The sequence below is a fragment of the Nothobranchius furzeri genome, chromosome 5, assembly GCF_043380555.1.
Source record: "Nothobranchius furzeri strain GRZ-AD chromosome 5, NfurGRZ-RIMD1, whole genome shotgun sequence".
Classification (NCBI taxonomy): Eukaryota; Metazoa; Chordata; class Actinopteri; order Cyprinodontiformes; family Nothobranchiidae; genus Nothobranchius; species Nothobranchius furzeri.
In genome coordinates this window covers 73,510,866-73,571,813 of record NC_091745.1, presented here as the reverse complement: position 1 = coordinate 73,571,813, position 60,948 = coordinate 73,510,866, and the positions used below count along the sequence as shown (strand labels likewise).

The window sequence follows — 60,948 nt, the reverse complement described above, 5'->3', positions numbered from 1 at the left end:
ATATAGGCACAGTATTGGAAAAGAATATCATCATCACAGCCAAAGTGAGAGAAAAGAAGCACTGTTACCATAGTAACCACAATAGAACACAGTTAGCAGCTTTAACATTTCTTTAGATTTTTTTTTCATTTGCAGTTTTTACATAAAATCTGAAGCATTTTCTCATTCTTACAGAATTATATCCCTAAAGTCTCGAGGGCTTTCAGAGCACGAAGCTGATGTTTGCTGGAATTTGCTGCATTTGGAGTCCAGTTTTCTAGTTAAGACACGAAACAAGTTAATAGACAACGTAAGAATTTATTCTTTTGAAAAATTACAAACTGTTGATGATGATTTAAATATTTACGATACAAGAAATATATTAATTGCTTTAAATCATTAAAACGAGTTTCAATCAGTAAACTTTAAATGCACGATCTTATAGGCCTTCTTGGCCAAATCATTTAGGTCAGTGTCCTTTCATTATTGTACAGTTCATAGCTGTGAGGAGCTCACGTGCACTTAATGAAATGAACTGGTTTTCGTACACAAGATGATGGTTCCGTCAGATCAGATAAGGAAGCAAACCGAAAACGTCTGCATGGCCGAAGAGACAGGAAGGCACCTGAGATTTTAAAAAGAGAAAAAGGTTAAATAGAAAACAAAATGCTGTTGGACTAGAAGTTTTAAGAGCTTTGTGTGAAGCAGCTCCTCATGCAGGGTGAGAGCTGAATGTCTGTGAGAGCTGCAGGAGGCCTGGCTCCTCCCAGTTCGCACCTCCGTCTGGGAAAAAGGAGTAAAACAGTTAAAGGTCCATCTCCTTCAAACCCTGTCCTCTTATACCGGCTCATCTGACTCCTCACTTTCCCTCTCCTCCTGCAGGGAGGACAGTGTAAGTACAGGGCTGGTGTGTGTCACGGGGGAGGAAGGAGGGGAAGACAAGGTAGAGGAGGAGGTCGAGGGGGATGCTGCATCCTGAGCAGTGCCCTCAGCTCCTCTTGGGTCGACAGAGCTGCTGGGAGACGAAGGAGCCGTTTCCGACCCGGGGGCTCCTCTTAGAGATGGAGTCTTTCCCCGGGAATCGTCCCTGGACTCCCTCCTCAGCAGCTCACTCTCCCTTCTGCTCCCCTCTCCCCACAGGTCTCTGTCCCGTGTGGGTGAGGAGGCGGCGGATGAAGAAGGCTGGTGCTTCTTGGTTTTCCTGCTGGCGTCTCTGAAGCTGGCCAGAGGCGGGCGGAGCCTCACCCCGCTACGGGTTGAGCCCTCTATAGCCTTCTGGAGCTGTAGAAACATCAAAAGGCGGAACGTGTGAAGATGTGCGTTCAGTAAAGTGAGTGTCCAGGAAAGACGCGCTGAGCAGCTGAATCAGAGTGAACGATGAGGCACCACAGCTGCTCACAGCTGTCGTGCCACATTACCCGATCAAAACCGAGGAATGTGACACGAATAATGCAAATAATAAAACTCAAAGGCTGACTTTACCTCTTTAAGCGCCACAACGCCCACCAGCTTCCCGATGCTGGTGACGTAGGCATGGCTGAGACCCAGCAGGGAGAACAGAGTGTGTGTCTGAGTAATGAAAGGGAGGAGAAAAGCATCCAGTCAGCGATAAATCCGTTGGACGGCACTAGTGAATTACACGTACTCATGATCAACGTATATTCGGACGTTAATGCCACTGATTATCAACTTTATTGGTTAAAATTAATACATTTTTAACTACAGTATATTTTAAACAAGTTTCTATGTTATTAATCAAATGAAAAACAACAAAAATAAAATCAATATTTAAATGGTTTAAAGGGACTATATCGTGGAAAATGAGGGTAGTTTGTGTCACCATTCCCAGAACCGTCCCATCCAGGTAGTGCCTAACCATACGCTCCTGCCCTGGACTGTAAACACTAACGCCCACACTCTTCGAGTTGCGAGCGGGAGATTTAATCTGTGCATTTGTGAATAAGTGAGTTTTTTCCCCATCTAGTCTGCACTTTAGATAACACTCAGAACCCAAAAATGCCTTCTTGTCTTTGAGAAGTAAAGGAATTAGCTCAGTCTTCCTAAAGAAGAATGTAATTTCCAGAAATTGTTGGATTTTATCTTCTGGAGCTCTCACAAACTGAGCAACAGTGTGATCGGGAACCACCGCCTGTACCAGAGTGGATTTCCAGATGGATTCATTCTACAAACTGGCGCCATTCCAACGTTGAAAGAGCCCAGGGCAGTTAGTAAAAGCAAAAATGCTAACTGCTAGCTGTTAGCTAAATGGTTAAAATGTATGGTGGGTGAGCAAGCTGCTTCCCTCTTCTTCATGATGCTTTGCTGGGGATTTAGGGTCACGTCGTGGAATCTAATCATCTTAGTTGATAAAACGACGTCTCCATATTTTAGTCGGGTGTAGGCATCTCACTGCTCTGAAAGGTTTAAAATAGGATGACATAGATCCTTTAAGGAGCATCTTTAGCCACTGATCTTTTTTAATCACTATTTCTGCTTTTAGACGTTTTTGTTGCTTTATTTTTTAAAATAAATCACACAAAAATCTCTGCTAGCAAAAGTCAAACAAGCTAAAAAGCATCAATCTTTTCTGGGAAAGTAGACGGAACATAATAAAGCGCTCACTTTGTGCAGCGACGTCCTCTCCACCAGCTGAAACGGGGAGGGGTCGATGCGTATCTGCTCCATGTCAACAGGTTTGTCCAGCTCCGCCTCCTCCCAGGTTTTGATCTGAATCAGCCAATCAGAACGCATAGAGATGGAATCAGGTTAGACAGATCTCTCATCGGTCACGCTTGTTGGCTCATTGTTGGACGGTGAATCAGTGTTGTGCCGCACCTCCTCGGGGGACATGGTGTCAGCGAGCGGAGGAGTCGTAGCTTCCTGAATGAAAATAAGAAGAAATGCTGACTAATCAGCACAAACACAGATAAACACCTGGTGGTTCCAGGAGATCACAGGGTGCTAAGATGTCAGCTCAGGTATGCGTGCATGATGCAACGCTGCCATGCTGGATTGATACACACCGAGCTGTCGCTACCAACCCGACAAAACAACACCGACGTTGGACTCAAACTGGAAGTGACGAGTGTGTGAGGTTAAACCTGAGTTTCCGTCTGGCCTGTCGAAGACGAGGAGGAGAAGAGTCGCTGAAGAGTCGTCCTGACAGATGGCAGCTTGCGTTTGTCTGAGGACACGACGTGGCGACACATGTCAGAGGAGACAGACTGACGTGTGACGGCTGAACCTGCCAGGATGTGCAGAGGAAGCTCTGTGTTACCTGACCCCGTGTGGTTGGTGGCGGGCTCCCGAGGGGCGGGGGACAGGACGGGCCCGTTGCATTCCTCCTGAGCGGGCGTGACGGTCTGATGGGCGCAACGTGGTCAGTAATCTCCACAATCAAGATGAAAATAGACAAAAAGTAGTCCTCCAACCTTGTCGGGAACATCGTCTTCCTCCTCGTCTACAAAGGCGAAGGACTCCCAGCTGACTTTGGAGCCTTGGTCTGGTGAACACTGACCTCTTTCAAAGACTCGCCTTTCTGGAGAGAGCCACCAGTCCAAGACAGCCTGAAGCTCGGTCCGCTCAATCGAGCCGAGTAGAATCATGCATTCTGCAGCAAATCACAACAACAGTTTGACATTTGGATACAGTTTTAGATCAGAAAATTGATTTTACTCTCATGGCTGTTGGATAAAGGTTAGCTTAGCATAAACATGGGAACAGACTAAAGGTGAATTAGCTTTAGTGGAGAAAACACACACATCAAGGCTTTTCATTAACCTTGTCTAATCCTTTAACACTAAGCCTTTACAAGGGAAGGCTCAAGAGCCAGTGTGATGATGTCACCTTTAGAGTCGACGAGCGGGATGGTTTTCAGGGTGGTGGTCTCCAGCAGGTGGTTTAATTCCCGGTAGGTGGACTGAGAAGACAGGAACTTCACTTTGCGCACCATGATGTCCTCCACAAAGATGTTGTACTTGCTGGATTTGCAGGGGCACAACAAAAAAAAAAAAAAACAGTTTTGCCTTTTATTTATCCTCCTGATGACGGCTGCACAGGAAAAGGTTTGGTGTTCACCTGATGTGTCCGAGAGCCAGCTCCGGCAGGTAGGGTAGCTTCTTCACCTGGATGATGGAGTCGTAGAGAGACGGTTGCAGACCCTGAGCCACCATGTTGGCCAGGATGACCGCCACCATCATGGGCAGGATGTGGGAGATCTGACCCGTCAGCTCGAAGCAGATCACCGCTGTGGAAACCGTGTGTGTGACAGCGCCCGTCATCGCCGCCGCTCCTGACGGAAGGGAGATTCGGCGATAGAGTTCAGTTAAATAAAAGAGCCTGAAAAGTATGAATTCCTGTTGGAAAAATGTCAAATCTACAGAGCAGTACGTCTAAAACCTGTGAAAGAAGATGAGAAAGTTAAGAGACCAACCAATGACGGCATAGCCTCCCGGTAGTATTCGGTAGACGATCCCATCGAACAGTATCCCGTTTGGGAAAAGCGTGGCCATGATCTCCCCGACGAGCCGACCGAAAGCAGCTCCTTGAGGATAGAGAGAAGGCGCACAGGTGAGGACGAACTGAACAGAAGCGCAGCAGGAGAAACTGCGCTGATGTCACAAAGTCCTCTTACCTAAAATGAACACGGGCATGAAGGCACCGGAGGGGATGGGCATGGTGGTGGAAACCGCTGACATCCAGAACTGCAACACAAAAAAAGTCCCAAACAGGTCGTCTTTACTCTCGCTGTTTCTTCCTGACACACGAGGGAGAGTCGGATACCTTCATAACGAAGAAGAGGAGGAGGATGACGAAGACGCTGACATGAGGATGCAGCCATGCGGAAGAGCGACCGAGGCCGGCGGGAGCGGGGGACCCAGAGATTTTGGTCCAGGTGAAATTATCGAAAAGGGAGTTGATGCATTCTCTGGGCATCAGCTGTGAGGGAAAGAGAAAACGGGCTCCACATGAGGATTATAGTCATTAACCTTATCGTGTCTTCTTATTTTTAGTCTGATGGAAACAAACTTCCTTATCATTTTTATTGTTTTTAACCCAAAAATTAACTTTAAGGCAAAAATTCACACATTTATGAAGGTGTTCAGTCCTTTAGCGCGTCTGTTACGCGTCTTTGCCACTGTCGATAAGTTCTAACACACATTTTAAAGTGGACGTATTCACTTCCAGGGAGGCGTCCAGGAGGCATCCTGACCAGATGCCCAAACCACCTCAACTGACTCCTTTCGATCCGGAGGAGCAGCGGTTCTACTCCGAGTCCCTCCCGAATGTCCGAGCTCCTCACCCTATCTCTAAGGCTGAGCCCGGCCACCCTACGGAGGAAACTCATTTCGGCCTCTTGTGTCCGCGATCTCGTTCTTTCGGTCATTACCCAAAGCTCATGACCGTAGGTGAGGATCGGGACGTAGATCGACCGGTAAATCGAGAGCCTGGCTTTCTGGCTCAGCTCCCTCTTCACCACGACAGATCGGCTCAGCGTCCGCATCACTGCAGACGCCGAATCAATCCGCCTGTCGATCTCCCGATCCCTCCTACCCTCACTCGTGAACAAGACCCCGAGATACTTAAACTCCTCCACTTGAGGTAGGACCTCTCTCCCGACCCGGAGTTGGCAAGCCACCCTTTTCCGGTCGAGAACCATGGTCTCAGATTTGGAGGTGCTGATCCTCATCCCACTGTTCATTTAATGCTTATTATGGATTCATCAAAAAGGAAATTTTTATCGAAACCCCTGAGAGGCATCATCCTGCAGGTGATCTGCTGTGTGCCAAGATTTTCTTTGGGAACTACCAATTTCTGGGTGCCAAACCACTTTTCTACTTCTCAATAAATACAGATTTTAAAAAGTAGATCCAATTAAACAGATGGCAATAACTTGTGTGACAGGCTGCAAGTGATGAATGCTTTTAAAAAGAAATATGAACCCAAACGTGTTGTTTTTCTTTAACACCTTACAGCATAGATTTTAGCTTTCTGGTAAAAATTTCTCCATTTTGCACCCAGAAAACAACCAAAACACCTCATTCATGCCACATTTAGTCAAAAGGCTTTTCTACACAAATGATTGCAGAACTTAAACTGTAAAATTTAACCAGTTAAAGGTGCATTATGTATAATGACATCATGTGGTCAAGTTTAGGTACTGCAGCCCTTTTTCCAAACACACGAGTCTCTCCCATTCCAAGAGTTTCATGGCTGTTGGCAGCTACGGATCAGCTCCGGAAGATTCTAGATGACGACTCAAACACAGTAAGTTGAAAAGTAGATAAACACATTTTGACTGTAATATTGATTTGCTGGTAATTTAAAAAGTAACTTGGGATATTTTTAGAGCTAACTATTTGTTTCCAATTCACCGTTAGCATTGTTAGCTCAACATCTAGCCTTCTTTACCCAATATTAGACTAAAACAAAAAGATACGGTGGCTTCTTAGGAATAAAGGAATTAACTTCTGGGTCACTCCTGTTTACCAGCCTAGGATCTTTACTAAACGCTCAAGTATTTTTTCTGGCCGGTGTTGAATTACAAATGCCTGCACTGCAGCACCGACTTAACGCGGAGCCGTACACCCTGCAGGCTCACAGATCATCAACAGTTACAACATCCCTCTTTAGCTTTTAAATCTGACAGCATCCCAGCTGGCTGAGAATGCAACCTTCCTTCCAACATTAATGAGACGTGTGATTGTTTTGTGATTCTTTCACTGTAAATTTCCGACACATAGTACCTTTAAAGCTTTTCCCCTAAAGAAATGAGAAAAACCACACAATCAGGACTCAAATGACCCCTTTAAAGGAATTCTATAAATAGCTTTGAATTGAAAGTCAGAGAGTGTGGGATTGAGTCTCACCTCTCCGGCCATAAACTGTCCAAAACCAGGAGGAAACGTGAAGGTGGCGATGATCAGTGTCACTGCTCCAGGATAGATCAAACGACTGGAAGCACACACACACACACACACACACGCACGCACGCACACACACACACACACACACACACTCTCATTAGGGGAAACGGTGCATTCTGCAATAAAGAAATACGCATTTGAGTTTGTACCAGGGCTGATTGTACTGGTGCTGCAGCTCACTTCCTTCTAATGGCCGGGCCTAATGTTCCCCGACCGAGTCTCTGTGGATAAGTGAATCTCCCCATTGAGTGAATAACTGGCTGAAAGGTTGTTAAGGCCTTGCTGCTCTCCGGACCAGTGTTGTGAGACTGATGAGTTTGGAGAGAGGAGCTGAGATACATTAAGAGGAATTGGATTCAAATGCACAAATGGTTGCAGTGTCTGGGAACGGTGTCAGCCACTAGAGTCGTAAAATATACAGCAGCAGGGAGAGTGCTGCAGCACCTGTGTGTGTGTGTGTGTGTGTGTGTGTGTGTGTGTGTGTGTGTGTGTGTGTGTGTGTGTGTGTGTGTGTGTTGTAGTCTTACTGTTTGGTTAGAAAGCGAGTGAGAGCCGTCGGCCTCCTCATAAACAGAACCACCTGTCTGTTCAGGTAAACAAAGAACGCTCCCAGGAAGCCACACGAGATCCTAAAACACGACGGAACCTGTTCAAACCTTTTTTACGACTTTGTCAAGAGCAAATCTGCAAGTGACAACTACATAAACACAAGCGAGATGTTCAATTTTATGTTAAACTGCAAGGCAATCCAAGACACTCACGGTACTCACAAATATCCTCACCCTATTATTGCAAATGCAGGCAGCTCCTGGAGGTCAAAGGGGAACTCCATCCTAAAGTTTGTCTTGAATAGAGCTGTGATTGTGACTGGAAGAGGAAAATAAATATAATAAGATGGCAAAAAAATCCCTACAGCTGAGAGTAAAAAGGCGCAGAAGACTAGACATGAACATTTTATTAAAGACTGCATGGGAGGAAGAAAAACTAAATAATAGAGGATAATGTGAAACATTTCTCAGTCATTACTCAGTCTGCTGAAGGCAGAGAATTGTATTTATTGCATTTCTCACTCTTAAAGGGGTGCTATGCTGCTTTCTTCATGTTATTAAATCATTTTCTTGAGTTAGTAAGTGCTAACACGACCCTTTACAGCGTGAATGGGAGTCACTCAGCCCCCACCACCCTATATGGCCAGAATAGCGCACTTGCAACTTCAGAGTGCCGGTCCGGTCTGTTGGACTTGGAAAACATGGAGCTGACACACCTGGTGTTGTCGGCCTCCAGCACATTTCCTGCATGTTTTAGATCATAAACACAGCTGATTTGTGTGATTTAGTGATGAGCCGCTCCTGTAGACACTAATGAAGGTTGGGGAGACATTTAAGGTGGGAAAAAGACAAACAAAAAGCAAAGAGATACGTTTTGCTTTTGGTTCCACTAAACCGACGCCAGGGGGTGCTAAAAGCAAGCCAAACTGCTTAGTCTCCCTTTAATAGCAGAAACACATGTAAACCTGCATTTTTCACACAGATCTCATGAATGTGTTTGTTAAATATTCATATAAACTTAACAGTTTCAATCTCTATTATTCTTTGATTTCTACTCAGTTATTATTATTATTATTTTTTGTTATTTGAAGAACAGGCAATCAATCTTAAAGACCAGTTTTAACAGTGGTCTTTAGTAGGAATGAATGCCTTGTAAGGTGAGGGAAAAAAAGCTAGGCGCGCCTATTAGAGGACACGGAAGTCAGCCGGGGGAGAAAGTGGCAGCAGACGACATGATTTGAAGTCTTATTTCCTGATATTTGGATATGGCTCTACCACTGACTCTGTTTGCTCTACAACTTTGATGTTTTATCTTCACAAATAACACAAGCCTGAAGGAGTTCTGCCCTGTGGTAGAGTTGCTAATGCTAACGGTTAGCTTCTACTAGTCGAGACACTCTCTGCTGTTTCCTGGATGCTAAATCAACAAAAGCCTTCCGCGTTGCTGTCTGGAGTTGTCCCATGCACCATGGTGCCCCCAGGTACCATTTAAGGTGCCCACAGGCCTTTTCTCCAAATAGGACAAAATAAAAATTTTAAAAAGTTCTGTTGCAATTTTTTTTATCAGCTCATCTCACCTTACCTTCCTCCGCCTATCCAGGGACCGGGTCGAGGGGGCAGCATCCCAAGTAGGGCCTTCCAGGCAATCTTCTCCCTGGCCAAGTCCACCAGCTTCTTAGCTGGGACACCCAGGCATTCACTGGCCAACCTAGAGGTGTATTTCCTCCAGGTAATCCTGGGTCGACCCGAGGGCCTCCTGCCAGCAGGCCACGCCCAAAACACCTCTCAAGGGAGGAGTCCAGGAGGCATCCTAACCAAATGCCTGAACCACCTCAACTGGCTCATTTCGATGCGGAGGAGCAGCGGCTCCACTCCGAGTCCCTCCCGAATGTCCGAATTCCTTACCCTGTCCCTAAGGCAGAGCCCGGCCCTTTTAAATCACAAATGCATTGATATCGAATTAAAAACAAAAACAAACACTTTAAAATATATCTATTATGCAGTTTTATTTAACACTGATCCATTCTAGTTCAAAGGTCACTATTGTATCAACCTGGTAGCCCTTTGTGTGGCTCTTTACTCATCAAGTGGCTCTTAGTTACACAAAGGTTGTAATCCCTGCATTAGATGATGCCATCAGATAAAATAAATAATCCAGAGAAGTGGACTGTTGCGTGACAGTGTGACGTAGATCTGTCAGGCTTTTCTGAACTGACTGTTTTTCTATTTTCTGTCAGAAGCAAACGCAGGAAATAGGACAAGCGCAGTATTCTGGCCACAGAGGGTTGTAGGGTCTGAATGGCGTTTTATTAACCCTACAAAGGTTTTTTTATGTTTATGTATTCAGCAGACTCTTTTGTCCAAAGCGACTTACAAGTGATAATCGGCATGTCGCCCTTGAGGCTAACAACAACAATAACAACAACTTGACATCAATCATGGAGAGGAGGGAACAAAGAGTGGACAGTAGAGAGGGGGGACGGGTGCAGGGAAGGTGCTAGTTTAGAAGATGCTCTCTGAAGAGCAGGGTCTTCAGGAGTTTCTTGAAAATTGAAAAGGAAGCTGCTGTTCTGGTAGTGCTTGGAAGGTCATTCCACATTTGTGGAGCGATGCATGAGAAGAGTCTGGATTGTCCTGAGCGTGGTGTAGGCACTGCTAGCCGACGATTCTGTGATGACCGGAGCGGCCGGGCCGAGACGTAAGCCTTTGCAAGAGGATTCAGGTAGATGGGAGCCGTACCATCTTGGACTTTGTATGCTAGTGTTAGCAATTTGAATTTGATGCGTGCTGCTAGCGGTAGCCAGTGGAGCTCAATGAACAGAGGGGTAACATGTGCTCTTTTTGGCTGATTGAAGACCAGATGCGCCGCTGAGTTCTGGACCATTTGAAGAGGTCTCACAGTACAGGCTGGAGGACCAGTTAGAAGGGCGTTGCAGTAATTGAGGCGGGAGATTTAGCACATACTGGCTCGAGGAAATTATTTAAAATATTTAAACACTCAAGTAATCACAATGAAAACACCAAGGGATTTAAGTCTCGTTTTGTACATTTTTCTACAGTTCTGCAGTTTTTGTGGTCTCTAAAGAAATTTGTGCTGCTGTTTGTATTTATTATGCATCGCTGATGATTGTAATGGCAAAAAAACATCTGATTTAAATAATCTTTTTAAATGTGCAAGCTATTTTCTTATTTACTATTAAAAATGACCCAAAAAATCACTACAATTATTTTCAGCACATAAATGTAAACTTGTCCTGCGTTGGCATTTTGTCAGGGTGAATTAAATGTTCAGTTGTGAGGATTTTACACCTCAGTGTGCTGCTGCTGAATTACTTTTACACCCTAAGTGATGACTTGAAACATTTCAGGTTTATCCAAAGAAGCAAACACTACTTTAAGTAACTTAGTGTTCACATTCAGTGAGCTTTAATAACATGCAAGCTCAGCTGTCCTTCCGCAACAGCCTGTGTGTGTGTGTGTGTGTGTGTGTGTGTGTGTGTGTGTGTGTGTGTGTGTGTGTGTGTGTGTGTTGTTGCTCACCAGCATCCTTGTTCCAAACAGAGAGCACCCTGAATATGAAGGCGCTGAATGTGGCAGCAAAGTATCCCCGCCAGTAATTCCTCACAGCAAAGTAGGTGGACGTGACCTCAATACTGAACAGCACCCCTGGAGATGGAGGAAAGGAAGATGGGATTACAGGGAGGAGAAAAATGAGGATGGATGGAGAGAGGGGAAAGAGAAGGAGAGGAAGGTGTGAGAAGGCAGAGTTTGGTTTAAACTAAGAAGCAAAAACCAGGGTGTAATTATACACAACAGGAGGACCACGGGGAGTTAAAACACACTCAAAAATGAATAATTAGACTTTTTTCTCCCACTCACACACACACCGACATCATCAGAACACAAAGCATGGATATAAACACTCAAACTACCTAAATGAACACAAAGATTAACACGTTTTAACATCTAAATCTAAAGCATACCAGCTTTTAAATCATTTGTGACTCACAGCAACTGTCCAGACGCTTCATGCATTTTAGATAAACTGATTCTTATCCGCCATCCATCATCAGAGAGGCATGTAATCAGTCCTGAATTCACTCTGCAGCTTAACAACAAGCTTCAACGTGCAGCCAGAGTCACACAGAACTAGCATCGGATAGAAGGAATGAACACCACAGCAGACCTCGAGGTTCTATTTTTTATCATGGGGGGTGTTTATGTCTGCTTGTGTAAAGTTTTATCTGCATTATGACCAGTTTTAAAGGTGAGTACTCCCATCAGTCCTTTACTGTGCCCTCCCCAGTGAACCGACTCAATTTAATCTCAGAACACTGACATGAATAAGGAATTGTACCTAAACATCCTCCTAGATGAACTCCTACGCACCATGCAGCAGCAGTTCTGTGATGAACAATGACTATTCTTCATCAACATATCAGAGGTAGAGAGTCTGCTCCACCATGGACATCACAGATGACCTCACATGGACCAGCAACACAAACTCGGTGGTGCAGAAGGCACAGAAATCCTCCCTGCTCTGATCTTATCCACCTCGGCACAGTGGAGAGCGTCCAGACTCACTGCATCACAGTGTGGTTTGGAAACTGCGGTGCTCGAGACAAAAAGACCCTGCAATAAGTGGTGGGCAGATCTGAACACGTGCAAAGGGCTTCCGCAATAGTCAAGGACCCCATAACCAAATTAAAAAATTGGTGTTGTGCAACAAACACAGTTGAGGAGAAGCTTTAGAAATGCAGATAGGAGGGTGCTAAGTGAAAGTTGTACAGTACCTCCCAGGGGAGTGCCGAAACAGCATCCCACCCCCACAGCACAGCCGACCGTCAGAATATCTGTGTAACCGTAAGGGTTCTACTGGCACAGAAAACAAAAGAGAGAGAGAAGGGAGGTAAAGGGTGAGACAGGGAGAGAGGGAGGGGTGGAAAGAGAAAATGGAGGGGAGAAGTTAGGGGGACAGTAAGGCAGGAGAGGGAGATGGAGAAAGTGGGGATGAAAGATGATGGTGGAGAGGACAAGGGAGAGAAATGTGACAGTGAGGAAGCAAAACAGAATAAAGTGAATAAACGACAATCACAGGAGTTTGATTTAGAAAGAAACAAAGAGGAGGGATGTTTTTCTACGGGAGGATTTAAAGAGCAAGTCACCCCACTACCAGTCCCACAACCCGCACTGCACCCTACGCTCCTCTGTGAAGTGCACTTGATGGAAGTGCATGTAAGGCTTTCAGTGCGTCGTAAACAAGTGTACAAATGACTGCAGCATTGAAAGTCAGCATTGTGTCACTGACTGCGACTTCCTAAATGAGGATGCCCGTCGCTGTTTGTGCACTTCGCTGCTTCAAAAGATATTCTTCTCAAAATTCCTTGCAGCAATTGGTTGTTGGTAATCTGAAGTCTGCACAGATTGGGCGAAGTGCGGTTCAAGGGTGTAAAATGGGTGCGGCCAATGTCCGTACTTGAGAATCAGGACACACTACGCACTCACAGCCCTGGACAGGCCACTCTTGAGTGGCCGAGACTTCATTTCGGTGCAGTGCAGAGCAGCCATGTTAGAAATACCGGCTAAAGTAGATAATACCAGCTTAGCCAATAGCAATGGCTCATTCAAATTCAAATGTAGTGCAGTATTTAAACTCAAGGGGGTGCTACACTAGCAGTTTTTGGGAGATTATTTATTGACACTCATTTATACATTTTATCAGCGGAAACAAGTTGATTTGGGGGTAACTTGCTCTTTAAGAAATTAAATGATGTGCATGCCATAAAAGAGGAAGCTGGAAAACAAAGCATGGTAAAAGTAAAGTAAAAGTAAAAAATTACTTTAATTCATAACTACTTGGATTAACTGATTCACCACAACAGTTTGAGTTATTGCACATACCTTATTACTTATATGCTTATATTTTTGACTTACTGACAAAGAATGAAGACACAAAAACTACAAAGACAAGAGTTTAAAGGATTTTTTGCTTTTAGACGTTTTGGCTCAGCTCTTTTGGGCACATACCAAAAGATAATGTGCTTATTTTTTATACATATTTTAAATCTAAAACGGTGATAAATCAGAGTGTGTACTCTCAGGTTTTCCTGTTGTTGTTGATGAAAAAGATCACAACTTTACTTAAAGTTTGTTGACATTAATTATACATTAGAACTCAATCTTATCACTTCGTGCATGAAGGTGTTGCAGGTGCAGCGTTTTCACTGATTAATGGCATTCATTCAGTTATCCATGATTCAAAATCAACCTCCTCTGTCTGATTGAAACAGGTAGGTGGGACTTGCCTCCTATAGGGGCAGCAAAGCAGGTAGCCACTCCCACGGAACAGGCACACACCAGCAGGTCCATTTTATGGGTGTCACTCTGGGGTTAGATGGGCAAGCAGGGATGAGTGAGACAAACCAAAGGGGGGGGGGGGGGGTGAAAGAGGGAGACAGGGACATGGGAGGCCACTGTTATTTCACATGACAGACACAATGGTCACACTATTTATACAATGAGACACGAACAGAGACGATGTGAGCGGGAGCGATGGAAGCAAACAGCAAAGGAGCGAGGACGGAAGGAGAGCTGGGCAGGAGAAATACGGCCAGGCTGAAGGAAACAAGCCACAGGGTTCCTCGGTTATTAGCAGCTCGGGTCAAACTCGTAACAACAGAACATAACATAGACATAACACCCTATAAAGGACCCGAACTGAGAGTCAATCTGTATGTCCAATAACAGTTTAGCTCTCATTTCAATTAGGGGCAGTAGACACCTAAATCCTCACAAGCAAAGCTGTATTTTTGTGTTAGAGTGCGACTTTACCAACAGATGCCCATTAGGGTCAAAAAGCCTCGAGGAGTGCAAACTTCAGCAAAATAACAAGCTCGTCAGACTCTATTTCATCACTGGCAATGGGTGAAGAGGTGAATGTGTAAAGCCAAAACGTTTACGGATGGTGAAATTTAGTAATTGTTTGTCAAATCAGTAAATGCACTTTGTCCTCAAGGGCTCCCGTAGAAGGAAACATGGTGTCTAATATGGCATCGCTCAGAGACGTAGGCTACGTTCACACTGCAGGCCTTGATGCTCATTTCGGATTTTTTTTGTGTTGCTGTTCACACTCTGACTGAAATGCGACGTCAAACTCTCTCCAGTGTGAACGCGTGATGGCACCAAAGTGATCCGCATGCGCAGAAGACAAGTCACATTCAGTGGAGATGAAACCAGGAGCGGCAGAGTTGTGACGTAATCCTGATCCTGTGGATAAACCGTCAGTGAAAACTTTCACACCTGTTAATTCTTCCATGTTGGGCTGGAAACTGTTTTAAAAACTGTAAACTATTGTACTCCTTGTTCCCGCCATCTCCCTGAATTATTGTTCACCGAAAATGTTCCGGTATTAATTAACCCCCCCCCCCCCCGGATTTAATGCCACATGACCGTTCGGACTGCAGTCGCTTTCAAAAACATCAGATATGTGTCAGAATCAGCACTACGTATTCACGTGACACGGATCACATTTGAAAAAATCCGATCTGTGCCGTTCAGACTGTCATAAAAACATCAGACATGGGTCGCACGCGGGGAAAAAAGATTTGATGGATTTGATGCGCTTTTGCCCGCAGAATGAACGTAGCCTTAGACCTGCTGCCATGTATTTTAGACCAGATTTTTATGTGGTACAAAGTCGTCAACATTTTTCAACAGCTGGGCATCATTTAATAAATTTTCAAATTATTATTTTTTTCCTTAATTATTTTCTTTTTTTTATTTAATAAATTTTCAACAACATTTTGATTTATATTTACAGAGATTAACAATAAAAACTACACATTGTCACTTTAACACATCACTAAAACCTCATTGTGTTTATGAGCTTGCTCAGTTAAGTGTAAGGTAGGTAGGTAGATATAGAAAAAATGCTCACTAGATTCATGCTAAACATTTTTAAGAATTTGCTATTCTTAAAGGGGATCTAGGCAGTGTGTGCTTGCTTTTAGCACCCCCTAGTGGCTGCTTGTAGAATCGAAAGCAAAACTTTTTCACACCTTAATCTAAGAGCTGAAACATCTCCCAGTCTTCCTTAGTGTCCACAGGAGGGATTCATCACTAAAATAAACAAATCAGCTGTGCTCATGATCTAAACATGCGGGAAACTGTCATGTTCTGCGTCCCCTTGTGCTCTGTGTGTCCCTATGCTTCCCCAGCCCTCTCCAGGTTCTCCTCGTATGTCTCCTTGTGTTCTCCAGCTCCCTCTAGGCTTCCCTCATGTTTCCTCCTAGTCACTCTCGTGTAGTTCCTGTTGGTTTGTATGAAGCTTGGTTCATGCTTGACGCGTTCGCGAGGTTCGCACGGCTCCGCGTGGAAAAGTTGCGTCATTTTAACAACCACGCCCCTCCACACGACCCAAACTTTCCGCACCGCGCACCTAGGTCATTTTCTAACGCGGAGGGTCGGACGTGGAAACACATGGCGGACCGGCAAGAACTAGTATAGCAGAGGTCCGTAAATACAGACATTTGTATGATTCAGCTCTCAGAGATCACCGTGATCAACATGTTGTTGATAATTCTTGGAGAGAAATAGCTCGCACTGTCGGAAAAGACGAGGACGCTGTTAAAAATGCTGGAATGCCATGTTGTAAACAACAGTAACTTTTACTTCTACTATGGTATAGTGTTGGACGCATGCCGTAGAGCTCCATGCTGCCCCCTACAGTTTGGGAGAATATTGGCTCACCGCAGAGACAAGCCGCATGAATCATAAACGCTGCAAGTTGTGAAGCGCGTTCCATCCACGAGCCGCATCACCAAGCGGAAAGTAAATGTGTCAAGCATAAACCAAGCTTTAGTCCTCCTCACCCCTCTAGTCATTAGTAGTTTTCTTTGCCCTTAGTCTTTAGGTTTAGTTATTTAGTGTTTTATAGGTTATGGTTGATCTCCCCCCCTGCCTAAGATCTTTCCCCATTCAGTTTATTAATGGCACCTGTCTTCCCTCTAGACCTCACTCCTCACACCTGTCACCTGTTCCTCTGATTGCTTCCCTCTGTGTTAAAAGCCCTGCCTTGTCCCTCAGTGTTTGTTGGTCCACTGTCTTTGTCAGCGTTGTTCTGTCCTCTTCTAGAAACTCCAGGTTCTTGCTCATAAATGAGCTTTTGTTTTTGTAAATCAGTTTTTCTAGATTTTAGGCTTGGCTTCCTGCCCTTTGGAAATTTACTCATCATCCTAATAAAAGGACTTTTCATTTATTCAACAGCTCCTGCCTGAGTTGTCTGGGTTTCTGCATTTTGGGTCCAAACCTTCTGCTCTCAACACGACAGAAACACGGTGGAAGCAGATTGCAGCGCCGGGTATGTCAGCTCATGTTTTTCTAAGCCTGAAGTTTCAAGTGGAATACTCTGACCACAGGGGGCGATAGGCGCCAGGTGGCCTTTCATTAACCCTGTAAAGGATCATTTTAGCACACACGGCTCAAGAAAATTATTAAAAAATGTGACAAATTTGCGAGTGAGTGTAGGAGGGATCGGGAGATTGACAGGCGGATTGGTTCGGTGTCTGCAGTGATGCGGACGCTGAGCCGATCTGTCGTGGTGAAGAGGGAGCTGAGCCAGAAAGCCAGGCTCTCGATTTACCGGTCGATCTACGTCCCAATCCTCACCTAAGGTCATGAGCTTTGGGTAATGACCGAAAGAACGAGATCGCGGATACAAGTGGCCGAAATGATTTTCCTCCGTAGGGTGGCCGGGCTCAGCCTTAGAGATAGGGTGAGGAGCTCGGACATTTGGGAGGGACTCGGAGTAGAACCGCTGCTCCTCCAGAACGAAAGGAGTCAGTTGAGGTGGTTTGGGCATCTGGTCAGGATGCCTCCTGGATGCCTCCCTGGGGAGGTGTTTCGGGCATGTCCTGTCGGCAGGAGGCCCCCGGGTCGACCCAGGACACGCTGGAGAGATTACATCTCCAATCTGGTCCGGGAACGCCTTGGGGTCCTGCCGGAGGAGCTGGTGGAGGCGGCCGGGGAGAGGACGGTCTGGAGCTCCCTAGTTGGGATGCTGCCCCCGCGACCCGGACCCGGATAAGCAGAGGAAGATGAAGACGAAGTGAAAAATTTGCACAATATCCCTTTAAACAAACCAAGGTCACACACAGTCCTTTAAGTAAGTAAAATACTCAGAACTGACATCTCTTCTTTAATCATCAAACAACACTTTTTACTGACTGGAAGTGAGACCGTAGAGTAATGAGAGCCCTATGGACCCAAACAAAGTCAAAGCAAGTACAAAAAAACTGTAACAGAGTGTGATTGGGTCGGGGCTTCGGCTTACCTCATAGACTCCAGAGAAGATGGACATAAATCGGCTCAGCACTGCTGCACAAATACTGGCAATGTGGACAAATGGACCCTGGAGGTGATGAGAGGGCATTAACCACACTGAAGAGCAGCACTACTTTTTTCTGAAATGACGTTTAAACTGGGACACGTATCAGAACAGATAAATCACAGAGGAACTGCTAGATGTGACAGCTGCCCTGCTACTGTAATGGATGAAATAAATGCACTCCTTTGTGGAGGACTTGAATAACTCGCCTCAGTCCCACGAGATGAGGGAGTGAGGGGGGGGACACGACAGGAGCTGATTTATTACACACAAGCTTGAATAAAAGTACAGATAGAACGATAAAGAGAAAAATAACCGAAGGATGGAGCAGATCCAGGATAAATGTGGGGTGATGGGACAGAATAGATAGTAAAGAGATGAATAAGTGGGTCATTTAACCTCTTTGCCTACTGGCATCCCACTGCCAAGGGCAGCAGTCAGACCGATGACTTTAGCTACGAAGGCTTTGAGGGTCAAATACTCCTTTAGGACCACACCTCTCAGGATGGTTTTCAACTCTGGTATCCCAGAACCTGTCCACAAAAAAAGAAACAGAAAACTCACAGAAGGCAAAGTATTTTTTAGGAATAAATAAGAGAGAAAGAGTGAAGGAAAGCTCACCAATAGCCTGGGGAGAAACCAGGTGACAGAAGAGTGAGGCAAAAACAATAAGGATTATGGGATAAGTCACCCACGCGAGGTATTGGAGAGGCACATTGTCCTTAAGTTCTCCCTGAATCCATTTGTAGGCTTAAATGTGAGAAAAGCACAAGTTAAAACGATGAAAAACAGCTTTAAGGCAACACTAAAGACTTCTTAACACTTGCAGCTATTGTTTTCTGTTGCTGCATGCTTGCTTAGTATGAGGATTGCTGTAAAGTCATTGACACTAGTTAGTGACTCGATGCAATTGGCTCCTTATATAGGATCCTTATATAGGAAACGTTTTACTGGTTGGCTTAATGAACTGAGATTGAGATGACTCTTTGTGACTTGGCGCTATATAAATAAACTGAACTGAATTGAATTAACCCGCTTCACATGCTGTCACGCCACACCTCCAATATATTCACATCAATGGGCTGAGCACACCACAGAAACATATACGTACGCCCCATGGACTGTCGCTGCCTATTGGAGCTGCCGAAGTGGCCGGCCGCCATATTAGATGGGTCTCCATTCACTCCCAGTGCATTTTTTTCTACAGAGGAAGGTGCTTACCCAACTAAAAACACATTTCATCAAGCTTTTCACAAAATCAGACACATGGCGTGACATTTACATTTATTAACAAAATAAATTAAAATATAAAATTCCATCAGGTATTATAGAAAAGTCAACAGTAATCCCACGTGATCTGTTTTCTATGTGCGCCAGTAGCATAGTTATCCACTCTGTATTTATTTTGGAGAATGAGGAGACCTATCCACTATGGTGGTGTCGCTGTTATGCTCTCTAGTGTCCAATGGGGCATCTACGTATTCATGTCTATGGCGCACCACACCCCCACCCCTGTGGACAGCGGTCAGTGGCAAAACGAGTCGGCCACCCCTTCTCGCCTCCTACTCTCACGCATGGAAAAAAAATCAACATTCGGCAGCCCTGCTCAACAGTTTTGTTGCTTTATGGCAACAGATGTTTACAAAGACTGTAGCTAATACAGCAGTTAGCTTTTTCAGGTCACTGACCGTCAATAAAAAGTACAAAAAGAAGATTTCACTTTTTTTGTTGGCATCAGCCTGGATGTAAAAGTAAGAGAGTAATGTTATTGGAAGCAAGGCAAAGAGCTAAAACCAGGGTGAACATCAGCGTAGCCTACACTAAGCTAAAGGAGGCAACGAAATCATGAACTGATAGTGACCTGGCTTTGTTGTAATTGAGCTTGTAAGTAATAATACATTTTTTGTCCAACGCTGTGAATCTTTTTATTTTGTGGCTTATTTAGTATCAGTTGACTTGAGTTAGCGTTAGCTGTCGTTAGCTAGCCTAGCCTAGCCATACAGTAGCCTGCGTCAGGGTTTGATAGTTTACAACAGCTGTAATTTTCCTTTCAATCAGTATGAGGGAGAGGTGAAAAACTTATTTAGTGTTGCTTTCATGTCTGAGTGCTGTACCTTGTAGGCTCTTGGCGCTGGTGTAGTCCATACACCAGCTGACCAGAGCCATAGTCAGCCCCAGGAGAATCAGAAAAATCCAGTCCTCCCCCATCTTTGTGACGATGTACCGCCTCACTCGAGCTAAACAATCTAAGAAAAAGAAATAAAATTATGATAGCTTAAAATGTATTCATGGTTTCATTTTACCCCCAAATATGTCACAAAAGGGTTGAAATAGAAAGAAAAAATAAAACTGATGGGAGTCTTTTTTATTTTTCTGTCAAGCTGTAAAAAACACAAAATATTAAACCAAACCAGAAAAAAGATTTGTGACAAAATTGTTTTTAAATAAAACACAGATGGGTTTATTGGAGTAAATACATTAGAGTGAGATGTCCTAACATGATGCAGTTCTGTACTTCCCACAATGCATTGCATTTTAACAAACCACCTCTTTTTTGATCTTTGGGAGAATTTTCTGCACCTTCTCTTGAGCCAAAACCCCTCTTCATTAATGTGTGTTCTCACTTGCACTGCCTCAGTAAAAGGTCAAAGGTCATGAGGGAATTGAAAGCGTTTTATTGTCCATCCCAGAGGTGACAGAAACATGCATTACAACACAAATCACCCGACTATAATAATTATAAGAGGAAAAAACACTCTCCATGTAGTGTCTGAATGTCATGTAGGTCTAATCTCAAATGAAACTCCTGTCAGTGGAAATTTATTCAGTATAGAAAACATCATGTACCAGAACCCCAAACAGCCCCGGCGGGGAGGGGGGGGGGGGGGTCAAAGGGTCAAACACTGAATTAAGCTGTTGCTACAAACAAAAAGGACATAACAGGAGAGAATAAATTATGTGCTTTTGATACTTTAGAGGAGACTTCAGGAGATTGTGAATGGAAGAACATGAGCGATAGACAAGTTCAGTTCTGTGCAAAAGTCTTGAGCGCCCATCGTTTCTTTATATGTGTGCTTTTAATGAATCAGACCAACTTTCACTGTTTAGAGATCGTCTTGATCTGTATTTCTTTTTCTTAACTTTGGCAGCTTATTTTTTTACTCTCTCTGCATTGCCTGAGGATGTTTAGAAGAAGACATTTAAAGAGGGTCTATATTCGTTATTTTAACATATCTGTAGTGGTCTCTCGGTCAGATGAATGCCTTGTGAGTCGTTCTCTGTGGAACAACGCTCTGGCGCTCCTGTTTCTGGATGTAAAAGTTTGCCAGAGGAGAGGAGGGCAGAAAACAGCAGGATTTAGAGTCTCATAGCTCGGTTACATTTCGGGGGTTCAGGACGGGGCGGGGCGGGTCGTTGGCCAGTATGGACCAGTGTGGGTCTGCAATTTCAGGAGAGCGTTTCAATCCCAGTTTGGACTTGGCAGGTGGGGTTAAACATAATTGCGAACATATGCGTCATACTGAGGCTGGGCAATAAACCAAACATTTTTTATTATACAAATTTCTGACTCTGAATTTGATATTAAGAAAATGAAAAGGTGTGTGTAGGTTGGCATGGTTTATGTCCCTTTAAGAAGCTGTACCACCTTGAGTCACATAACGAAAAAATGAATGCAAGTCGACGGAGCTAAAAACGTAATTTTCTAATTCGCCCTGGATCACACATATGTTGTACTGCAATTTAAATGAAAAGTAATGATGGGTGTTTCGACAACGCCAGTCACGTACTTTGAGATTTCTCAGCTTGTAAAAGTTCCTAATTAGCATGACTACAAATTAGAAATCGGCACATCGCATATGTGACGACACCACAGATTCTCCTCTCCACAAAGTACCTGCTACTTACCAAATGGCCAGATTTATGGTGGTTCTTTCCTCCCGTGGGAAGGATTTGAAGTTTGCTGAACTTACAGCCCTTTTCCCTCAGTTTTCTCCGTGTCTGGTTCGATGACGTCACTTTCGTGAAGCACATTTGTAGTCCTGGACTTATTGTCACACAAAACCTAAAATGGCGTTTCCCCCTGTTCGACAATTAGCACGTTCTTGCTATCAAAATGTGTCTTTAACATTCACAGACATCATTTGTGAAATCCATGGCACATAACAAGCTGAATACGAAATAGCGTTTTTAGCCCCGTTGACTTGCATTCATTTGTTTCGTTCTTCCGGGTACCCGTGGTCCGGAAGTAGATGGGCGTGACTTACGCTCCCTATCAGTGGACCTTGTTTTTCTGATGCTGCCACTCCCCCTCCCTTCCAGGAAGGAAATTCCCCACACTTGGCCATGCTATTCTGTGACTCCGGGCAACGCCCAGTTTCATAGCATTTTTCAAATCTTGACTAGGGGTGGAGTCCCTCTTTAAAGTGACAGTGTGTATTTTCTCTGGGGATAGGGCAGGGGTATTCAATTCCGGGCCTGGAGGTCCAGTATCCAGCATGTTTTAGTGGTTTCTCTGATTCAACACACTTGATTCACCTGTGCAGCAGCTCATCAGGCTCTGCAAAAACCTGTTAATCACCTGCTGATTAAAATCAGGTGTGTTGAAACAGAGTTAAAACTAAAATGTGCTGGATACCGGACCTCCAGGCCCGAAGTTGAATACCCCTGGGATAGGAGGTAGTACATGCCTAAATCATTGCAAGAAAGCGTCCTTTTTGTGTTCAAGTAAGACCTTACCAACAGATGGCCATTAGGGTCAAAAATCCCTGGGAGCTCAACCTCCAGTAAAATAACGAGAACATCAGATTCCCTTTCATCACCGGCAACGAGTGAAGAGGCAAATTTGTAAAACAACAACGTTTATGTATGGTGGATGTTTTGTAACTGTTTGTTACAAATCAGTAAATGCAGTTTGTCCTCACAGGAAGCATGGCATCCAATATGGCATCGCCCAGAGACTTGGGGTGTTTCTCAATGTCAAGGCGCCTGGCCTCGCAAGGCGATGACTTGCAAGGCCAGGTGCCTTGTTTACGAGGACACTGTCCTTCCTTGGTTAAAGAAAATGGTTAAATGGAACAGACTTGCATCACATGACCGCGGCTTCCACGGTGGTCGCGTAACGTCACGTGACACGGGTGAGAACGTAATATTTTATACGTATTAGTTTCAATATAAATATATAATGAGCCTTTTACTTTTTAAATTGTGTATATATTTGTTAAATTAAATATAAGTGAGTTACTACCCGCTAGCCACCGAAGCTGCAACTACTAAACAACTAACCAACAATAGATTACTTCTTTGGCTGTAAAAAACCATTTTAAATTAGTTGACTTACTTTTAAACTTGAAATTTTCCCCCAAAGTAGCTGCCGGCTTCTGATCCGCTGTCCTTTTGAAAATACCGCGGTGTATTCTGGGTAATTTTACCAAGGATAGGCTACAAGACACCTCCCGTGCATCCTCACTCAGCTAGCTTAACAGCTAACAAATGGAGAACACGCGCCTCGCTAAAACATGAACATTGGAACACGTCTCGGCGGCTCCTGATGACGTATCTCCTAGGCAACCGGGGCGGGGCCAAGACATCAAGACGAGGTTCCTTGGCAACACCCTTAGACCCGCTCCCATGTTTTTTAGACCTGCTTAATGTTATGAAACCACCTGCATTGTTTAACAGCTGGGCATCTTTTCATTAATTTACAGCAACATTTTGATGTATATTTCCAGAGACTAATGGTAAAAACTACACATTGTCACTTTAAATATCCTTCAGAAAGCCAGAATAATTATCGTTAAAGATCACTTTAAAGAAGCCAAACTACAGTTGTACCAGATGTTGTTTTATAACTTAAAACAGGAAATAGTTCCCTCACATCGTACAGAATGAACTAAATCTACCGTTGCTGTACAGTTTGTTTTTATACGACCGGCTACATCAGCACATTCAGGTTGTCATGATCTCTGTGAGCTTAAAATTTCTGCCTTAAGTCCTGGTGGCATCAAAGCTCTGTATCGTGTTTTATGAGATCATCATGTGGCACGTAAAAGCATAATGTGCAAAGAATCCAGAAACTGAAGCTGTATGGTAAATGCTTCTGTCGCTGCAATAAAAACCACGCTTTTGGGGAAGAGTGAAGCAGACTGCATGTTTTTCTAGTGCTGCATCATCATGCTCACCTTGACATTTGGAGTAGGGACGAGGCTTGTTGGTGGAGGAGCTGTGGCTTTGATGTGACTCCAGGATCGCAGGGTTTTGATGATAATGATGCCGCCGGCTGAGGCCTCTGTGGCCTGTGGCCGTGCTGTTCTCTCCTGCTTGTCTCCTCCATTGTCTCTCTGTCAGCAGACGGGCGGCCTCTCTCCGGGCAAAGTTTCCCAGCTGCTCCCTGTACTCACCGTACAGCTTGAAACACAATAAATACACCAGTGACCACTACGGAAACAAAAGGCACGGTGGGAAAAAGGATTCGAGTGAAACAAACCAAAATGAAAAATAGAAGTAAAAGCGGGAAAAAAAAAGCTTTGACAGCTGAGATTTAGTAGAACTAAATCAAGAGTCTTGAGATAACAAGAAAGAGAGGAGAATGTGAGCAGCGAGTGTAAGGGATACACACCAACCTGAATACCTTGACAGACAGAAATAGACAAAACGGGCATAGAGAACGGAAAAACCCCTCCCCGAGCGGAGGAAGAGGCTGGAGAAGAGCCAGAGGAGGTGATCCACATCTTCCTCTTTCCAACTACGCTTTACAATCTCAGAAACCTTCACACACACACACACACACACACACACACACACACACACACACACACACACACACACACACACACACACACACACACACACACACACACTGCCAAACGCTCAGTCAGAAAACATAACACCACACGATCAGTGTGCATTGCACTCGTTAAAACTATAGAAGCTGTAAAATCTGCAGATCTGGGCTGCAGCTGAGGTGCAACCCAAACCTACGGATCACATGCATCCCACCACACCAGCTCAATCATAAGGAGAGCTGGCTGCCGCACATTTCTGTCTCATGTTCACACAGGAAAGGAGAGCTGACGCATCCAGCCAGGAGGCTCTGCAGGATGCAAGCTCAGCTTCCAGTGCATCAGTTTCCTCTGAGGTCACAAAGTAAAGGTGCAGAGAGGAGCTGCAGCCTCCTGTGCTGTAAATATTTACTCGCCGACAGGGACACGTTAAAGCAACTTTCGCCTGCGTTAAAAAGAAAATCCTCACCCGGGCCGTCCTGCTGCGACTCCCTACAACCACATGACGAAGTGACTAATATAGAAGTTTATAATTAATACATGAATGCGCCACATAGCAGGTGGCCGTGCAGTCGCAGCTGGAAGCTTTCGAAAACCTTTAATGCCTCTAAATCATCTAGGGAGTTATTTTAAACCGTGCTAACCTCTACGAACCACAAACTGTTATTCAAAACAAAGCTGCTTCCCTGACAGGCCGTTACACTCATCCTCAATCCAGCAGCAAAAATAAATAAATAAATAAATATAACCACACACACACACACACACAGTTTTACCTGTTCTAGGCGTATTTTTTTAATATATTTTCTGAATTCTGAACATCGTGACTTCTTTACCAAATCTCTGCAACATGGCGAGACAAGAAAAACACGTCTTGAGCCCTCGTGTGCAGCACCTGCAGAAAACTACTCATTAAAATGCTTGAAACGTTTTCTTAAATCTCAGCGGCATTGATCTACTAGATCGCTTCCCATGAGCACACCGTGTTGTGTGTAAAGTCTTAGCATGCTAAAGCTGTAGCATAAATGCTTCTCAGTGCAGGACAGCGGATTTTAAAAGTTCAGAAAACATGTTTGTTCAACATTTCTCTGAAGAATAAATACAGAACAAAGTAGAAAAAAGAAGGGAGGTTCTGGAGAGGAGGGTCCGTCGGATTGTTGAACTTCGGATTCAGGAGGAGCGATGTGGTTTTGTTCTGGTTTGTGGAACACTGGACCAGCTCTATACCCTTAGAGGGATCCTGGAGAGGGTGATAAACCACGTCCCTCGGGGGGTCCTGTGGAGGTACGGGGTTCCAGGCCCTCTGATACGGGCCGTTAGCTCTCTATGTGCTCCGCATTGCCGGCAGTAAGTCGGGCTCGTTCCTGGTCAGAGTTGGACTCCACCAAGGCTGCCCTTCTGTCACCGATTCTGTTCAGAACTTTTATGGACAGGCGGTGCAGCCAAGGTGTTGAGGGGATACGTTTGGTGGCCTGAGGATCAGGTCTGCTTTTTGCAGATGATGTGGTCCTGTTGGCTTCATCAGAACGTGATCTCCAGCTTTCGCTGGAGCGGTTCGCAGCCGAGTGTGAAGCAGCTGGGATGAGGATCAGCTCCTGTAAACCTGAGACCACGGTCTTGAACTGGAAAAATGTAGAGGTCCTGCCCCAAGTGGAGGAGTTTAAGTATCTCGGGGTCTTGGTCACGAGTGAGGGAAAGGGGAAGCGTGAGACCGACAGGCGGATTGGCGCTGCGTCTGCAGTGATGCGGGCGTTGTACCGATCTGTTGTGGTGAAGAGAGAGCTGAGTCAGAAGGCGAAGCTCTCGATTTACCGTTCCCACCCTCACCTATGGTCACGAGCTTCAGGTAGTCACGGAAAGAACGAGATCGCGGATACAAGCGGCTGAAATGAGTTCGCAGAACCCACAACTTTACTCAACCTACAAATAAATAAGGGGAAACTATCAGGCTTTCCAGTAGCATTGGATCAATTGTTAAAAAAAGCCTTTTGAGTTCAGTTAGAATCAAGATTTGGAGCAAAGCGAAGCCAAAATGTGGTCTAGGGGCATTAGTGGCCCACACAGTGAATCTGTGTGGCTCCTGATTACATATAATGTAGTAATAACAATAATAACAGCAGTAATAACGATATATATTCTTCTCTCCAGCAGGTTGCTGAAATGGATCAACACTTTTCAAACATTTTTGCTCAGACTTTTACTAAAATGTCTATTTTAGACCCGTTTGTGCAACACAAATAAATGAACCACCTTAAAATTAATTTAGCATTTTTCAAATTCAACATATTACATTTTGTGGTCCATCGTGATGATTTTGACCCCCATCTGAATAAGTTTGCGCATCCCTGCTTTTGTCCCTGGTCAGTTTACAGGTTTAGGTTCGTTGGTATAAAACAGAAAATAAATTAAACGTTAAAATCTTGCTGCCTCAAAGTTACTGCATCAAAAGTTAACTATTCGTGAGTGCTTTTTAAAATTCCATCTAAAAATACTGTGAATTTATTCACGTTGGTAAAGTTAAAAATAGACAAAATAATCCATCATGCTAAATAAACGTTAGCAGCGAGAGGCTGACAGGAAAAAAGTAAAAGAAGAGTTGATTTAGTTCCTCTCGAGGTGAAAAACAAGAAGAAATTGGAGCCTTTGTCTCTTTACCTGTTCTTCGTCAGCTGTGTTTAGCATGATGTGGCAGCAGCTCTGACTCCGTTCTGTCTCCACTCAAACGCTGCAGACGACCACTTCCACCAGCCAACATTGATACACATTAACACTAATCCGTCACCATCATCAAACAGGCGCTGGCACCAGACGCCGCCAGAACCAGGGACAACAGGAACCTGGGAACTGCTAACAGAAAGGTGCTGCTGGTTTCACCTCACGTAACCCCCCCCCCACCTCCATCAACAAGGGAAAATATGCTCATGGCAGGTACTGAAGATAATAATCTGATTATTTGACATTTATTTTTATTTACAGTGATATGTTACAGTCGGAGGCTTCTCCTCCTGAAGTTTTCATCTTCTGTTTAATGTTTTGGTATACAAAGTTTCTTTAGCCTCATTTTCTGCAGAGATGGCGCACTAAAGAATATACACAGATATACAAAGTAAGGCACCTGCTCCCAAAGTCGGAACAACTGATGTCAGATATCAGGAAGATTCTGCAAGAAACTCTTCAGATAAACACGATGATACAAGTTAAAGGTGTTTGTCAAACAGAAGGAAAACAGCACGATGATCAGGTCTAGCTTGATCGGAAAAGCGGTAAAACACGACTTTTCTTTTCAAGTTATAATAGTTCTGTGGTTTGTAAAACATGTTTGTGTAGTTCTCTGCACTAAATCCCTTTCACATTAAGCACTTTCAGCAGTTTTATTCTTGACAGTTTTAGTACCTTCCACAATGAGGCGTTTCAGGGCTATGTGTTGGCCACGCCCACTCAGACACTGATTGGCTGCTGTGAGGTGAGGAGCTTGATTAACAGGGAGGGGTTTGTAGTAGAGCGGCTGAATCCCCAGCAGCTGCTGTTCTTCATGTGAAAAGAGGTTCTATGCAAACTTGTGATGTCACAAACGTGGACTATTTTTAAACGGCTTGTTTTAGGCACATCACTCCCAAGACGAAAGACTAGCAGAAAACAGAATAGCTGAATTATTTTCAAGTTTGGTGTGTTTATAGAAGCAGCAGAGAACCACATGGCAGCACAAAAGGAAGTAAAAGGTGAGTTTTGCATAATATGCCCCGTTTAAAAATCCATCAAATGTCCATACAGATAGCGAATACAATCAAAACTAAAACGATCAAAATCAAATTATTCAAATGCATTTTAAACTTAGCTTTTTATCATAAATAACCTTAACAAGAAATAAAAGCAAGTAGTGATTTATTGACCATGTAAAGGTGGTGGAGTCTGCTTTTGTTGTTATAAATTAGTGTAATTGGCATATTAAACAAAGTTTGCACACTTTGTCGAGGTCACAAACAAGCTGAGCAGATTAGAAACTAACTATTTTGTACATAAATCTCTAAAATGAAAGCCTAATACCTTCATTTGTAAATATTAGCTATAACCAGCCCTTCAATCAGAAGACAACTTATAGAACACATGAACGTTCACGAGAATCTGTTGCCTGTTGCAACTCAACCTCCCACAGATTTATAGAGAAGCTGCCTAATTTTTCTGATTAAAACAACATTTTTAGTATCCAGAACTACATCAGATCGGTCTCTCGGGTCTTTATTAAAACAAAGTCAGTCCTTATCAGGAACTTTACTTCACACCTAAAGCCAAAAAGGCTCATTTTAACTATTTTTTTCACTAAAAAAAACTTTCAGAAAACTTTTAATAAACTTGTAAGAAATACTTTTCTCATTTAAAAATGCTATTTTTTATGTAATTGATTTTTAAATACCGTAAATCCTCTAATACAGGCCCGGGCCTGTATTAGAGGATTTACGGTATGATCATTTCTAGCGTGATTTACAGGACTGAAACAAGAAATAAGACAATCTGCACGCCATAAAAGAAAAGATCTAGCATTTTCTGAGGGAACGCGCATAAATCTTACCTTTACCACCAATAAACATTTATTTTACCTTGGTAAAGATTTTGTGTGATCTGTTGGAGACTCTGGTCTACTAAAATATCAATTTTTAGCTCAATATATGGAACTTTGATGTACAAAACTGTTTGTGCTTGCTAATTGCCTGGCAAGCTATCTTTTACACACACACACACACACACACACACACACACACACACACACACACACACACACACACACACACACACACACACACACACACACACACACACACACACACACACACACACACACACACACTTCAGTTGTCTCTCTGAAGTTAAATCCTGGTTCTTTTCCAACTTCTTTCAGCTTAACAGTGACAAGTCAGAGATCCTCCTCACCGGCACAAAGTCCTCCCTCTCCAAGATCAGTTCATTCTCACTTATCTTCGGTAAAACCACACTTTCCCCTACTATGAAAGCCAAGAGCTTGGGCGTCATTTTGGATAACATCTTATCATTCATACCTCACATCAACAATATTACAAAAACTGCTTACTTCCATCTCTGCAATATTAATCGACTTCTTCCCTCCCTCAGCCAACACTCTGCTGCTATTTTGACTCAGTCTTGTCACCAGCCGCATCGCTTCTGTAATGCCCTCCTCTCCGGTCTCCCCCTAGAGTCACTCAATAAACTTCAGCTGGTCCAGAATTCAGCCGACCGTATAATCATCTACGATCACATTTCTCCTGCTTTGCACCATCTTCACTGGCTCCCTGTTAAATACCGAATTGACTTTAAAATCTTCTGTACACTTTCAAAGCCATCCACAATCTCGCTCCTCCATATATTTCTAATCTCATGCATGTCGTCACTCCCACTCGCTCGATTCGTTCATCATCCTCGGTTTCCTTATCTGTTCCCCGTATTCACCTCTGTAACACTGGAGCCAGAGCCTTCAGTTACTCAGCCCCTAAACTCTGGAACACTCTCCCGTCTGACATACGCAATATCAACTCATTCTCAACCTTTAAGTCCCAACTCAAAACTCATATATTCTGCTTGGCTTATCCACCATAACTATACTCCTTCTTCTAACCTTCTCTAGCCTAGCAACCGAAATCCTCCATTCCTACATTTTTATCTAGTCTTGTCTCCTTTTTTTAATCTTGATTATTTTATGTCTTTATTTGTATTGGTGTTTTTTGAGGGGTGACGGTGGCACAGGAGTTAAGTGCTCGGCCCGTAATCGGAAGGTTGCAGGTTTGAGCCCCGCTCAGTCTGTCGCTGTCGTTGTGTCCTTGGGCAAGACACTTAACCCATGTTGCCTGAAGGTGGTGGTCGGAGGGACCGGTGGCGCCAGAGCTCGGCAGCCTCGCCTCTGTCAGTGCGCCCCAGGGCAGCTGTGGCTACATCGTAGCTCATCCCCACCAGTGTGTGAACGTGTGTGTGAATGACTGATTGTGTTGTAAAGCGCCTTGAAGGGTTCCAGGACTCTAGAAGGCGCTATATCAAATACAGAACATTTACCATTTTTTTCTTCTTGTATGTACCTGCACTTGTAAAGTGACCTTGACAGTCTTGAAAGGCGCTTGAAATAAAATGTATTATTATTATTATTATTACATATATTGTCTGGCCACGAGACATAGAACAAGCTCAGTCATGGGGCCGAATCTACGGTTGTCAAACTGTCTCTGCACACAATTGGACAGGATTAGGACCAATCAGAGCAACGAGAATGACATTCCTCTTTACGGCAATCAGTCAACGGGTCAACCCGCTGTGCACCACCAAAGTAGCAAATACATCTTTTTTATAAATAAAGGATTTAGGTACCTTTATCTCCTCGTGTTTCTAAGAAAATCCCAAGTCCAAGTCCACAAGTCCACAGTTGATGCCAAATGCCCTGAAATGAGCTCTGTTGCTGAGCCGACACAATCTTTGCGGCTTCCTCTTTTGCTGCTCTGATGTTAAGCCCATCAAATATCTCTCTACCAACAGAGTGCTGATTGGCTGGACCTAAAACTGTAATGGTAGACCTGCTGAAGCTACAGTGGAGCGTAGCTAGACTGATCTGTAGAGCAAAACGTTTTGCTACTGCTACAGTTGGTAAACAAACAATCAATGATGAACAAGAGTCTGCTTCTAGACCTGCAGAAATGGGACACACAGCATTAAAACAGGAGCTAGCTATCACTGCGTCAACCTGATGAGGAAATATAAAAACATTGTTTTACTGAACAATCACGATAATAAATCACAGTGCATTAAGTGCCAACCACAGCCTTAAGACGTGTGTTGAATGTGCCCAAGTCCATACTTATGAGAGCACCATGTGAGCACCTGTGTGTGTACATGCTCTTGCATATGTAAGGTTTCTCTACAGGAGCGTCCAATAGAGAGTGTGAGGGGCCACAGATCAGCGCCCCAAAGATGCGTGGGGGATGGAAGGAGCTCCAAGTCTCAGAGATTCAGGAGCTGCCTCAGAGCGCAGGGACCCCAGGGAGACTGCGACCAGAAAAGCCCCTGCCCCCCTCCAGAGGCGCAGAGGATTGCCCCAGGAGACCACAACCAGGATTTGGAGTCTAAAGCCGGGGGCCCACAGAAGACAGATGTGCTACGCCACGTCATGCCTGCGCCGTTTAAAAAGACTGTCTACACAGGGAGCGCAACGCCACATTACAGAAGCGCTGGTCTGCACCGCGGCGCTGAAGATAGTCACCAGTTCTTTTTCTAGCTCCATGGCACTGCTGTTTACAACACTGTGGAGTACTTTACAACAGACATTATGACGCAGAATGGTTTTACGGCCCAAACCCGAACTCTGATCACGTGTGAACAAAAAAGTCACTTTCTGCTTCCTGTTCTCAAGTTGCGCGTGATGTTGTGACTATCGCACGACTTTCCAAGAAGCGCTCAGCGGCGCAGCGATTCCTGTGTGACCCCAACGCTGTTGCCTAGTGTTGTGTTAACACTGCTTATTTTACTGTTTTACTGCTCTGTCCATGGGCTCTGGCCACACGTATAGGGCGCCTAAGTCGTTTCCGCATCACGGGTCCCCGAAAGAACGAAAAAATGAATGCAAGTCAACGGGGCTAAAAATGCTACTTTCTAATCTGCTTTGCCTTACACCCTGGATCGCACACATGCTGTACTGCAATTTAAATGAAAACTAATGATGGGTGTTTCGACCACGCCAGTCACTTACTTTGAGATTTATCAGCTTGTAAATGTTCGTAATTAGCATGACTCCAAACTAGATATCGGCACGTCACATATGTGACGTCACCGCATAATCTCCTCTCCCCTAGTGTAGCTGCTACTTACATGACCAGCTTTTTGGTGGTTCTTTCCTCCTGTGGGAAGTTTGCTGAACTTACAGCCATTTTCCCTCAGTTTTGTCCGTGTCTGGTTCGATGACGTCACTTTCGTGAAGTGCATTTGTAGTCCTGGACTTATTTTCTAAAATAGCGTTCCCCCGTTCAAAAATAAGCTCGTTCTTGGTATCAACATGCATCTTTAAAATTCACAGACATCAAATGTGAAATCCATGGCACAAAACAAGTGGAGTTAGAAAATAGCGTTTTCAGCCCAAATGACTTGCATTCATTTTTTCGTTCTTCCGGGTACCCATGGTCCGGAAGTGACTTAGGCTCCCTATAGAAGGCTTTCCAGGATTTTCTGCCTGAGTACATCAAACCGCCTCGAGGGGAAGACCTGCTGCAAGTCACAGAAGGCTTCGGTCAGAGATTGGGGGTCCCACAAGGTGCTGCAGCTGGGATTTACTGTGACATGACCACTCAGTGTGAAGCAGCTCGGATGAGAATCAGCTCCTCTAAATCTGACACCATGGCCTTGATTCGGAAAAGGGTAGTATCTCGGGGTCTTGTTCACGAGTGAGGGAAAACTGGAGCGTGAGATCGATAGGTGGATTGGTGCTGCATCTACAGTGATGCGGGGGTTGTACCAGTCTGTCGTGGTGAAGAGAGAGCTGAGCCACAAGGCAAAGCTCTTGATTTACCGGTCGATCTACGTTCCTACCCTCGCCTATGGTCATGAGCTTTGGGTAGTGACCGAAAGAACGAGATCGCTTTCGCCAAAGAGTGTCTGGGCTCTCCCTTAGAGATAGGGTGAGAAGCTCGGTCATTCGGGAGGGGCTCGGAGTAGACCCGCTGCTCCTCCACATCGAGAGGAGCCAGTTGAGGTGGCTCGGGCATCTGGTCAGGATGCCTCCTGGACACCTCCATGGTGAGGTTTTCCGGGCACGTCCAACCGGGAGGAGACCTAAAGGTAGACCCAGGACACGGTGGAGGGACTATGTCTCTCACCTGGCCAGGGAACGCCTTGGGATTCCCCCGGAGGAGCTGGCCCAAGTGGTTGGGGAGAGGGAAGTCTGGGCCTCTCGAATTAGGCTGCTGCCCCCGTGGCCCGACTCCGAATCAGCAGATAAAAATGGATGGATGGATGGATGACCACTCAGACAGAAGTCACTTGGGAAAACATCAGATATGTATTGGATTTGATACCATACGTGAAAGTGACCTGGGCCAGATTTGTGCTGCTCAGACTGTCATAAAAAAATTAAACTGATTTGATGCACTTTTGCAACATGAAGGTTGACTTTCTCCTCTTGTGAAGACTGCATTATGAAGAACATTCGGACGGGACGTTTTGTATGAAGCTGTGAATCTAAGATGAACGGTTGTTCAGTAGGAAGCATCTGAAATGAAAGAACGAGCTAACTGGCAGCGTGAGAAGGTCAAAGCTTCTGACTCATTCATGTCAGCAGAGTTTGCTTTTTCATTTCTCAGCTTTGTGCACACTTTGTGTCACCATGTAACCTTGTGTGTCCTCTGTACTCACAGAACAACACAAGGTCTTTAACAGACATCAGGAACCAGCTATCTCTCAATTTTCTCCTGTTTTTGGGCATTGCTGCTGTTTTTGCTCTTCCTTCTCTACTCACACTCAGTCATTTTGATCCACTTTTCCTTTTAGTTCCTTTTATTTAGCAGCATTTTCTTCCTTTTTATTCTTCCTATGAACGAAAGAATGTAGTCACTTCCTCTCATTATTAGCTTTAAATGTAAACTTCTCAAGCTTCTTCTGTAGAAATTGTCAAGAAAATGAAAAAACGTTAACCTTTCCCTTTCATGTTTGTTAAAATACATTTAAAAAAATCTGATCTTACAAGTTTTTGACTAATTTCTGAGTCTAAACCTTTTAGGTTTAACAAGGCGTCAGCGTTCAGAGTGAAAGAGCCGCGGTGAGAGGTTTAAGGGCACGGTGACATTGAGAGTTAATTAAAAAAATAATGGCCCATTCCTGCATCTCAAGAGAGAGAGAGCTGCATATTCATGAATGTCGGAGTGTTGTTTGTGTGGGTTGTTCTGCTGGGTTAAAAGAAAAAAACAAAACAAAAAACAGCGCTTGTGCGTTTGTAAAATGTGCCTCACAACAATATAACTCCGTCCTGCAGCACAAGGTTAATGATAAAATCTGACCCACTCACTGACGGACGGATCGGGAGATTACCCACCCCCTTTTCCTGCATGTGCACGCGCAGGTGCACGCACTCACACACTTTACAAAAGAGCGTCCACTAATTAACCAGCACAATAACAATCCCATGCCTCATCCGAACTCTGCTCAAGCTGTCACGTTCTAATTAAAGCGGTGGGCGGGGGGGGGGGGGGGGGGGGGCAACAACATTCAAAACAGGTGAAGTAAAAGTCCGCAAGTTAGGTGTCGTTCTAAATTATTTGGAAACCTAATTGTGGAAACAGTTTGATCTCCTGTTTGTGCAAGTATTCAGATGCAATATGAATTCAGAGTATTAAGTATTATGTTAAGTATTAAGTAAGTATTCTGCAGTAAAAACTTCACCATGAGTCTTACCAGGAACTGATCGATATTCAGAACTGTCTCAAACGTGTTGATGCGCTCCCTCATGATCTCAGCTGCTTCTGGAAGTTTCTCCTCAACCTGCTGCTTGACTCCAACTCACAGAGTCGCCCTCTGGAAATCTGTGTCTTACACCTGTCCTCTGCTGTCTCTGACCGTGTGGAGGACTCAGACCTTCTCTGCCTCCTTACAGTGGAGGCCAGTGACTGGCAGGTATGATGTCTCTCTCTCTCTCTCTCTCTCTCTCACATACACACACACACACACACACACACACACACACACACACACACACACACACACACACCCCAGCACTTCGGGTTGACAATAAAGTGTCAGCAGCTCTTAATTCAGAGGGGAAGTCTCTCAGTCAGGCAGCCAGTCCTGCGGTCAGATTATAAATGATTCGGAGCAGGCGGGACACGAGCTGCAGGTATGAGAAGAATACCCATGTCCATTCTGTATGAGACAGGATGTGAGACAGGATGGACAATATACCGCTCTAACGTAAATGACAGGCTTCACTAGAGCTGGACTATACAACGCTTTAGAGAACGGTGGACGGGCATCTGGTCAGGATGCCTCCTGTTGTTCCAACTTTGATGGTTTACTTTTGCCAGAATTTGGATCTAAACACACGTATTACATGTACATCAGTGGGGTGCTGCTGCTGTTTGGATCGCTGGCTGTAATGCACATAACACACGAGCTTGCAATATGACCCGCACTTGTATAGCGCCTCTCAGAGTAAGGACTCCAAAGCGCTTTACAATGTATCATTCATCCATTCACACACTCATTCACACACTGATGGTGATGAGCTACGATGTAGCCACAGCTGCCCTGGGGCGCACTGACAGAGGCGAGGCTGCCGAGCACAAGCGCCACCAGTCCCTCCGACCACCACCAGCAGGCAACGTGGGTTAAGTGTCTTGCCCAAGGACACAACAGCAGAATTCTCTGTCCGGAGCCGGGATCAAACCTGCAACCTTCCGATTACTGGACAACCCGCTCAACCTGTTGAGCTACTGCTGCTGCTGCTATAAAGCAGGACAACACCTGTCCCCCTCCAGCTCGGCTGTGTGACTGCACTAACCTGTCCTGTGGGACCCTCACCATGTAACCCTCATGTCCACGCTGTCTCTGGAGGAGCAGATAGGAGACAAGACCTCCTGTAACTCAAAATGAACCAAAGCTTCCTCCCAGTTTCTCTTTAAGCTGAATTTAACATCAGTTTATCTTCATGAAACAAAAGAATAAAGTGGAACAAGAATTTCTATCTTCTTTTTCTCTCTCCTTTTAACTTCTCTGTGTCCCTAAATAAAAGAGACAGATGATCACGCTGCAGCCGCCGTCACTCACCCCGCTCCCTCCCCAAGACCGGACCTCCCGACATCACAGCACTCTGACTGGTCTGACTGAGCGCTTCCAGGAGAAACAATAATGAAATGATGAAAATAATGCGTGTTTGGAGGAGCGTCCTCCGATCCTCTCTCTTGTGTGAGCAGACAATCTCCCGCTCGCCTCAGTCGCTGATGGAGCGAGCAGAACGCTCCGCGCGACAACCCGCTCAATTAACATAATTCACGGCCCAAATCCAACAGAACCGATCGGGCTGATTCGGTTCGGGTTCGGTCTCCGGTTATAACTCCAGCACTCAGCCCTGCAGCACCACATAAAGGCAGACCAAAGTTTCCTACCCGGTGAATGTGGAGAACACCGCTCTGACAGATTTGGATGATGCGCTGGTGCCGCCGTTAAAATAACAAAACTACATTCCACTATAATGGATTATGGTACTCTTCTATGATGCAAAACCGTTTAAGCCCGCATCTCATGCAATGATTATTTTCCTCAGCTCTATCTTACACCTCCCGGTCGGCCGTCGGGGGTGAGGGTGGGGGGTGCGTGCGGGGTTTGGGGGCCACAAAGAGAGGGCTCACGGGCCGGACGTGGCCCGCGGGCCGCCATTTGCGGACCACTGATGTAGATGAACGGTACTGTGCAAAACCATCCTTGATTTTGTGTATTTTTCTTGCAATGAGCCAGACTTTCCAAAACCTTCTTAAGGTTTAATTCGGACTTTGATTTGTTCCTCTTTTTCAGTCCAGACACTTTATCTGAGAACGATAGCATGTTGTGCAGTAACTCAGTCAACAGTCATGCTTAAAAATAATCGGAAGGTTGAGCAGAGACCAGACAGCAATTGATTTTTCCCTTTATAAAAATGTTTTAGCAATAAAATCCCCTTATTTATATTTAACTCACTTATTTACCAAACTGTGCATCTATTATACTTTGAAGCAAATGGTGTCCTTAAGATGAGCTGACATTAAGACAACGATTTAAAGTTGGTTCTGTAAAGTGTCGACACAATGCTGGCTCATCCCTTGAGTTATAGGGTCTTCTTAGGACTGGGCAATAAATCCAAAATGTACCGTTATCAAAATTTCTGACTCATCGAGATAATTTTTCCCAATTTGATAATTAAAGATGCAAAGGTGTGTAGGTTGGAATACATTCACGTTGTCAACGAGTGTAACATTGGGTCGCCGAGCAGCTAATTAGGGGATGTGTTGACGCGCCCTCAGTGCACTCCAGTCCAGGTTTCGATTAAAGCGACTTTATTGGTTGTTCAAAAATATTTCCTACAATCAGCCTTCACAAGCATCACACAACCAGAAAAACGGTCAGATCCACAAAGTAGAGCTAAAAATTCATGCAAAAATCATTTGAGCGGTCAGCAAAGGTTGACTTCCCCTATCACCTGCTCATTATGACAGACCTTCCCACGCAGGTGCGCAACAGGTAAATAACAATCGATAAGACACCACGTGACCCGAGACTACTCCTATCCATCACACATGTCCCTTTAAGAAGCGGTACCACCATGAGTCACGTAAAAATGTGACTTAACGTAATACACGTGACAGCCCCATCTAGTGGACAATAGGGCTGAACGATTAATTGCATATGCAATTAAATTGCAATGTGACAAAAGGAGATTTTCTAATCGACAAGGCTGCAATTTGACTGGCAGTTAGTGGTTAGCACAATGCTAATATACATTGAAAAACCCCTAAGGATGCTAATGCTAATATCTCCGATTACATTGTTACAAATTATGAATTAGGAACGTGCCAAATTATTACATTTGAAGTCTAATAAAAAGTAAAAACTGTTATTAATCAAATAAGTACAGACAGATATTTTAGTAAAGCTAGAAAACTGTAAGAGACTTTAACTCCACTGGCTAGCAGAAATTGAACTACGGAAGCTCTGCATGGACAAAACGTCAAAAACTCTAAAATCAAAATACTTCAATAAATGGGACACACTTCCTGCAAATCAGTTTTCACAATTGATGCTAATACCTATGGTCCTTCAGTGGATGTGCTCCTGGCTGCAAAGCATTGCACCTTAAAATACAAAATTTTGTTTTTACTTGTGAGTGTTCATGTAGACAAATAAACTTGTTGATATGATATGTAGATAAATATGTAGATACATAAACTTGTTTATGTTCAGTACAAGTTACATAGGTTTTTTATTTTTATTTTTTGCTTCCGTTAGTTGAAAAATGAGAAAAGCCCCTTGAGAAAATAATCATGAATTAAATTGCAATTGCAATATTGAAGAAAAAAATCGCAATTAGATTATTTTCCAAAATCGTTCAGCCCTAGTGGACAACTTTTGTTTCCGCGCATACCTGTAGTTATCGTCCACTTATCGTTATCGAGGTGAAATCCTCAATATATCGTGAAATTGATTTGAGGCCATATCGCTCAGCCCTGGTCTTTTTTATGTGACCTAAAGTCAAGAGTTAAAATACACATCTAAGGACCTACAAATTAGTAGAAAAGCTGTTCCACACGATTTCATACAGATGAACTTAATTGGATCCCGATCGGTTTTCAGGTGCTTCGAGGTTTTACTGTGGACAGAAAAGGAAATCTAGAAATAATTAAACACGTTAAAGTTTCATAAGCTGATTGGATTGCTTTACTTTATCTAAATAATATGAACCTTTAAAATGTGGGAGTTAGGGCTGAACATCGGACTAATTCTGTTAAAGAATAAATCAGTACACAACACATAAGGAAGCAGTTTTAAGTTTTTTTCGGCAAAAACAATAAAATTAATCAGTCAGATCTACATCGAGTTTGACTGAATCGTTATTTTGTCCCAGAGGAGACTTTATTCCTCTGACTTTGGGTTTTACCTTTAAGGTGTTGAACACTCGTTTGATCAATACATTATGAGAAATATTCAGTAAAAATGGGTTTTTAGTGTCTCACACCTTTAAAAAAAAACAAGTAAAAAGCCAAAACAATCAAAATTTTGAAAAAAGTACGCATTGAGTGATGTTTTACTTGCCTGCAGTCGTACATTTACAGCATCTATAATAAAGTATTTTTATTTTTAATGTTTTGGTAACACCTTACAATAAGGGTCGCTTTATTAACGTGTCTTAGTGCATTATTAAGCATTAATAAACCATTAAATAATGTGTCAACAACTGCTTTTATGCATTACATAGCATTACTAAACATATTATTTAATGCATTATTAAGCAGATAACTAATGTCTATTACTGAAACTTAGTTAATGCAGTACTAAGCTTTAAATAACATTTGCATTATTTAATTACTTTGCATCACATGTGTTAATTATCATGTTAGTTAATGTATTAATTAACCCTTAAAAAGTTTTAAACTAATCATTTGTTATGGCTGTGTATTTGCAGTGAACAAGCAATAAATAACAGCCAACTAATGCATCCACTTATCCTACCCTGTTCTTTGGATGTTATTTAGATGGGCATTAATAAACAATTAATTAATGTCTTAATAATGCTGTACTGTGTCATTAGCAAGCCCTTGCATGCCCTTAGGTAAGGCAAAAACATTGATCCCCTTTCGAAACACTTTCTCAAAGTGCAATAGACTCCTAAACATTACTTAACCATAATTAATCATTAATAAATTAATTTTTGACCCTTATTGTAAAGTGTAAACCTTTATCCTTTTGTAAACACTTTACAAATGCTTTATAGATGCCTAAGCATTACTTAACCATAATTAATCATGACTGAATTAATTTGGGACCCTCAGGTTCAGTAACAGACCTTAGTTAACTGCTTAATAATGCATTAAATAATATGTTTAATAATGTTAAATAATGCATAAAAGCAGTTGTTAACACTTTATTTAATGGCTTATTAATGCTTAATAATGCACTATGTAACGCTAATAAAGGGACCCCTATTGTAAAGTGTTACCGATATTTTTCTACAGAAATAAACTTTCATGAACTTGTAATAAAAAGTACCGTTCTCCTAAGACAGCTTAAATCACTCCCAGTCTCCGTTTACTGGATGAGTATTTGGTTTGTTTTTCCACGTACTCGTCTCCGTAAAGGTACCGCACATTTGAAACCTGATTTTTTAAATGCCACGGATGCTTTCTCCTTCTTCCTTTCACCTGCGTCTGAACTCTCCTAGTCACCTTTTCCCTTTCCTCCCCTTTTGTTCCCCCTTTAAACTTTCTCTCTCACCACCCCTGGTCCCCATCCATCTAAACCCCCCCCCCCCCAGCTGAAACCTTACTCGTTGATAATTTTAGCAGGAGTGTGACCCAATGTCCACCGACACACTTCTGTTTCACTCCCACTCACGCTGTTTGTCTTTTTTCCTCCCCTCATCCCTCCCAGGAGGCTTTTGTAGACAGATGGCGCGTTTTAACCTTTGCACAAAACAATGGCAGGTTATTGACACCATTTCTTAATGTGGTGTTTTATATCGAAGCTATTGATGTAACGATTTGATTCTAGCACTATAACCATCCGGTGACAGCAATACCTTATGAGAATGAGTGGCTTAATCGTCCACATCCCCATCGTTCCAGGGTGTGTGAGGCATTTGGCAGGTGAACGTCATCCCCTTCAGTAGCTTGTAACATGGGAGACTTTTGAGATCCGTTTCATTGCTTTACTTCTCACACAAATCCCACAGAAAGTTACACACACAACCAGCTGTATCAAACACAGCGTGTGTGTATCAGGAGAGCTAACACACACACACACACTCGGGCAGCACTCTGTTCTCTCCACATGGCTGGAGTGTGTCTGTCAGCATCACAAGAGTCCACAGAGGGAGCTTCCTCTTTGTTAAGGTCAGAGGTCAACAACAGCAGTGTCTCTTAGAGGGAGTTAACATCAACGTACAAACTCAGCGTGAATTGTGATGATTCATGGGTGGAAGAGGATTGAAATCAATCTGAATAAAGAAAGATAATGAACATACTTTCTTACTTTCTCATACAGATTAGCAGATTCAAACCCGCTTTTTCATTATTATTATTATTAATCTTTATATTAATGTCATTTCAGCTGCTGCCATCTAAGATTTACTAAATTCAAATAGAAGTTTTTGACTCTTCCTGCTTTAAACGTATTACGTATTAAAGCACAATGAAACGATTTTCTACGGGAAAACGTTGCTCGTTTAATAAATCTGTAAATATAGCCAGTTTTTTTATGTTTTACAACTGGGAACTGTTCTTCTCTGAGCTTCCATCAACCACATGAAGCTTTTGCGGTGTGGGAGTGTGGACAGTGGATGAGAGAGGGAGGAAGAACGAGGACCACAAGCTGTGGCTCTATCTGGGTATCCTGTCAGCTCTGACGAAGGCGACGGTCAGATGTCAGAAAAAATATGTAAAAAAAACAAGCTTATTTACTCGAGTATTAGTGAAAAACTACAAAAATAGGAACGGTAACGTTATTTTAACCTCCTGAGAACCAAAGAGGGATTGTTGCACTATAAAAAAATAATCAGTTCAATTTATGCATCTTAGTATAATTCAAGGAGATTTATTTTTTTCATAATTTATTTAAGATAAAACTTTTAATTTAACAAAGGCTAAGTGTTCAGAAATGTTGCTCTATTACCCCAAAAAAGAATAGAATAAAACCCGTCAAACGAAGCTCTTTGCTGAGGAGGCCATTTGTTTTTATAAGTCCTTAAGAGCGGTAAATGGTAAATGGCCTGTATTTGATATAGCGCCTTCTAGAGTCCTGGAACCCCCCAAGGCACTTTACAACACAACCAGTCATTCACACATCCACACACACATTCACACATTCACACACTGGTGGGGATGAGCTACGATGTAGCCACAGCTGCCCTGGGGCGCACTGACAGAGGCGAGGCTGCCGAGCACTGGAGCCACCGGTCCCTCCGACCACCACCAGCAGGCAACGTGGGTTAAATGTCTTGCCCAAGGACACAACAACAGTGACAGACTGAGCGGGGCTCGAACCTGCAACCTTCCGATTACGGGGCGAGCACTTAACTCCTGTGCCACCGTCGCCCAGAATGAATGAATGAATGAATGAATAAAAAAGCTAACTTTTTTTAGGGTTTCTGTGAAAACATGTTGCATTTTTACACATCAACATTAATATTTTTTCCACGGATTTGCTGAGACTCAACAGTACACCAGTTTGACTTTTACTATCATGATTAAAAACAAATAATTAAACCTTTAAACATCAAATATTTATTTGAGTTAGTTTTTATTTGCCTGCAGTGGCTCAACACACAACCCTGAAACACAAACTTTGACTGCTACATTTTCTTTTTATGACTAATTCAATCTTTAATTATGTCAAATGTAGCTGTTTCATGTAAAAACAGACACGGGTACTGGTCTGAAAATACACTCCCCTCCTGATCAATAAGACACTGATATTAGAATGATTTATTAACGGCTCTACACAAACTACTCGAATCCTGCGAGGCTCTAATTTCCCTCCAGACACCTCAGCAGCTTTCACACCGGAGACATTAAGCTTGTAAACAGTGTGATTAATTGAGATTTTGTATTTCTATCTGACAAGTGGGGCCTTTCATGACTCATGGAGGGTCGGGATTATGGATTTGCTTTGGTCAATCGTCCAGGAAGAATTGGAAGAGGAGGAATTGCCGGCACGCTGATGGTGCAGCTCCTCAATTACTCGTTCATAAATCCCCTGCCTAGCAGCTCCAGCTCTGATTGCTCATTAACTTGTCTTAAAAATCCCAATCATCTCTGCAGAGGGGAGAACTTTGTGGTTTGTATACTGATTGTTCCTAAAGCAGAAATTAGTTTTGCTATTAAGAGTAAAAGAAATGATTAAATGGCAGCAGATGAGTAACGATGTACTAAAAAAGGTTTTAAAAAGTCACCTTTTTACAGGTTTTATCTTATTTTTAGTCAAAGAAGAAAAAATTATTCTCTATAAAAATAGTTTTACTTAAAATAAGGTAAATATTCTTAAATATGATCAAAATTTTCTTGTTTTAGTAAAAACAAATTGCCAGTGGGGTAAGCAAAACTTGGCTAGAATTCTTAAAACCAGCTAATAAATCAAAATTCATAGATTCTTAGGCTAGTTTTAAGGTGAAAATGTGCAGTTATTACTATTAATTACTATTAATATCTGAAAATAACCATCAAAATGTTGCTCAAGATGAGTTAAATGATGTAAAAAATATTGGCGGTTTCGTAACATATAACCATAAAAATCATGAAATACATGAGCGTGGATCTAAGTTTCTGGAGGACGCCGTATTAGACGTGAGATTTCCTTCTACATGAGCTCATGAGGACAAAACAAACAAGTGGTTACAAAAGTTTCGCCATTCATAAACGTTGTTTTACACATTTACCTTTTCACTCATTGCCAGTGATGACGTGCTTGTCATTTTGATGGAGGTTGAACGATCTGATGAACAACTCCTCTATTATCTGCGGGTGTTTGGGGGCAGGCCTGTGGCCCCTCATGCTCCCTATTGAACACTCCTATAGAGAAACCTTACATGCACGAGTGTGTGTAAATGGTAAATGACCTGTATTTGTATAGCGCCATCTTAGGGTTCTACAACCCCCCAAGGCACTTTACAACACAATCAGTCATCCAGGATGGATGGATGGATGGATGAGTGGATGGATGAATTGATGGATGGAAGGATGGATGGATGGTTGGGTGAATAGATGAGTTGATTGGTGGATGGATGGATGGGTGGTAAATGGTTTTTATTTGTATAGCGCCTAATTAGTCCTGGAACCACCCAAGGTGCTTCACAAGACAATCAGTCATTCACCCATTCATACACACAGGTGATGATGAGCAGCAATGTAGCCACAGCTGCCCTGAGGCGCACTGACAGAGGTGAGGCCTGCCGAACGCAGGCACCAACGGTCCCACCAACCGCCACCAGCAGGCAAGGCGGGTTATGTGTCTTGCCCAAGGACAGCAGAATTCTCTGGTCAGAGCCAGGATTGAACCTGCAACCGTCAGATTACTGGACAACCCACTCTACCTCCTGAGCTACTGCTGTCCCGTAGGCGCACAGGTGCTCACATGGAGTTCTCACAACTATGATAATGATAAATGACCCACACTTGTATAGCGCCTCTCAGAATAAGGACTCCAAAGCGCTTTACACTACAGAGTATCATTCATCCATTCACACACACATTCACACACTGGTGGGGATGAGCTACGATGTAGCCACAGCTGCCCTGGGGCGCGCTGACAGAGGTGAGGCTGCCGAGCACAGGCGCCACCACCAGCAGGCAAGGTGGGTTAAGTGTCTTGCCCAAGGACACAACAGCAAAATTCTCTGTCCGGAGCCGGGATCGAACCTGCAACCTTCCGATTACTGGACAACCCGCTCAACCTGTTGAGTTACTGCTGCCCTATGGACATTATTGACACTTAATCTAAGGCTGTGGTTGGCACTAAATGCACTATGAATCATTACCGTGTGCTTTTCAGCAAAAATTGTAACTATTATACATCCTCATGCGGTTGGCGCAATTATATTTAGGTTCTGTTGTGTTTTTGTGTGTCCTCCTTTTTCTTCTTCTGCAGGTCTAGAAGCAGATTCTTCTACATCCTTTCTTGTTTGTTTTTGTGAACTTTTCTTTCTTCCTCCACCTCTTTCGTTCTTCTCCCCCCTTTCTCTGTCATTACTGTCTCCGTGTTCGTTGGGAATTAAAACAACCAAAAATATTTCTAATAAAGTTTGGGTCTCAGGCGAGGCAATATAGCTGAAGCTATACTGCTCCACCTGTGAGAGTAAAACTTGTCTTCAGCATTCAGACATCAATTCTGACACGGGGGGGGGGGGGGGGGGGGGGGGGAATCGTGCTCTTGGGGGTTTTTGACTAATGGCGTTTTCCTCACACACACACACACACACACAAAAATGCTCGCTTGCAATAATTTAGGTATTTACTGCCCCCTACTGCCAGGGGAAAAAAGTACACACGGTCACGTTTCTAGCCAAGCAAATTTTGCTTACCCAACTGGCAGTTTTTTTAACTAAAGCAAGAAAATGTACGTATTTTAATTGATGCTATTTTCTAGAGAATAACTGTTTTGTGTAAAAACAAGGCTTTTTTTTACGTTCTTATATAAATTAGTTTTTGCAGTGTAGGAGAGAAGAGAATTTAAACATGACTCAGCATGTCTGCTCAGCTTTTCTGTAAACTGGTATTCATTACCACCAACACGCTAAAGGCTGCAGCTACAGTGGGCAAACAGCTGGCAGAGAAGGAACCGTCCAACACAAACAGCCAAAGGTAAAAGATCAAGTGAGAACTCGGCGATTGAAATCAAAATAAAGCAACTCCTGTTTATTGCAGGGATGATTCTCCATTTATCACCTTCGCTCTGATTTGTGATGTGGGCGGTTTAAAGCTGTTAATGTGTTTTGAGGCCTGAACTTGACATTCAGTTGCAGAGATCTCGCTCAATAAGGCGACATGAAAAGAGACGAGATTGGGAGTATTGATCAAAATGGTGTGATGCAACAGAGGCACAAGACAGACAAAAAGTCAAATAAATAAATAAAGCAAAGAATGATAGAGTCAAAGATCCAGAGAAGGGACGAACTGGCTGAAGGTGACGTGATAAAAGGTAAAGAGATGAGGAAGGAGCAGGTGTAGTGTGAGAGGAGAGAGAGAACAATACACCAAGATTCAATCAGGCAGGTAAAGGTAGAGCGGGAAACACCTACCAGGGTCTGCTGGTATCTCAGAGCCTTCCTTTGCGATGCATCTGCAGCCATTGACACACTGTCACTAATCCAAAATTAACTTCTCTGGCCACTCCAGCATGTCCAACGGCGTTGGCAGCACCATACGCTCTGTCTAATATGAATTCAAAACAGGTCAAATAAACATGGGATCATCTCATTTCTCAGTCTCCAGCCGGTTGATTCTCTAACACGTCAGCTGGAAAAGAGCAGAATAATGAAATATTAGGAAGATCCGTCTCAAACCAGATGATCCAGAGGCTACGAGCCCCAGAACGCCACTGAGAGCCCGAAATGAGACAGGCAGACAAAGCAGAGCGAAGGGATCTGATGAGGCAGAGAAGGACACAGCTCTTTCCTTTATTAGAACTGCAGACACCTAATAACGCACACACACACACACACACACACACACACACACACACACACACACACACACACACACACACACACACACACACACACACACACACAAACAGAACTTGTTGATCTTGCAGCACCCTCCCTGCCAGCCTTTAGGTGTGTGTGTGTGTGTGTGTGTGTGTGTGTGTGTGTGTGTGTGTGTGTGTGTGTGTGTGTGTGTGTGTGTGTGTGTGTGTGTGTGTGTGTGGCCCGTTCTTGTTTGGACAGAGTCGTTGGTGGGGGTGGGGTGAGCAGTTGGAAGGGCACCCCTCACAGGGCTGCCCCTGCAACGTGAGTGGAAAGGTGCACATGACACTCTCTATGACAGCTCACACCTTATCAGCCAATGCAACGAGGCATTCCCTCATAATGCTCACATGCTGTGGCAGTGCTCTCCTCCACACACACACACACACACACACGCACGCACACACACACACACACACACACACACACACACACACACACACACACACACACACACACACACACGCACACACACACACACAGAGAAAAACACACACTCCAAAGTGCTCCCACAGGAAAAGTGATCTCTAGGATGCAGAAACCTACGGCAGGTTCGAGTTTCCAGAGGGGCTCTTACAAGAGGGGAGGTAAAGAATCTGAGCTCCTCACCGTGAGGTAACATCCCGATCTGCATGGCTAGTCTCCTCTCAGCCTGATGAGACAACCATTATAACAGCCACAAACACACGCTGATCCCCCTTTAACTCCACCCTGCTTTGTGGTCCAAACTCTAGCACATAACATCTCTAATCTCACAGCTCCATCTGAGGCCAGTGGGAAATGTGCTACTCTGATGGACGTTGTGTGGGCGTGTGTGTGTGTGTGTGTGTGTGTGTGTGTGTGTGTGTGTGTGTGTGTGTGTGTGTGTGTGTGTGTGTGTGTGTGTGTGTGTCAAGGGAGAATGACTGTGGACAGCTGGCTGGGCCTCTATCTGATACACTAAGAACATTATCAGCGGGGGTCGGCAGGCGGTGTGAGAGGTTCATGCATCCCAGCCGCAGCGCAGAGAGACCTGAGCACAGCGAAATAGCGGTGAGCCAGTTATACTATACCTGAGGAGGGAGAGGACGGGCTGTTCGCCGGCAACAACACACACAAACACAGCAACAAGGAGGATCATATGCAGTGGAAGCATGCTCCGGAGCTGCTCATTCATTTGCGGGCCTCACATTCACAGAACAGAAACTAGATTAACACTCAGGAGAAAGCAGGAAACACTGAAGCATCATAAAATATGCCCAAATTATTATTATTATCAGAAGAAGAAACAATTTATTTTATAAAGCGCCTCTCAAGACAAAAATCACAAAGTGCTTCACAAGAAGAAACAATAAAAACGAAAATTTATTAAAAATGTCATAATAAAAACTTGAAAAAATAAAATAAAATGTGAAGGAAGAAAAAAACGGAATAAGAAAAGTTCATCACGGGATCTTGAGAAAGAGAGTTGGCAGAAAGCGCAGCATGAAGAGGAGGTAGTGGGGAAGAATCAGCCAGATTGTGATAGGAACTTTCCCACTAACTGGCAGAATCCCAAAAGTCTCAAATGGAGGCATGCCACATAAGAAAAAGCCAACGACGTACGGGAGCGAGCTGAACAAACCACCCAACAGCAGAGCGACTTTAAGCAGCTGGGGAGGAGGAGCTGTGCAGGAAGTGCGGAGGTATTGTCAGGTGAACAAAGTGACAAAAGTAAGGTCAGTGATGCCAGTAACGCATTACAAAGTAGCGCGCTACTCTAATATAACGTCATTTCTTGGTAACGACTAATCTAACGCGCTACTATTTCCACACTAGTTTTCAAATTAAAGTTGCCTGTGCAAGCCTTTGTTAAAGTTAAAGTCCCATTAGTTGTGCGAAATTTATTCTCCGCATTTGACCCATCCCCTGGGGGAGCGGTGAGCTGCAGACAAGCCGCGCTCGGGAACAATTTGGTGGTTTAACCCCCCAATCCAACCCCTATGCTGAGTGTCAAGCAGGGAGGTATTGGGTCCCATTTTTTCAAAGTCTTTGGTATGACCCGACCAGGAGTCGAACCCCTGACCTCCCAGTCTCAGGGCGGACACTCTACCACTAGGCCACTGAGAAAGGTTTGTGAGTTATTTCGCCCTTTACTCTGAAATTTTTCTGCTTAAGAAAATCCTGAGTAAAGGAAAAATAACATGGCAGAGGAGGAGCCAAGATCAGCTGTGCGAAATGCATTTACCCAATCAACGCGCACTTTCCACGCACACGGGAAGCAGCATACTGCTTTACCAAACAACAGAACAGCAGCATGATGCCGTTTGTCGGAATATAACTCTCACTCATGGTGCAAAATTAAAACCAACAAAAAAAGCACAGTCATATTACTGAATAAATGACTAACAACATCAAACACAACCCTGCAATAAAACCCCAACAAAACGCACAATAAAGAACATAAAACTGGAAAGCTGGCTACCCATGATGCACCTTGCCCGCTGCCCATTCCAAAAGTTCCGCACTACAGTGGTTTCTTCTTCCGTCTCGGGGAGTGACGTCACGTGTGCGACAGGTCATGTGATGTTTTCGTCCTCAGCTACCAAGCAGCGCCAGCTAGCGACGTGCTACAGCATGAGCAACAATGCCGGGAGGAGGGAGAAGTGCTTTTTCTAGCTGGAAATATATCGTCACTATTTTGAGTTTGTATCAGCTAAAGATGAAAATATTAAGGTCCGTTGTACACTCTGTGCTGGCTCTGTGTTTTATTTTTTATGAATACTATCTATTTTAAGTGAGGTCAAGAAAGACTGTTTTTATCTTATTTTTATACAAACATGCATTATGCCAGGCAGTAGGTTTTAAATTCAACTTAAAATGTAAGAAGATACGTTGCCAACATTGCTGTTAAAAAGCATTTGCACTAAAGTGAGTGTCGGGAAAACCAGTTGTAGTTTTTATGTTGAGGCAGTGGAAAGTGTTTTTGGTAGATGCTGAAAGTAACTAATAAAGTAACTCGTAATCTAACTTAGTTACTTTTTAAATGAATGAATCAGTAAAGTAACTAAGTCACCTTTGGAAGGAGTAATCAGTAGTCAGTAATCAGATTACTATTTCAAGGTAACTGTGGCAACACTGAGTAAGGTCCACTGAAAATTTTGTCCATTTTCTTACGCTTATCTGGGGTCGGGTCGCGAGGGCAGCAGCCTAAGCAGTGAGGCCCAGACTTCCCTCTCCCCAGCTATTTGGGCCAGCTCCTCCGAGAGAATCCTAAGGCGTTCCCTGGCCAGCCGTGAGACATAGCCCCTCCAGTGTGTCCTGGGTCTTCCTTCAGGTCTTGGACGTGCCTGGAAAACCTCACCAGGGAGGCGTCCAGGAGGCCTCCTGATCACACGCTCCAGCCACCTCAACTGGCTCCTCTCGATGTGGAGGAGCAGCAGGAGGGGCTCGGAGTAGCAAATTAATTTGAGTTGCACAGCCATAGTTGTGTTTGTACAGGTCAGTGATTCCGGGAACGTTTTCGTAGTAAAACGATATTTTTATTTTCTTCCCGTGTCTCTGTGAGTGGTGCCACGTGCGTGACGAGTCATGTTTTTAATGCGAGGTAATCAAAAAGTGGAACACTTGGTGAGCAACCAGCAAAACAAACAAACAATGGAGGGAGGACAGAGAAATGTACTCTAAGTCGTCAGACTTCATTTAAATCAGGGGTGTCCAATCCTGGTCCTGGAGGGCCGGTATCCAGCAGGTTTTGTGGTTTTTCTGCTCCAACAGGCTTGATTCAGTGGTTGAAACACCTGTGCAGCAGCTCATCAGGCTCTGCAGAAGCCTATTAATTAGCTGCTGATTGAAATCAGGTGTGTTGAAACAGAGTTCAAACTAAAACATGCAGGATACCGGCCCTCCAGGACCAGGATTGGACACCCCTGATTTAAATGAAATAAACAGGATAGATGACCTAAATAAAAACACACCCCAAACGAGCTGAACTCGATAAGGTTTTAACGTTCCTGCTATGTGGTTTTAAATTCTTGAACCTGTCAGCTGAGGGGATTAAAACCGGACCTGGCACATTAACTGTCAATCAAAGGCACCCTTTCTAGGAAACCGCATAACTCCAAGCTCCACCATAAGCCTCTAATTTAGGGGTGGATGATAAAGAGGTGGATGTGCAAAGGACAGCATGCAAGTGATCATCACGTGGAGGATCCAAAGAGAACAAACAACCCGAGCACGCCTCTTTATGTGTAGAAATACTTCCTGTTTGACAGAAGAATAAAACCCGAGCAATGACACTGCTGTAGAAATGCTTCGCAGATCAACGAGTTCGACTTCGCTAGGTGCATTATGCACACTAAATGTAAACGGAGAAGTAATCTCCAATCCTTTAAAGTCTTCAAACTTTCTTGAAAACTCACAATGGAGGCCCGCTAACAGGGACGAGGACCTGTGGTGGCGATCAGGGTATGGTTTGACTTTTGGCGTGCATGTGTGAGAATGTCCTTTGCAGGAGGGCAAACAAACATCTAAGCAACTTTCATTTTCTCAAGAAAGCTACCGTCAAGCTACTTATTTTTAGGATTAGAAAATTAATTTCCTTGAAGTCTGGTATTTAGGTCAGTGTAAAACCAGATCTGCCATCAGGTGTATATCTGAGAGCTCTGCCAAGTCCTCGTCCTTCTTACAAAACTCCTGAATCTCTGCTCTGAGGTCCCATAGTTTATGAACCTTGTCAAGGCTGAGCCATCTTACAGCTGTGTGGAAGCCAAGGTCGCCATGTTCACTTTCATGCTCCTTTAGCAATTCAGCTGTGTGTGATCCAGTGCCCTATGCCCTGGGTCAGAAAACGGCAGGATTTGGACTCTTGATAATTATTATTCATGATGTTCAGACATCTTTCCTCTGATTGGCTAAGAGCAATGCAACTCTATCACTGACTCCATTTGCTTTGCAATGTTGATGTTTTATCCCCATAAACAATACAAGCCTGAATGTGTTCTACCGTTTTGTGGGCTTCGCTAATGCTAACGGTTAGCTTCTACTAGTCAAGACATGCTCTGCTCTCTCCTGGCTGCAAAAACCAACAACAGCCTTCCCCCGGCATCACATTTGCAACAAGTCACATTTTCAGCACGAGAACGAGTGTAATTCATGGCTAAGAGCCATAAACGCTATGAAGAGAGGAGAGAGATGCATGTTGGAAACATGATCACCATTGTGAGTTACTGTAGGCTAATGACAATGTTAAGGTTTGATTGATAAAAACGCATCAATTCCCACCTCTAGTTCCTGATATTGTTAACTATTATATGTCCCTAAATAGTAAATGGTCTATATTTGTATAGCACCTTCTTAGGGTCCTACAACCCCTCAAGGCACTTCCCAACACAATCAGTCCTTCACCCATTCGCACACATTCACACACTGGTGATGATGAGCTACGATGTCACCACAGCTGACCTGGGGCCCAATGACAGTGGTGAGGCTTGCAGAACACTGGCGCCACCGGTCACTCTGACCCTCATCAGCAGGCAAGGCCGGTTAAAAAACCCCAGTGCATCATTTTCAGGAACTAGAAGTGAGTAACATCACAGCTGAGACCCAGATGGCAGGTTTTGGAGTCTTAATTCCTGATATTTGAACATCGTTAGAGATTTTATCAATATGTTTATCAATAACCCATTTCCAGTAGTCGAAGAGAAAAGGAGACAATGAGCAGACAAGTCAACCAGTTATAACTGTGGCACATGCACGAGGCAAAATGCCCCAAACATCTGATCACAGAGTTTATTTAAACAAATAGATAAGAATGGGAGTGAGGTGTGTGTGTGTGTGTGTGTGTGTGTGTGTGTGTGTGTGTGTGGGAAGAACAGTGTGTGGGTGTGTCTGAGTGTGAGAATGCTTCAGGACATTTGTGAATAGGATTAAAGCAATGAAATATAAAATTTCCAAAACAAACATCTTGCCCAGGATTGGCTAACAGCAACGCGACTCAACCACCTACTTGCAATGTTGATGTTTCATCTCCATAAATACCACAAGCCTGGAGGAGTTCTGCTGTGCGGTGAAGTTGCTAATGCTAACAGTTAGCTTCTATTAGCCGAGACGTTCTCTGCTTTCCTCGACGCTAAACCAACAACAGCCTTTCCCACTGCGAGTCGAGATGGCCGTTAAGTGACAGCGTGATGTAAATCTGTCAGGATTTTCTAATCCTAGAGTTTAAGGGTTGATTTTCTATCCGAAGCTAATGCAGGAGATAGGTGTAGGAGACTTTTTTCATGTTCAGCCTGCATGAAAAACTCAGAGTGACCGATTAGAATCAGAAATAAGATTTTAAAAATAGTCTTTCAGCGTTCCACACCTTTAATTATTTTATAAATACATAAAAAAATTAAGGTTTAGTATATATATATATATATATATATATATATATATATATATATATATATATATATATATATATATATATATATATAATTTTTACTTCTTTTGTTTAGTTTCTGATCTTCAGTAAGAGTAGAGTCTAAACATGTGGTCAACCTGCTGATTACAGAGTAAAAATGTTTTAGTTGGTATTTTAAATCGGTGTTCTTACCTTAGCAAGTTGGTCTGAATAAACAACCAGAATCAGATTTCAGAAATGTTATTCTTCATCAGAGTGGGACGGTCCCGTGATTTAACAAAAGCTGTCAGTGGAACGCTCCTCCTCTGTCTTTGTGCTGCATTAAGATCTAAAAATAACATCAGATTTCATGTCCACACATTAAGAACATTTTATTTATCTTATTTAACAGTTTGCCTGTAGACTCATCAGATTAACCTTTGACCTGTATCTGATTTCTTTTGCTCACATCTTCACTTTATTATAAATTTAACCAGACTTATATGTTTTGTAGAATATTTGTTTAGATATTTGTTTTAAATCAATATTTTATTAACCCAGTAGTTTAATCATCCACTATGATGGAAAAACTGTAGGTAAACATCCATTATTTGTGTTTGTTGTATTAATTATTGATGCTAGTAAATGTATTTTCTGTTTTTTTTCCACCACAAATGGGGACTGGTCCAACTCTTCAGGCTCTGGGTCTCGTTCTTGTCCTCTCAGAATGAGTCCATCCATCCTGGTTCTGGTTCTGCTGGAGGTTTCTTCCTGTCCAAAAGGACCTTTTCTTCCCACTGTCACTCTGTGCTGCTCAGGAAGGAAGATCCTGCTGAAGTGAGGATTTGGTCCAGTTTGCTGCTTTTGTATGTAGTAAGTTTGACTTGTTTGATTTTATATAAGTTAGTGAATCCGACTGTAATTTAGTGTAAACGGACACGAACCTGATTCGACTTTTTTGTTTCATTATTTAAAATTGCAATAGTAAATCTGCAAACAAGCTGACTTTTGAACGCAAACAAGGAACCTCCTCACCTCGAGTATCTTCCCTGGAACTCATCCACTGGAACCGGAAACCCACATTGCCAGAGGAAACGATAGAACACTAAACACCAGCTGCTGTTTTCTAGGTCCAAACGTCTTTTGTTCTCCATAATTTCAAATGGTGTTTTTCTTTTTGAGACTCTGGTAGTTTGTAGTAGCAACTGGCTGTTTTATTTTTGAGCAGAGGACTCTCACCAGTGGTGTTCAGTTGCTAAATACGCAGGTGTATAATGAATGGAGGACCCTGGGAAGTGCGGCGGTTGGGCGAGACCGACAACCGCATGGTCCAATAGTTGATTTTGGTCCGAGGCGTGTTATTGGCTGAGGTTTTTAGACCAATGTGAAAGAACCACTTTATTATTTTAATTCAGCACAATCTAATTATAGCTGTACTATGTTAGAACGTTGTTAAGAGCCATGAAATAATGTTTTAAGCTAACTTGTTTTGTAGATTTGCTAACTGCTTGTTTTCTGTAGAGTCCGGACACGGCTGGACGATGTAGAAAAAAAAGCATATAGATTAAAAAATGTTTACATTGATCGATGTCAATAATTACTGATGACTATAAAAAATGTAGAAAATATATTTTAAGTGCAGCCTTGGCCATTTTGTCATTTATTTATGATAAAACAAGTCTGTGTGTCACCAGACTTGATTTTTAATCAATTCTCTGCAAAAATTGCCAATTGACCATTGTGTCTTTTTTAGTCAGACTTGTAAAAATCAAAATATCACCATAATGGTTGAACACACTGTTTTACAAGTATTATTCTCACGTCATGTTCTGTTTTCATATTTTTATATTTTAAAGACTTTCTTGTCCATGAAAAGTTAACCGATTCCGCATCAGCCGAGGTATTCCTTAAATTTGAAGCATTTAAGCGGTAGTCTAACGCTATTGGTTAGGTCTGGTCGGCACTCAGTTTCCTATTGCATGGAGCTCTGCGGGGCAGGGGGCGTGGCTAGCAAAAGGAAAAAAAGACGTATTGCTTATATTATATCACAGTATATGATGAGATAATCACTTTTACAGATTTCTGACAAATCATACATCATTTCTGAAAGTAGAAAACTCAGGAAAGTTACTTTAAACCTCTAAATCATGGGTGGAAAATTCATGTTTTCAAGGGGCTGCATGAGAAATATAGCCTGTTTTGGGGCTGGAACAAGTGCAACAAGTGAATATCAGAGGAGGATATGCAAAAGAAGGCATGATCATTAATGAGAGGATCTGTATCTGGATTTATTCAGTTTCGTCACAGGGAATACTTGTTCAGAGATATGCGTAGATCCAAAGAGAGCCAACCACCTCTTCGCACGCAGAAGATGCTGGTACTCCAATAACGATACCGGTTTCATCCACTCCAGAAAATGAGACGGCAGATGAATGAGTTCAAGCTTGATGACACTGAATGACCAAAGTAATGACGACAACTTTTGATCATAATGTAATTTCAGTTGCTCAGCCATATTTAATGGACACCCTCATTGTAACACAGCAACACCAAAGTGAAAAAAAGAAGGTGGAGGCGAGAGATGCACGTTATTGGGATGCCTGACTATACAAAGATGAATTAAAGCTTCTCAACAGAACTAAAAAAATAAAAACACACCCAAACAGGCTGAACTTGAGAGGCTTTTCTTTTCTGATTAGCAGTTTTAAATCCTTTCTTTTGTATCTAGAGAATAAAACAGGGCCAGTCTCATACCTGTTCAAACATGGACACATTTATTTTTTTACGACTCCCAGCTCAACTATGGCCGATGTGATCTATATATTGCAATCAACCAGCACATGTTGGGTACCCTGAATAAACTGAAGCTCAATATACCGCATTCTCAACAAGTAAACGGCCCTGTATTCATTTCCCTTCATCCTATTAGAATATTATTTGCTCTGATTGTTGCACATGGCCATAAGTTTGGCTGATACTGCTCCTGATGCAGGGAAAACAAACTGTTGTAGATAATTACCACTGTGGATAACACCTGGCTAGACGATCATTTAGAAACATAACCTTCAAAGTGAAAGTTGTGTACTTGTATATCATGTAGGGTACTCATCACAGTCATAGTTACACATTTACTTTTGAATTCAGCAATCTCACACGGGTCAGTCAGAGATGGTCCGTGGGCCGGATGTGGCCTGTGGGCCGAGAAATGCCAAAGTCTCATCTACAGAGTTGATCCAGGCAATGAAAACGTTTGTATGTCTGGCTTTGCAGTCTTGGGCAACTGTTCCGCCAACCAGCAGCCGGTGTTGGGATTCTCTGGTATTTATTCTGATGGCTTTCTGTGTCTGTCATTTATTTCTGATATATTCATACATTTTGGGTGTTTAATCTTGGATAGCGGGTCTTGAGCAGTAGAGAATAACTTGTTTATTTATCTGGCTTTCATCTGCTTTGTGTAACTCTTCAGTCCGGCAGTCATGGCTTGAAGTCTTTAGGCCAGTGTCTACTCTATCCGAACTAGTGGATAATTTCACCGTACCATTGCGATATGTGCGTGTCTCCGTTTCGCTGGGTCATCCTCGAAAAAAACATTGTGAGGGACATTTCAGAGACCAACTGAATACATGAACTTAAAGTGACAGTGTGTAGGGGGCAGTACGCCTATATCATTGCAAGTAGGCAGTATTTTTGTGTGAGTAACCCCTCCCTTCCACTGCACGTGATAGCGCTGCGAAACGGCCGCAAAACGTACTACGCAGCCATTAGCCACCGTTATAGTGGATGAGTTCCTTTCCACAACAGCTAAATGTTACGTTTTGGACGCGCCCCAGAAGCGAGGGCACGCCATCATTACGTTTAGTCTATTTTTGATGCTCTACGCTTCCAAAACACGTCAAATTACGCAGTTTAGATCGAGTCAGAAAGGAAGTAAGACACAAAAGCAGTGTAGAACATCCGGAAACTTTCACAATAAAGGTCACGTGCAGTACGTCATTTCCTGTGAACTTCTGTAACCGATGTAAACAGAACATAAAATAACCCAGACTTTTGTGCATGCAGCTGTTTTTCTTGTTTATTGTGTGTGGACGTGTGGAATCACAATTGGTTTTGCAATTCTCTCGTGATTTTGGGATGTCATGGGATCAGTAATGTTCCGGGATCAGAGCTTTCACTCCCGTTTTGCTTCAGAATTGCTCCCGGTTGGGAAGAAGCTCACCGATGGAAGGCCGCAATTACGTAATGCGACTGTTTCCACAGCCAGTGGAAAACCGAGGTCACACTTTACCAACGGATGGCCTTTAGGGTCAAAAATCCCAGAGAGCACAACCTCCAGCAAAATGACAACATCAGACTCCCTGTCATCACTGGCAACGAGCGAAGAGATAAATGGGTAAATCAACGTTTATAATTGGTGAAAGTTTTGTAGCCGTTTGTTACAAATCAGTAAATGCATTTTGTCCTCACGGGCTGCCGAAGAAGGAAACACGGCGTCTAATATGGTGCCACCCAGAGGCCTAAACCCACCCCCGTGTGTTTTAGACCAGATTTTTATGGTTATATGTCATGAAGTTGCCAATATTTTTCAACAACTGAGCATTCTTTAATTCATTTTAAACATTTTAATGGATAATTCCAGAGATTAACAGTAAAAACTGCACATTGTCACCAAGTATGTACTTAGAAATGACCCAATTATTGATCAAATATATTTCCTACATGCTGTGCTGAAAAGTTAAATTATCCCAGGAGGGCATCAGAGAAAATAATGGAGAAGCACTGGGCTACAATGGGAACTTTTTATTGACTCGTTTTATCGCAACACGTCTGTGTGTGTGTGTATATATATACACTCACATCTCACCATACAGGTGTCTGACATTAATTTCCATGAGCCATAGGTCACATTATCATTCATGAGTTTACAGTTTTTCTCAATTGCTAAAACACCAAAATCCATTGACTGAAGAAAGTTCTCAGTTGCTTGAACTCATTAAGCTAACTGTTGAGCCTGTTGTCAAAACCTTAAACCATTTCACACGGTTTAGCGAAATTCTAAACACATTTTCATTCATAAAACCCATTCTGCATTCTAATGAACATGTCGTCCTTAATGGTAAACACAAGTGGCAAACATTTACCCATAACAAGAGCACAAATGTCATTGATTGAACACAATCCGTGAAAACCGATTTCACTTGTTTCAGATGATGTGACAACCAATATAAGCAAGTTCAGAGAGCAAACAGGTTGTTGAAGGTGGGAATGAGAAAGTGTGACAGTGGATAGAAGAATTCATGTGTGAGGACGAGGACGGGTGCGTATGCGAGGTGGGGGACGAGGAGGAGGGCAAGAAAGAGAACGAAGAGGAAGAGCAAGACAAAGAGTGGAAATATCAAATGATATCCGAACTACAATCATAGACCATGTTGTTGTCCATGGGCTGACAATGAGGGAAACAGGACTTAGAGTGCGACCCAGTTTGAGCCGATTTTCTGTGTCCTCCATAGTAAGGGCATTCAGAGAAGAGAACAGGTATAGTTTACTCTACCACATTGTATATGCAGCTGTTCCAATAGACATTTGCTAGATTCATCCCTGTATTGCACTGCATAAATGTTTTTGTAACTGCATATCTACTATTCATAGAATTGCAAGGATGCCTTGAGCGGGTGGAAGGACTGCTATATTCACTCAGGAGCAGGAGACCGATATAGTGGACATGGTCCTTCAAACAACACAATACGACTCAGAGAAATTCAGGAGCGAGTGATACAAGACAACACACTTCCAGGGAATCGACAGTGTGAGAATTTCCACAATTAACCGTGTCCTCAATCGTAACAGGCTGCGAATGAAACACAATTACAGAGTACCTTTTGAGCGCAACTTGCCAAGGGTGAAAGAACTGCGAGCTCAGTATGTGCAAGTAAGTGTACATCCAGACACATTTACAGTAATCCAGATTGTCAGCACACACTATATGAAAGACATTACTCTTGAGTGCAATCTATATAAATCGGAAGTGTTTACATTATTCCTAATTGTACTCTACAGCATAGCACGGACTCTGTACAACTTACACAATTCTATATTGTATTTCTACACAGACAATATTTGACTTGGAATCCTTGGACAGATCCCATGAGTTCATCTTTGTTGATGAAGCAGGCTTCAATCTTCAGAAGAGGAGAAGGAGAGGCCAAAAAATTATTGGACAGCGGGCCATTGTTGGAAGTCCCTGGTCAACGAGGTGGCAATGTCACAATCTGTGCAACCATGGTGTTATACATCATCATGTTACATTGGGGCCTTGTAACACCCAGCATCTTCTCAGACTTCTTGTCAGTCTAAGAGATGCATTATTTGAGCAGCAGGTTCAAGAGCAGCAGGGTGAAGAGCTGGGTCCCATCCCAACCTATGTAATAGTGTGGGACAATGTCGGTTTCCACTGAGCTGCTCAAGTGAGGGAATGGTTTATCATCAATGGGCAGTTTATGAACCTGTATCTCCCTCCATACTCGCCTTTCCTGAATCCGATTGAAGAGTTTTTTTTCCCTCTTGGAGATGGAAAGTGTATGATAGACAGCTCTACATCAGAGTAAATCTGCTGCAAGCCATGGATTTAGCCTGTGGTGATATAGGTGAGGAATCATGTCAAGTCTGGATACGGCACACCAGAGGCTTTTCCCCCCGTTGCCTCAGGAGGGAAAATATTACATGTGACGGGAATTGTGCTTTAGCAATTGAGAAAAACTGTAATAGAAAAACCAAACAAAAAGGTGTTTAACACCTAAATACAATCTGCATTATAATTTGAAAACAGTACACGGGCAGCGTAGCAGAATATACTTACGTTAATGTTGGGATGAAAAGTTTAGGATGTAAGTTTTTGATTTTTAATATTCTCCTAAAACATTCTTAAGAGCCATTTTGTAGGTTTACCAACCAATACTGATTAAAGAGCATGCCCTACCTCTTTAATACAACACTTTCGGTTGTAATCAGCATAATTTTGGTGTTAAAAGCTTTACTAACAATGCTAGCAGAGCTGTCAGAACTAATTTTATAAATTCTGGGCTAACAGAGAAATAATACAACATGAAAGCATCACAGTGGTTTTAAGAGAAATTTTGGCCCTTTCAATGTCCTATATAGCAGTTTTGCTGCACTTGGACTAGCTGTTATCAGTTATAATATATTCATAGAGTGGCCATAGAAGAAGTTCCCAACACCGGGTAATTATTTATAGGCTTCACACAGAAAAAGTCCTTAAAAGGAACCCAGGTTACAAAACGTTGTGGTTCTTAAACGACAAATGTTAGTATCAGTTATATTAAAACGGTGTAAAAAATCTTCTTAATGTCTTCATTTTTATAAAATTTTTAAGAATAGTTTAACTCATAGGTCGCCATTGTTGTTAGCGTTGCAATGCACTCTGGGTAGTGACGTCATGTGGTTGTACCCTGTAGGGACTGTTCAGCGACATCAACATGTCATCTGTTCAGCCTTTTCTACTTGAACCAGAGTTAAACGTTAACTCATTCACTGCCAGCGTTTCTCGCCGTTTTTACTGGGTTTTTTTTGAGTCACAGAACGCTGCGCGCTAGGATGATGTCGACGCCAAAACAACCAAAACAAAGCAGAGACACCTCTTACATCAGGAAGAATCCGCGCGTTTCGAGCTTTATCCGTTCTTTCATAATCCGTTGTTGAATTGTGATCAGCAGCTTTTCTGGTTCACGCCTCACTTTTTTTTACAGGAACGGCCCGAAATGATCTCCTAACACGTGGATTTTCCTGCTTCCTGATCATGTGATGTGTGACGTACGCGGATGAAGATCGGCTTTAGAGCTGAGATGTTTGTTCTCTCAGTGCGGGGGCTCGTTCCGATGCCCACACAGTAAAAACAAATGTTTAGATGACGACTTTAGTCGTCATTTGCAGTGAGTTAATGAGAACATCACTGATGATGTTTCACAAAACGAGCACCAACATGAAGAGCAAGAAGGGCGGGATGAAGCGAGAGCAGGACCAAAC

The 60,948-nt window shown here is 43.2% G+C and overlaps 1 protein-coding gene across 2 annotated transcripts; it reads right to left on the bottom strand.

The window, feature by feature from the left end:
• Nucleotides 1-277: 277 nt before the first annotated feature.
• clcn1b (chloride channel, voltage-sensitive 1b) lies at nucleotides 278-46,610 on the bottom strand. 2 transcript variants are annotated; one of them, XM_054741035.2, is made up of 25 exons: nucleotides 46,386-46,610; nucleotides 46,122-46,254; nucleotides 24,017-24,242; nucleotides 19,952-20,083; nucleotides 18,459-18,587; nucleotides 18,237-18,370; nucleotides 17,784-17,861; nucleotides 12,247-12,325; nucleotides 10,994-11,119; nucleotides 7,688-7,772; nucleotides 7,433-7,534; nucleotides 6,849-6,933; nucleotides 4,762-4,917; nucleotides 4,613-4,682; nucleotides 4,412-4,522; nucleotides 4,057-4,270; nucleotides 3,826-3,959; nucleotides 3,411-3,589; nucleotides 3,257-3,341; nucleotides 3,081-3,163; nucleotides 2,815-2,859; nucleotides 2,602-2,706; nucleotides 1,462-1,548; nucleotides 843-1,260; nucleotides 278-762 (listed from the first exon to the last, which is right to left on the bottom strand). In XM_054741035.2, exons 2-25 carry the CDS (start codon nucleotides 46,170-46,172, stop codon nucleotides 692-694), a joined length of 2,985 nt encoding a protein of 994 aa, XP_054597010.2. In that variant the 5' UTR covers nucleotides 46,173-46,254; nucleotides 46,386-46,610; the 3' UTR covers nucleotides 278-691. The 2 variants fall into 2 exon arrangements, with proteins under 2 accessions (XP_054597010.2, XP_070407186.1); XM_070551085.1 differs by having other exon boundaries at nucleotides 46,122-46,609.
• Between the last annotated feature and the right edge of the window lie 14,338 nt (nucleotides 46,611-60,948).

What these genes read in the sequence shown, in the direction of transcription:
- clcn1b (XM_054741035.2), bottom strand. Translation starts at nt 46,172, where the DNA reads ATGGCTGCAGATGCATCGCAAAGGAAGGCTCTGAGATACCAGCAGACC. An exon ending in GACAGTTTATGGCCGGAGAG is followed by an intron (nt 4,918 to 6,848) that starts GTGAGACTCAAT and finishes TTTCCCTCACAG; the next exon opens with CTGATGCCCAGAGAATGCAT. An exon ending in CAGGCCAGACGGAAACTCAG is followed by an intron (nt 2,860 to 3,080) that starts GTTTAACCTCAC and finishes ATTTTCATTCAG; the next exon opens with GAAGCTACGACTCCTCCGCT.